At 36.6% G+C, this 70,928-nt stretch overlaps 7 protein-coding genes across 8 annotated transcripts; 1 reads left to right on the top strand and 6 right to left on the bottom strand.

The window, feature by feature from the left end:
• Positions 1-4,956: 4,956 nt before the first annotated feature.
• LOC105956394 (DNA-directed RNA polymerase) lies at positions 4,957-6,065 on the bottom strand. The gene is made up of 4 exons (XM_088815690.1): positions 5,642-6,065; positions 5,387-5,538; positions 5,182-5,291; positions 4,957-5,086 (listed from the first exon to the last, which is right to left on the bottom strand). Exons 1-4 carry the CDS (start codon positions 5,749-5,751, stop codon positions 4,997-4,999), a joined length of 462 nt encoding a protein of 153 aa, XP_088671816.1. The 5' UTR covers positions 5,752-6,065; the 3' UTR covers positions 4,957-4,996.
• Positions 6,066-13,956: 7,891 nt separating this feature from the next.
• On the top strand, positions 13,957-19,712 carry MP (Transcriptional factor B3 family protein / auxin-responsive factor AUX/IAA-like protein). The gene is made up of 15 exons (XM_088815691.1): positions 13,957-14,034; positions 14,609-14,808; positions 14,898-15,010; positions 15,722-15,820; positions 15,933-15,989; positions 16,081-16,233; positions 16,330-16,414; positions 16,511-16,601; positions 16,710-16,874; positions 17,303-17,425; positions 17,517-17,592; positions 17,695-17,833; positions 18,133-19,097; positions 19,210-19,397; positions 19,486-19,712. Exons 2-15 carry the CDS (start codon positions 14,688-14,690, stop codon positions 19,586-19,588), a joined length of 2,478 nt encoding a protein of 825 aa, XP_088671817.1. The 5' UTR covers positions 13,957-14,034; positions 14,609-14,687; the 3' UTR covers positions 19,589-19,712.
• A 189-nt stretch (positions 19,713-19,901) lies between these two features.
• Positions 19,902-21,638, bottom strand: LOC105956438 (putative methyltransferase At1g29790). Its single transcript, XM_012980289.2, has one exon. It carries the CDS (start codon positions 21,440-21,442, stop codon positions 20,177-20,179), a length of 1,266 nt encoding a protein of 421 aa, XP_012835743.1. The 5' UTR covers positions 21,443-21,638; the 3' UTR covers positions 19,902-20,176.
• A 748-nt stretch (positions 21,639-22,386) lies between these two features.
• LOC105956436 (Pentatricopeptide repeat (PPR-like) superfamily protein) lies at positions 22,387-25,403 on the bottom strand. Its single transcript, XM_012980287.2, has one exon. The coding sequence runs from the start codon at positions 25,219-25,221 to the stop codon at positions 22,555-22,557; it is 2,667 nt and encodes an 888-aa protein (XP_012835741.1). The 5' UTR covers positions 25,222-25,403; the 3' UTR covers positions 22,387-22,554.
• A 716-nt stretch (positions 25,404-26,119) lies between these two features.
• LOC105956435 (Zinc finger C-x8-C-x5-C-x3-H type family protein) lies at positions 26,120-30,881 on the bottom strand. Its single transcript, XM_012980286.2, has 4 exons — positions 30,490-30,881; positions 28,020-28,232; positions 27,364-27,488; positions 26,120-27,091 (listed from the first exon to the last, which is right to left on the bottom strand). The coding sequence occupies exons 1-4, from the start codon at positions 30,547-30,549 to the stop codon at positions 26,248-26,250; spliced, it is 1,242 nt and encodes a 413-aa protein (XP_012835740.2). The 5' UTR covers positions 30,550-30,881; the 3' UTR covers positions 26,120-26,247.
• Positions 30,882-37,707: 6,826 nt separating this feature from the next.
• Positions 37,708-43,512, bottom strand: IQD32 (IQ-domain 32). Of its 2 annotated transcripts, none has more exons than XM_012980284.2 (6): positions 43,086-43,512; positions 40,596-40,937; positions 40,278-40,505; positions 39,966-40,046; positions 38,335-39,874; positions 37,708-38,068 (listed from the first exon to the last, which is right to left on the bottom strand). In XM_012980284.2, the coding sequence occupies exons 1-6, from the start codon at positions 43,167-43,169 to the stop codon at positions 38,049-38,051; spliced, it is 2,295 nt and encodes a 764-aa protein (XP_012835738.2). In that variant the 5' UTR covers positions 43,170-43,512; the 3' UTR covers positions 37,708-38,048. The 2 variants fall into 2 exon arrangements, with proteins under 2 accessions (XP_012835738.2, XP_088671818.1); XM_088815692.1 differs by having other exon boundaries at positions 40,596-42,884; positions 43,086-43,222.
• Positions 43,513-53,999: 10,487 nt separating this feature from the next.
• On the bottom strand, positions 54,000-59,500 carry LOC105956433 (Regulator of chromosome condensation (RCC1) family protein). Its single transcript, XM_012980283.2, has 15 exons — positions 58,912-59,500; positions 58,674-58,735; positions 58,511-58,578; positions 58,225-58,346; positions 56,816-56,921; positions 56,638-56,689; positions 56,256-56,373; positions 56,089-56,119; positions 55,840-55,988; positions 55,629-55,710; positions 55,294-55,416; positions 55,082-55,135; positions 54,915-54,984; positions 54,771-54,804; positions 54,000-54,663 (listed from the first exon to the last, which is right to left on the bottom strand). The coding sequence occupies exons 1-15, from the start codon at positions 59,093-59,095 to the stop codon at positions 54,317-54,319; spliced, it is 1,602 nt and encodes a 533-aa protein (XP_012835737.2). The 5' UTR covers positions 59,096-59,500; the 3' UTR covers positions 54,000-54,316.
• Between the last annotated feature and the right edge of the window lie 11,428 nt (positions 59,501-70,928).

The raw sequence follows: 70,928 nt of genomic DNA on the forward strand, positions 1-70,928 counted from the left end.
CTCCAATTGAAACTATATCATGGGGCTGGGGTTAGATCGTCGCTCGATTACCGTTCTGAAAACAAAGACTTCTGAAATGGGTCGGTTGATGGTTTGGCAACCGGATATTTAGTTGCGAAATAGATCGGTTGATGGGTATACGGTATACCGTATATCCCGCACCTAGTTCACTAAAAAAAATCGAATTTTGCAGCAAATGTATGCATATTCTTCCATAGTGTCACTGCGCCATCAGCGTTTATCAGTTCGACATAAATGATAGTAATTCTGCAAAAATTACAATTCTGAAATTCAAACTAATTTTTAATTCAATTAACAAACCCAAAAAGAATATGAAAATTTGACAGTTCATATATAGAGATATATAAAGTGTTGTTGAAGTGTGTGTGTGTGTGTGTGTGTGTGTTAGGTATTCCGTCATTGTTTCCGTACTTCTTGATCAGCCGTTGCAATTTATTTTTTATATGAATGAATGAATGAATAAATAAATAAAGTTGATTGGATTAATACAGCAAAATCCAGCATATTAATTTTTGTTTGCTAGCAATTAGACGTAATGTTTTTTTATTTTTTGTGGTAATGAAGAAGCCCACAACCAACTATATAATATAGGTAGTAAACATATACTCTTGTACAATAATTTGCAAATTATACGAGAGATGTAAATTACACTAGCTTAATTAATCATGTGTGACAGACTTAACCTAGCAACCATTGATAATGAGATTTAAATCTGGATCAGTTGACGCAAGTTTATACTTACTCCAACCGACAAGTCATCTTTTTTCGGGACGAAAATTACATGTAATTAAGATATGGAGTATAAAGTGTATCGTGCAGTGAAAGATTTGTTAAAATCGGACCAATATTTCTAGTAAACGTATGATTTGTCGTTTAATTTGTAGATTATTAATGATTTGATTAACATGATATTTTGATATTCAAATCTTCTAATAACATCGTCAATACACACATTTTTTATGACAAAATAAAAATCGGCTTACGACGCGAAATTACTTCGATTTATTTACTTGTTCTTGTTCACTCGACAAAAAAAAAATAGAAAACGAAAGTAAGGGTTAATGAAAAGGGTATTATAGTCCATTTGAATGCGACATGGTTCATTTATATTTTTTTTCCAGATGACGCAAATAAGAATCTAAATATGTGCAAATTAAACTTGATTAAATTTTTTAAAAAAAAACCTTCGAATTGCTAATTTCCAATATAGTTCCAAATATGCATAATGGAGTACAACACTTGTAGTCAAAGAACATAAATAAATGTACACAACTTTAACAGCCAATTATTCCATTCATATCCAAACATATTACTTATTAATTACGTAAAATACAAATCCAACCTAATAATAATAAATAATAAAAAAAAAAAAAAAAAGTAAAATAAAATAAAAGAACCCTAGAAAAAAGAAAAGGTTGAAGACAGTAGTACAGATGGAGGTGCAATGAGTACACGTACTTTGAACCTTAAACAAAATTCAACACACTTTTAAATATCCTACGTAAGATGAATATGTGACATCTAATATGGGCATTATCTTATCTTAATTACTTTATTATCTAATTTAATTTAAAATATAGTTTCTTGAAAGTATGATCAAATATTAAATATTAATTAAATATATATATATATACGTGAAGGGATGAACGCACGCTCGAACCGAAAACTTCCAATCAATTTGTAGACACCTACTTTTCAGAATGATTTAATTTAGGGGTGGGGGGCGGTGGCCCCCCACCAGAATCTACTTCTTCCCACCACTTATATTTACCACCAAATTTAGATTCTCTCCTATATGTACTTTCCCTCCATATTTATATTTAACAAAAAAATAATTTAAAGTAATTATCCCATATATTTTGGGGATTGCATAATTTTATTTTGAACCCACACTGTAATAAATTTCTAGTACGTCTCTCACCATGTATAAATATATATATATAACATTTACATAGGTGTGTGAGAGAGGGATGGCTGAAAATAATATTTGTATTTATTTATTTATTTATTTATTTATTTATGATAATAAAAAAATTAAAAATAATTGATAGTTCATTCCCAAGAAATTCGTTACATCTCATACAACATTACTTCCATACCTTACATCAAGTCTTGGAGCTGGGTGCCAACTATTGCCTTCACTTCCTCTCGCATTTATTCAAATTAAATCTACTCTTTTTTTTTTTTTTTTTTTTATATATAACCTATACATACACATAACAATTAGTTTTCTCATAATCAATTTCAAGTGAGTGAAAAATTGGACACCTTTTATCTGTGATATTAATATTGATATTGCAGTAACGAAACGAAACGAAGCCGTATTAGCGTTTGTAGCAATCAATTGCTCTATAGCTAATTAGCGTTCGCATCATTGCTCTAATCGTACAATTTAGATCGTTAATCATCATCATTAGACATGCTTTTCAAGGAAGCCACTTGACATTCATTATTAATTAGAGGCACACAATCATGTATTCTAACTACCATTATAACTTTTAATTACCGGTATATGACGTTGACATCTTAATTAGTCTTAATCCTATTTTATTATTATTATTATTATTATTATTATTATTATTATTATTATTATTATTATTATTATTATTATTGTTGTTGTTGCTGCGTTGAATTGAAAATGCTTGATTCTATGCAATCTTTGCTGGGTATTTACTTTGCTTGAGATTTTAATTGAAGCATTTTTCAATGTATACCGGGGGAAATTATTGTTCAATTTGTTTTAAAATTTCTACTGAATTCTAGAAATTGTATCTAAGTTTAATTTGATTAGCAACCGGGTGTCGAGTTCAAAAGAAATCTCCACAGCTCGACTTTGTAAAATTACTTTACCACACTCGAGTCGAGTTGAACTCCATATATCCCGAATGAGATCTTGTCTTCAAATTTGATGATAAAAAAAAAATATACGAACTTTTAATCATCAATCTTGAATTGAATATCGAATTGTTCAAACTGATTTTCAACATAATTATCAGTTAACGTAAACCTAAACTTTCGAAATCTGATTAATGTCGATTGAATCAAAAAATCAATAGATGCAAGCGCATGAGCAGAAAAAAATAGGATGGGATAAGTAGGTCAAATTTTATAATTTATAATTAGTAGGAAAAAGATTAACCAAACAAATATTCTTGATATATAATAAAAATAAAAAAGGCACGTTAGGAAGGCAGAATACATGGAAAATATTGTCACAATATAATCCTCTGTATTTTAGTGAATATAAAAATGCAACTGCACATGGGAGGAAGATACAAATCAGAGAGCATCATTCACCAACCTATTTTTATAAATAATTATCTTTCCTTTTAAATTCCAATCATTAAGGCCGTGGGTGTACGAACCCATATCGCAACCGCTCGTCTACACATAAAAACACACATACCCACATTGGTGCGTGTAGATAAATAATGAAAAAAATATACCCATTTACACATTTTACCGGGTGTAGCATGAAAAAATGTCTCCATCCATCTGCAAATTTGACGAGGATCAAGAAAACGAGGACTTGAATGAAGCATCAACGTTAATAAATATAATTTCGTAAATAATACGACCTCTAAATGTTTGCACCTCTCTCTGGTGGACCCGAAAAAAAAAAGTTGCTAGCTGGAGCTGAAAAAACTTTGTTCAGCAAAAGCAAAAGAAAATAGGACCGCTCTTAAGTCTCTAAATTTTCCATGTTCGATGTTTCAGACAAACCGAAATCTAATTCTACGATACTCCACTTTGACAAAGCTCCCTACAAACTGATGCAGTGTACGAAAGAAACTATGATTTGACTAATCGATAATCATAACAAATATTAACTCGTTGAGTTGTGAGTTATTACAATATATAAATTATATATAAAAAAAAATAAAAATAAAATAAAAAGGATTGCTAATTGGAGAGCATTCTTTTGCACAACAATGGTTAGTTGCATGATCGTAATCAATTTACTACCTCCACCTTTTGTCGTGTCCCGATCCATATACAAGCACCGAGTAGTGTCAATCATTTGAACCTGATCCACATCCAACAAAACAAAGTATTCACAAAGCACAATCTTTAACAAACGGAGCCTCTTTCCTCGGAGATCCTTAAAACCTGAGATGGCAGCGTAATATTAAAAAAGAATACTAGCAAAAAAAGAAAAATGATGAATCAAATAGGGGATATAAAATACGACGACAAAATGTTGAGAATGGGAAATATTTATATCGTTGACTCATCACAGACTAAAATTGATTTTAAACCACCGTTAAAGAGTAAGGCAGTGTAAAATTAATGGAACGGTATTGAAAAAATACATTAATCGTGATTAGTAAGACTCGTTAACAAGCTACAAAAGAATGAAGTACCTGTGGAGTTTACGCCAACTTTCGACTAAGATTGAAAACCTTCTCCGTGTACATTTTTCGTCTTTCTAGTGGTACTGGATCGTCATTTTTGAATGAAAATTAATTAAGTACATTGGTCAAATGCAAATAGCAATACAGTTTAGATAGATAAAGTTGGCAAAAAGTACCTATCGGACTGAGTCCATTTGTCCGAATTTTTATCCATCCATCGAGCGCATCCAGTACGGTCATCGGCTATTGATCCCACTATGTGAAGTATATCTTCGTCAAAGCTAGAACAAGAATGTCGGAAAGTGAGTTCACAAAAACTATAACATATTATCATTTTAAGAAACTGAAATTAACTAACAATGTCGGAATTCAAAGTGTAGAGCTCGATAATATCAATTCACTTCGAAACAAACATCCTCTTTGTCAACAATTGTCCGGGCATAAGATCAATCATGTATTAGTTCGAAACGATTATTTTCACTCGTAATCATCTATTAATCTAACGTAACGTGCAAATACATAAATTTATCACTTGAAAACCAATTTATCATAGTAAAGTTCACCAGCAAAGAAAAAGGATCAAGAAATTGCAGTACGTATACAAAAGGGAAAGCAATAGTTCACCTCTTGACAACGAAGCGTAGAATAGTCCCGACTTTGATCTTATGTTTCTTATCAGATTGACTGATGTATTCTTCCTTCCCACTTTTCTGCAACCAAATGAGCAGACGCAAACACTTATTAACACTTCTCAAACCTTAGTTATATATACAATGAATAATTTTCAAGATCGACGAACACTTACAATTTTATGCTTGAAATCGTCGCGAATGTCTTCGTCTCCGATAAAAACGGAAGAAAACCCAAGAACCACAGCATGAATTGACTGTGGAGTAATTTTAACCACCTCTCCCTCTGCCAAGTAAATGGGGGTAAATACAATAAATTTCAATTTTATTCCTAAAAAAATCGAAACTTCATTGCATTAAAAAAAAAAAAATTTAAAATACCAAGGAGCATGTTAGGCTTGGGATTGAAAAGCAACAATCTAGCTTTCAAACTAACGCCCAAATGAGGATGAATTCCAGGTAGAACTTTTCCCAAGTTACTACGAATATTCGGATCATAAGCTAATACAACTCCTCCAAAAGTTTCACTGTACCTATAAAAAAAAAAGACGCAATTTTTTGGAATTATCAATTACGATGGAATCAAACACAATAGCGTAGGAACAAACGAATTGTTAAATGTCGAAAAAGACTTACGTGAAGAGCAGATTGCTGAGCTCGCTGAATATGGCTTCGCTCACGGATTTAGCCTTCGACGGGTGCAAATGCACTACCAAATTTGCCTCGCATTCTTTCAAACCCTCCATCAATTCCCGAAATGAACAACAGAAATTCTAGGGTTTTTACCTTGTGTTGTTGGTCGCGTGTTCGATTCGAGAGGTCGAGATTTGGCCCCTCAAAAACCCTAATTTTGGTTTCAGTTTGCTACTGGGTTTGGGTCAATATATTTGGGCCCAATTCAGATTTTCAACAAAACAAATATAAGGACTTGGCCCCCCAACAAAACAAACACTGCCTTATTGTTATAGACTTATAGTCATGACCAGTGTTGTAAGGACCCGGTCCAAAGGTCAAAGCCCCGGTTCGATCGGAGAAAACCGACGAACCCGGAAACCGGCTAGGGAGAGAGAAGGGAGGTATATATGGAGTCTGGGTGGAGGATGGAGAAAGTAGAGAGGAGAAATAAATAAAATAGTTTTTATATATATATTTATTGTTTCTTTTCTTTAGAGATAAAAAATAAATAATATATATGCGTTTTTCATGTATATATATATATACAAAGAATATCAACCACGTAAGAAGATATAATTTTTTAATTTTTTAAATTGTTATTTAAAAAAATATATATTTAATAAAATAAATAATTAAAAATATAAATTAAAGGTCACTTTTTTTATATTATAATTTATAATTTTTAATAATATAAATAAAAAATAAAAATAATTATAAAATCAAGCTTAGAAAAACAATACTCGAAGAGCTCGAGTTCGGCTCGTTTATATCCCTGGAGCCAAAAAGTTCAAAGAGGAGCCCGAAAATTCAAAATAAACTCAATAAATTTCTTATTATAGATTTAAACCCTTAAATTTAAATTCATGACCCCTTGTAAAGTTTATTATATGATTTATCACCCATAATAAGTATAATTTTCTTCAAAATAGTGAAAGTAGATGGTGGTGGGGTCGTTGGTATATCTTTATTTATTTTTTACTGATTGACAGTGGTAGAGTGGGGAAATGGATAAAGAAAATACCCTTTTTCAGAAGATAAATAAATAAAAAATAAAAAATAAAAAAAGCCCAAAAAAGTAGGCTCGGAATATCGGCCCACATATTTCACGAAAATTAACAAAAAAAAAATAATAAGTTTTCTTACATGCAAAAAAAATGTCTCCTTACATCCCAACATACTTGTACTCTGTTTTTCATGCTCCCCTCTTTCCCCACGCCTATGTTTTTCATGCCTGGGCCCCACCCACCACTTCTCTTATTTTTTCTTTAATAAATAAAATAAAAATATATAAGGTGATTAATTATATTGCAAGAACTGTTTAATTCTTAATCATTACAATTTCACATTTAGGGGTTAGTTTTAAAGTCAAAATTGAAAAGTGAATATACCACATCATAACGTAGAACACTGCCTTTTAATTTGTGCACAGTCAATGGGGTCAAAACATGCTGCAATCCTTTGATTGAAATCTTTCAATAATGTTGCTATTATACTATATTATAATAATATTATTAACAATAATTACTGATCATTTGTGGGGTGCTAATGTTTTTTTTAATCATAGTTTAGTAAAATACTTCAATAATTACCCCATAGATGGATTACAGCAGTCAGACAATGATGATAAAAATCTCAAAAAAAAAATTCAATCATTAATATATTTTAAACAAATGTCTCATAATTCTTTGATTTAATTCTTATTAAATAAATTTAGGGATGGGCTAAAATATTTAAAATAAAATGTTGTTCCTTTTTTTCTTCCTTTTGAAGGAAAATCAAATGCAAAAAATATGATTTTCATATGACATATGGCTGCAGAAACGGCGATATCGGAAACAGACAAAGGATACTGCATATCCCAAAAATAGGATTACGTAAACTTGAGGAAAATATGTAAATATTAAAAGTATATAGATATATCTATAAATATGATATATAAGCATATATAAGTTTTTATTTATATGTATATTCTTTTTTTATATATTTTCAGACATATATATTCAAAATAAATAATATTATCAACTATTAATTTACAAATTACTCATTAAAATATTAAATCATGTATAGGATTAGGAAATTGACAAAAATATTGGAAAATTTACTATTAAAAAATGTTTTATAATTTTTCAAAAATTAAAAAAATGATCCATCATGTATCCTCGGGCGTTAGAAACAAAACGTATCACAAAACACGAATACGTTTAGAAATTGAATTTTTCGTACTACTCATCATGCATCTATTTTTCGATCAAAATTGTCCGAACTAAGCCGATTTAGGAAACCACCTAAAATAATGCCAAGTTCAGAAAAACATAAATTCAGGTCTTGATGAATACCAAGAGAGTGGCGCGTGAAGTCAATCAAAAAAAAAAGAAAAAGTCTCCGTTACCACACAACTGTATTGGATCATTCTAATCAGTCCGCGGCATGCGCGACACGTGGATAACCGTCAACGGCGTTCGGGAAGGTGAAGAAACGGCGTTTGGGGAGTACCGAAATTTAGGAATAATTATCCGCTGTGATTGCGGCGAAGTTTTAGTACCAATGCACCTCGTATGGTGTGCTAGGGGTGACCTAGCCCGGCGTGAAAGCTCCCATCACAGAGCCCGCCTCTCAGCCGTCCGATCTCCGTCACCAATCTCAATGGCCGTGAGTGCACGCGTGTGGACCCCACATTCTCTGTTCATTTGGGGAGAGATTCCCTGCGGTTAAGGTTGCTTTTCAGGTGTTGTACCTTGTGCAGTAGTAAACCTTTTTATACATTCTGGTACATTTCGTGAATCAGTTTTTGATCTGGCTATGATTAGTTTAATCTCAATTTATTACTTGTACGGATTGGCTATGTTTTTATTTTATTATTTATTTACTTTTTTTTTTTAATCAGAAACTATAATTGTAAATTTATAACTTTCAACTAACAAATTGTAGATATATAAACGTTTGCGTTACCAAATTGAGTCGATCCGAACACATCAATTATACTCCCTCCGTCCCAATTTAAATGTCGTTTTGGGTTGTTTTGTACATATTAAGAAAATCAATAAATGTGCATAGATTGTAGTAAAAAACAGATAAAATTACTAAAATATCCTCGACATTTAATTGATTCTCAACTAATTAATTAGGAGTGATTAAGGGTAAAATTGAAAATAATACAATTAATGCTTCATTGAAAATCTATAATGACAAATAATGTGGGACAAAAAAAACTCTCTAAAAAGACATATAATATGGGACATAGGGAGTATAATTTTTCAAGTTCTTGTTCAAATTAGAACGACTGTTGACAAATTCGAACGGATCGAGTATGGAGAACTCTTGTTTTCTTATTTATCGAGCAATAATTTATGTCAAGTCAATAACTAAATTTGAATGAGTTCTTATTTCGAATAATCATTTCTTAATACTATATGTATATTTGTTTATTTATTATTTATCTTAATATGTTCAATGCTTATCTTATCTAAACTATTATGTTATATGATATCTTCTATATTTGGGGGGAATAATGTATGAACAAATGTCTACACGTCACAATTATTTATAGTGTATTTCACTTGCATGGATTTCATAATATTGCAATGTCATCATCCATGTGACCAAATTCATACACTCCGTTGAAATTTCTTTGGCTCTATTTGATGTAATTTCCACCTTATATACATATTTTTTGAAATAAATATATATATAGTAAATTTGTATATTTTTTTGTGGATTAAAATATTAGTAATGATGCTCATTTTTTCATCGTCAGTTGATAAGAATAAGACGCCTTTCAGTAAACTTATGACGTTTTATTTAATAAATCAAAATCTAGCACTAAATTCATTCTTTTTTCCTTTCAAACTTTTGTTTTGCCCGGATATCGCAATATTAATCTTCAAAATCACGAGTTTATCAAATTTTGTGTATAACTCAGACTAATGTCTATTGCAGACGTTTGTTTTTCTGAATTTGTGGGCGAAAAACCCCAAGGAAGAAATCCGACGCGACACTTGAGTCAACCTTCGAATTCAGGAAAAAAACCCTAAGGTAATTCAAGAATGGAAATGGTAAAAATGATCAAAATTTACCTTTAATCTTCAAGGTTTTGAAGTATTAATACTCTCCATTAAATGAATGTGGATATGGGCTAATTAAATTTTATAATTTAATCAAACCAAAGCGGGCCTCCATTTAATAAGAAATTTGAGCCTGAGCTTATAGCATTTTGGACTAGGTCGATCATAATCGAAATCGATGAATTTTCAAAATTTGTATTCCAATTTTCACCTGTAATTATTCGAACCAATAGTAACTAGTATCATATGACATCTACCAAGTTACAAAATCAACTCGTACTATATCAAAGCAACTATAGGGAATTCATAATTAATAATTATTTAATGCCAAGGTACGATCAATAAAGCTATATTATTAAAAAAAACAAAAAATCATGCATCAATAATAAGAATTCATTAATATGTAATTTAAGGGCAATTTCAATAGACAGTACGGTACTGTACTATGTTTGATAATTTGCCTATAGATGGTACTATGTGAGTAACAAATCATCAATGCGTTGGCAAAACATTTTCCTAATTTAAAAATCATTTACATACTACTTCATTTATTTATTCATTATTATATAATGGCGCAATTTACAGAAAACCCCCTCTGGTAAAATTTATTAACCTACGAACTTCTGTAACATTGATAATTACAAATACCCCTAAAACTAACAACTCATTATTCCATTACAAACCATAACGAAATATATGAATGAATTGTCTAAATTACCATGTTATTAAACAAACAAATTTTGGATAAATTATGAGCACCCCTCACGTATGATAAAATATTACATTTACGTCCTGGGATAAATCTGAAATTCATATCGAATATTTCAAGAAATCTTGAAGATTTTATTAGTGATAGGTTCGTAAGGTTGTAACTGTCAAACAAGGCAATAGTTGATGGTTGTATTTGTAATTATCGATACCACATGAATATGAGTGTGTAAGTTATTTGGTCATACCTCTGGGTCCCGATATATATATATATATATATATATATATATATATATATATATATATATATATATATATATATATATATATATATATATATATATATATATATATATATGGACTATTAGTGAGAACCCTCTCTAACATTATTTTAATAACAATGAGTCCAGGTCATTTTCCTTTATTAGTGGCAAAAACCCATTCTTTTCTTATTCTCAAATTTACTCTCCCACTATTCACTACCCCTTATTCACTTGTTTGATGTATTTTTTTATTTTTTATATTTTAATTTCAATTTTCATTTTTTTATTTATTTCTTCTTTAAAAAATAATAATTAAAAAAAAAACACTTTTTTTTTAAGTTTTTTAATATTTTTCTGTAAATATTCCTTTTCTATAGTATTTTAATTTTCAGTTAAAACAACTATATGCAAATAAAACGACTGTTATTAAAACGACTATTATTAAAACGGCTTTTATTAAAACAATTGGTATTAAAACAATAATACATCAGTTTCACAATTTATTAAATTAATTATATATTATATTATTTCCATTGTAAGATTATATAATTATTTAATCAAAACATCTCCAAAACAACTATTTATTCAAACCAACTAAAAAGTAATGAAAACAATAATATTGTTGTGCAAAAACAACTATATTGCTATACGAAAACAACTATATTGAATCAACTACAAATTATTGAAATCCACAGAAGCAAAAGCAAAAAAACACACCAAAATTCCAACAAAAAGACTATTATTGAAACCAACTACAACCGTAACGAAAACAACTATATCTTTTTGAGTAACACGAACACAATTTCAACAAACGAGCCTTCCAAACAATACCTATTCCTCGAGGTCAATCTATTCAATTACAACGGTGGAGACGGTCTTCCGACGAGGATTCCGGGAATGCTTCCAAAAATCGAAAGAACAAAAAAAAAAAAGAAAAAAATACCAGCGGATCTGCTCATCCCTCAGAAAGAAAAGGATGAGATCGGAAGGCTGCCGTCCGTCCTAGATTCGGCGGCGTCGCCTTGTCGTTGTCGAGATCTGGAGCAGGCTTCGTTCTCTCCTTGCCCCACATCCGTCGGATTCCCAATTCGAGAAGAAGAGAAAGGGGTCTTCCTCGTCGTTGTTGAGATGTAGCGTCGCCTTCGTCACCTTCATCACCGCCGCCATCGCAGCCGATACTACTGAGTTTCGGTTTCAGAAAAGAAGAGAAGACGTGATGGGGATTTGAAAATGGCGGTTTGTGGGGATTTGAGAACGACGGTGTATTGCAGACAATATGGCTAGGGTTTGTAAATATAAGATTTGGAGAATTAAGGATAATATAGGTATAACACTTAATAATTGTATTAATTTTAATTTAATTAAATAATTAAGGGGGTTCTCACTAATAATGAAAAGAATTATATCCATCTTAATATAAGTAAATGAATTGGGGGTTTTTACTAATTATCCTATATATATATATATATATATATATATATATATATATATATAAAACTTATGTTCTTCTAACGTGCGCCGCATATTAAAATTAATTTATGATGAACCACGCTCGTGCCCATCGGTCAAAATATATGGAAAAGCGAAATACCTTAACAAAAATCGAGAAAATAACATCAATCCCACCTAACATAAATTATATTACAATTTTTTTTTATATAAAAAATAATAAAACCGAAAAATAATAGAATAGTGGGACTGTGTAATGAAAGAACCCTGTTGCAAGTTACCTCGTAGCCCGCGTGCTAAAATACGCATATATCTCTCTCCCTCCATTTCTTTATTTAAAAATAAATACTTTATCAGATCTTGTAATTTGGGGTGAAGAAAACAATAAATGATCTTGTAAATTTGAATAGTACTATAATTGTAATAAATATTTAAACCAAGAAAATAAAATAATAACTTCTTTTTTTCTTTTTCTTTTTTTTTTTTTGTTTTTTCACTCGCGAAAAATAAATATTTAAAGTTTTCGACCACGATTTTTTAGTTTTTAATTTCTATGATTTTTCCATTATGGAATCACATCAATTTAAAATCTGCAAACATAATCTAGAATTTCTGAATAAGAAAAAAAAAATCTCTAAATCTTGGCTAAAACCCATAAAGTCTTACGTCTGATAATCTATTTAAGGTCTGATAAACTACTATGTCTTATTTTTAATATTAAATTTTAAAGTGTTTCTTTCAATAATGAACTGACAAGCTGTTTTTATCCATTATTTAAATTAAAAGGTTTGGTAATGCATTTAAAAAAAGAATTATTTGCTATCCAACAACTTATTTTATGAATTTTCAAAATTTATTTACCAAACACTTTGATCGAAGAGCTTATAAGCTTATAAACATCTTATAAGTTCTTTTAACTGTGTTAACATCTAATAAACTTAACAAGATATCCTCTAAATATTCCTACTTTGTTACAAAAGTTTTTCACCTTTTTACATTCTCCAAATAGTTATTATATAAAATTTGCTAACTAATACTAATTTTTTTTTTATTATGCTAATAAAGCCAAAGAAAGAATCAATTTTTATTTTATATTTAAAAAAGTAGCATTAATTAAAAATCTAATACTACATAATACAATATTCCGAAATTCTAGTGTTTGTGTACGTGAGAGTAAGTTGATTTACACAAGCCTTGTCTATTTCATGTTGCTTTATTAAATACTATAATCTGACACCCCCCCAGTAGGATTTCGTGTTAGAACACCACTCCCCTCTCTCTCTCTCTTCTTTCTCTCTCTTCTGCTTATTATTTTATTTTAGGGTAAAATTCATTTTTCACCCCTGTACTATGATAAATATATCGTTTACCCCCCTGAAGTATTGAAAACATCAAATACCCCCCTGCCGTTAGTTTTTTTCTTCTAATTTCGTTAGTCAAACCCTTTGACCGACTATTGCAAAGAAATGTTGGCTTTTTTTTAACGAAAATACCCCAAAAAATTTCTATATATAGATTTCAGGGCTTTTAGTTTTCATTTTTTGTGGGTTTTGTGCTTAGTTTTCCTATATATAGAAATTTTTTGGGGTATTTTCATTAAAAAAAAGCCAACATTTCTTTGCAATAGACGGTCAAAGTGTTTGACTAACGGAATTAGAAGAAAAAAACTAACGGCAGGGGGGTGTTTGATGTTTTCAATACTTCAGGGGGGTAAACGATACATTTATCATAGTACAGGGGTGCAAAATGAATTTTACCCTTTATTTTACTACGACTGCATATTATTAATTAATTAATTCATTTCTTCAGCAAACAAAATTTCTCACCAAAAAGCTGCAACAGAATCGACTATTTCCAGCAAATGTGTGCGCAGGTTAGCAGCATGCACACTCTTTGCCACTTCTTCCAACCCAATTAATTAACACAACACCTACAAAAAATAAAATAATGCAGCTGATCGATGAGAGAGAAAGTAAATAAAACTAGAGAGAGAATGAAATAAAGCCTAATTTTTTTCCCCCCTCTGAAAGGTCAATTTCTTTTTGAGAGAAAAAAAAAAAACACTTGATAATCCGACCACTCACGCTTCGGTCCGCGTGCTTTGATTCAAGAAAAAGAAAAAAAAAAGAAAAGAAACCGACCCCTCTGAATTTTATTTAATTTTGTTTATATGTATGTTTTGTTGGGTTTTAACTTGTTCCCTTTTGTTGGTGCTGCTGTTTGATGGGTGGGTGGGGTTTGTTGTTTCTTGAAAAATAGCCCCACCATATATACATACATACATAGTAGATTGATTCATCAGCGTCGTCTGTGTTTTTTTTGTTCCTTGGTTTTGGATTTTTAGGGCATCCCCTCTTTGATTGGTTCCTCTCATACTAGTACTAGATTCTCTGTAATAATAATACTCTCCCCTGTTTTTTTTTTTTTTTTTTTTTTTTTTTACATAGCTCCAAGAAAGACTCAATCTTTGTTTGTTTTCGGAGATTTTAATGTTTGGTGAAGTGATGGGGTAATAATAAATCAAGAATGGGTTCTGTTGAGGAAAAAATGAAACCAGGTTGTTTGGTTAGTGGTGGTGGTGGTGGCCATAATCTTCTTGAAGGGATGAAACTCTTGAAAGAAATGCATGATATTAGTAATAATAATGGTGGGTATTTTTTTTTTTTTTTTTTGAGATGTTCTAACATTATAGGATTTTCAAGATTTTTTTTTTTGATTTTATGAATTGATGATTAGGGGTGAAGAAGCAGATAAACTCAGAATTATGGCATGCTTGTGGTGGTCCATTGGTTAACTTGCCTCAAGTTGGAAGCCTTGTCTATTATTTTCCACAAGGCCATAGTGAACAGGTTTTGTTTCCCTCTTCGTTCCGTTTACATGTTTCCTTTTTGTCATAATCGATAATTTGGTAGCTCGAAAGGGCTCGTTCCCGACTGAAACGGTGCGTAATTGGAACGGTTAAATCGAGAGATGTGTTAGTGTAGACTAACCGAGGTAGTTAATCAACTAAGGCCTCGTTCCGACTGAAACGGTGCGTAATTGGAGCGGTTAAACCGAGAGATGTGTTAGTGTAGAGTAATCGTGATAGTTAATCAACTAAGGCCTCGTTTGGTAGGTAAGATTAGCAATCATGAATTAAATAACTTTTCGTCCGGCCGACCCGCAATTGTGGTATAAATAGCTCTAAGCTTGGATAATCTTATCTTGATAACCGAACGAGGCCTAAATTCTCTCATCGAAAGATTGCCAAGTGCTGATCCCTTTCCCTAAGCTCTAATTTGTGGGCCCCGTTTCGAGTTTTTACTATCGGAAATATTTTTTCGGTAGACGGGTTCTATTCTCAATTTGTTGAAAAAAAAATGCAAGAAAAATCAAATTATCATATAATCTTTAATCTTTATTATGGAACGAATGTCTTAGCTGGAATTTCCGGAAAGTAGCCAATATTCGTGTTTAGATGAATAAATTGATAACTAATTATCATAAGCTTGTTGTTAATAATATTGCATTATACGAGATATCGCACGAGGCTAATGTTGTCGTTATTTGTTTGCAAATAGGTTGCGGTGTCGACTAATAGAGCAGCAACTGCACAAATACCGAATTACCCGAATCTTTCCCCTCAGTTGCTTTGCCAAGTCCACAATATTACACTCCATGTATTTCAAGATTTCATCTTTCATCGTTTATTCCTCGATTTATATGTAAATTATATATATATATATATATAATGTAATGTGTATCGTTAACTAACTATCTTCCGATCAATAGGCAGACAAAGAAACCGACGAAATTTACGCCCAAATGAGCCTCCAGCCTGTGAATACTGTAAGAATTATAACCGGCATTTCTAGTGGAATTCCGTTTTATTTATTTTATTTTTAATTTTTTTTAATGCTTTATTTTAATTATGGTTTAGGAAAAAGATGTAATTCCCGTACCGGATTTTGGGCTGAAACCGAGTAAGCATCCGACCGAATTCTTCTGCAAAACTTTAACCGCAAGCGATACAAGTACACATGGCGGCTTCTCAGTCCCTCGTAGAGCTGCAGAGAAGCTATTTCCACAATTAGTACGCTTTATTTATTGATTTAATATTCTTTTTTTGTTTTTTAAATATCGGAATCGGATAATCAGTTAATAGTATATGATGTCATTTATTTAACAGGATTACTCGATGCAACCTCCCACGCAAGAACTCGTCGTCCGTGATTTGCACGAAAATACATGGACTTTTCGCCACATTTACCGGGGTAAATATTCTGCATGGACATTTTTCTTACATAATTAGTCCTATAATTTATATTCATGTATTGTATGTAATATTTTTTTTTTGTCTGTTTTTTTAGGACAACCGAAACGACACCTACTCACAACCGGCTGGAGCATGTTTGTTGGTGCGAAACGCCTTCGAGCCGGTGACTCAGTTCTCTTCATAAGGTAATTATTATTATTATTTTTTTTTAATCACAAATTATCGACAAAAAAAAGTAGTTTTTAATTCTTGATTGTTATTCAATTCTCCAAAAAAAATTGAAATTATTATAGAGACGAAAAGTCGCAGCTTATGTTGGGAGTGAGACGAGTAAATCGCCAGCTGGCAACTCTACCGTCTTCGGTTTTGTCTGCCGACAGCATGCACATTGGAATACTCGCTGCAGCTGCTCATGCGGCTGCTAGTCGAAGCCCCTTTACTATCTTCTACAATCCAAGGTATATAATATAGGGAAAATTACAGCCAACCCCCCGAGGTATGGCCAAATTACTAAAACCCCCCTCTTGTTTGGGTAATTACAGCCACCCCTCCTTTTAAATATTTTTACATAAAATTTATGTAATTCGGTTATTCATTGAACCAAATCGTATATTTAGTTCGGTAAATGGTATGAAATGTTGGCGTATCGAAATTTCGGTTCGGTTTTACCGATTTAACATCCCTGAAATTTACCTCTGGAAGGGTATTTTCGTAAGATAATACATAGTTGAGGGGTGGTTATAATTACTCAAACAAGAGGGGTTTTTTCGTAATTTGACCATAACTCAGGGGTGGCTGTAATTTGCCCTATATAATACATCTAATAATTTATTTAAAAAAAATTATTTTGGATAATTGATAATAATAATATTTAATATTTTTGCAGAGCATGTCCAGCAGACTTTGTTATTCCATTTGCTAAATACCAAAAATCGGTTTACGGCACACAACTATCGATCGGTATGCGGTTCGGTATGATGTTTGAAACTGAAGAGTCCAGTAAAAGAAGGTAATTTCATATTTCATTATTTTGTTTATTCCGTTTGCCGAATATATAAAAAAAAAAGTTATTCGTTTGACGTTTATTTTCGATTCAACAGATATATGGGCACGATTACGGGTATGAGCGACTTAGATCCACTGCGATGGCCTAATTCGAAGTGGCGTAGTCTTCAGGTAAATTATATACTTACGATAAACACATTTTCTTGATAAATAATACATATTTTTTAATATTATTATTAAATTAAATATTAAGTTTGTTTTTCGATATAATAGGTGGAGTGGGATGAGCCTGGATGTGGCGATAAGCGAAACAGAGTTAGCCCGTGGGAAATCGAAACTCCGGAAAGTCTATTCGTATTTCCGTCTCTAACGGGCAATAATTTCAAACGCCCTTTCAACTCTGCATTTCTTGGTAATATATTGCCGTTACTAGATTTTTTTTTCGGGTTAATTTACAAATAAGCCCCCGAGGTATACCTAAATTACGAGAACACCCCTCTAATTTGCAAAATTACAATTTACCCCCTCAAATTAACGGATCTTAAATTATGAAATACCTACATTGCCCCTAAATAAAAACAAAATAATAATTACAAATAACTCCGTGAGGTAATGTTTACGTTACAAAAGTCTTCATCTTGTTAGCAAAATTACATTTATCCCCCCTCAAACTGACAAAGTAGGTAATTTTAGCCCCCCTTTTTTTTTCAGGAGCACAACCAGAATGGGAGAGTTTGGTGAATAGACCTTTCATTCGAGTCCCCGAATATTCACCGGTCGATTTTCAATGCCCCTCGATACCGAACATGTGGTCCGATCAGCTAATGAAGATGCTTACTAGCAAACCTAATAAATTACCTATCATGCAAGATGCAAATGATACTGCACCACCACCACCACAAGAATCGAAATCCGTGACGGTGCAATCTCCGGATGTGTTTCAACAAGGACAGAATCGTAATTTCGCAAACACGAGTAATAATATACCGCCACCCGTAAAACCAGCCACATCCAACAAAATCGGAAGCCAAATATCTTCGGAAACTAGTTCCGAATTAATCCACCCTACTAATAACGGGCTGCAATCAAGTGGGTGGGTCCCACAGCCGACCCGTTTCGACCCGCCCGTTATTAATCAGACCCAGCAAATCGACCCGTTTCAAGTGGACCCGCAACCACTTCAATATTCGGGTCTGATCGATTTCGCTTCGTACCCTCCGATGAGTTCTCCTTCCGGAACGTTCCAGAATCCCGGAACTTTTTCCATGATCAAGAAATCGGATGGCATCGGTTCTTTAGGACAAGAGATGTGGGACCCGCCTCATTTTAACAACGATGTGTACAGCTGTCTGAATCTTGATTGTAGTAACAGTGGGAGCACGGTGATTGATCCTTCGTCTGTTTCGAGCATGGTTTTGGAGGATTTTTGTCCGTCGAAAAACCCTGATTTTCAGAGCCCGTCGGATTATATTAATGTGGGGAACTATTGTTCGAACCAAGATGTGCAGTCACAGATTACGTCGGCTAGTTTGGCGGATTCCCGTAATTTCTCTGTGCAAGAATATGCTGACAATTCGGGCGGAGCATCTTCGAGCAACGTGGAGTTTGACGAGGGTAAAATATTGCAGCAAAGTTCGTGGCAGCAAGTCACTCCTAGGTTCAGAACTTACACTAAGGTACGTGCTCGATTTTTTTTTTTTCCAAATGGGGCTCATTTTTCTTTAATCATTTCCACAATCTTGTCTCGTTATATTTCATGAATATGAAATTAAATAAATATTTTGACAGATTCAAAAGGCAGGATCTGTGGGGAGATCGATTGACGTCTCGAGTTTCAAAAATTACGATGAATTGCGATTAGAAATCGAGCGAATGTTTGGGCTCGAGGGTTTGCTTAATGACTTGGGTTCCGGATGGAAGCTCGTTTATGTGGACTTCGAAAACGACGTTCTTCTCGTTGGAGACGATCCTTGGGAGTAAGTACTAGTGTATTATTATTGTTATATAGTATTGAAAAATGAAAGATTTTTCGATCTAAAATGCGGGTCCCGTTCGTTTTTTTAGGGAGTTCGTCGGGTGCGTGAAGTGCATTAGGATTTTATCGCCGTCGGAAGTTAAGCAGATGGGTGAAGAGGGAATGGAGCTTCTAAACTCTGTTGTGTGTTAATGGAGCATTCATTATTTGTGTGTTGTAATTTCTTTTCTTGAGTAGAAAAAACTCTTTTGTAGGAAGGTACTTTTCTTAGGGTTTAATCAAGATTTAATATATAATGCTGATTCTGATTCGAAAATTTCCGAATTTCAGTTATTGTTTTCGGATACGAATCTTGGAGGAAGGGGTAACCATGGAAATAAATCAAGAAAATTAATGGTACCAAAAGACCAGATAGCATAGCCCCCAATTCAATGCAACCATGTATAAGCATGGAATCTATAACAAAACTATTTGTATCTATAGTTCACAATATCAAACCAAGAACTTATGCAGAAACATTTTATCAACTAAAATTCGAAAACTTCGAAATCTCACATCACGTAATAGATATTCGAACCACATAATCCATTGCTATATTAATCTTCTTCTCTATCCCTATAAAGCAATCAAATCGAATGTAACAAGAGACCGCGTAAAATTTAAAAATCGCACCTTTTTTTCGTAGTTGCAACTATAGATAAAATAACCCTATGATCCAAATCAAATCGTTCGGCCTTCACTTATTCGAACAATAACCAAGAAAAATCGAATCTTTTCAAACTATACCCTCACCGGTTTCTGCAAAACCGCAGACAAGTAAACCTCCGATTTACCGGCACCGTTAACTTTCTCCCCCACAACCCACTTCAACTTCTTATACCCGAACCGTTCGATCAAACGAGTGAGAGCACTCTTCTTGTCATCGCTCGAGCAATAAAAGTTGTCCAACCAAAACAAGCCACCTGTCCTAAGCACACGGTCTATATCAAACATCAAGAACTCCAATTTCTCCGATCTACCCCCAACGTCCAATCCGTTCGCCGCGTGAACCAAATCGAAGACATTATCTTGAAACGGAAACCTATGATCCAAGCTAAGGTAGAGGGGGAAAAGCCCCCTCGAGGCAATGAATTCGTTGAAAGGGGCATCGACATTCAGAGTGGCGGTGACTATAGTTACGTTCCTCTCCGCCATCCTGGCGGCAAAAGTGCCGGAGCCACCACCGATATCGAACCCGATTCGAATCCCTCCACCACCCACCACCATCGCAAGCACATCATCGATCAAGAAATCGTTCTTGCTCCGACCCTTCACGTATTTCTGCGTCTCGTAGCCCTTGACAATATCGAAACAACCGGCGCAGTCTCGATTCAGCTTCTTGATATTCAGACAAGCGAGATTCTTGCAGCCTAATCCACTCCAGCTAAAACTCTTCTCGCTAACATTTTTCCAAAGCGAAATCGGAAAAGACTGAAACCCCAATTTAGGGATTGCTTTCGCAAAGCACCTCCTCCTCGGGAGAGGCTCGCACCCCCGAAGAATCAGCTTCTGACCGAGGCTCCAGTCGTCGGGGCAAAGACCGTTGACTTTATAATTCATGAATTCGGACAGCAAATCCACGGATTTCTCGCAGGAGTGGCCCACTGAGGCCACCATTTCAGTGATCCCAGTTCTTGAATCTTTACCCAAGGGGAGTAGATGGTGGTTCAAGAACTGTTTGAGCTCGATTGCGATGTTTGGTCTGGAAAGATCGATGCTTTCGTAGCCGAGGAGCTGTTTTTCCATCTGGGTTAGTTTCTTCTGGGACGATTCGATCTCGCGCAGGATTAAGCTGACTTTTTCGGAGATTAAGGAGATGTTTTTAGGGTAGCTGTTGTTGTTGCTGTAATGGTGGATGGTTGGGGTGTGGTATGTGAATGCGTAGAGAGCGAAGAGATTTGTGGTGATTACTGAAAAAAGCATCAGGAAATTCACGGCGGAGGAATACATTGTTGCCCTTTTGAATCTTGCTGTGCCGTCTCCGATTTTCAGAGAAACAGCACCCATTGTTGTTTCTCTCTCTAGCTTCTTTCTCTCTCTGTTTCTTGATCTTTAGTGTGAGGTAGAAATGGTTGTGTGTGTGTGTGTGTGAGAGAGAGAGAGAGAGAAGAGCAGTGGAGTGTGAACAGTGGGGTTAGATTCAAGTGAGTGAGCAAGTTGAAGAGAGAAGGATTAAAGAAAGAAAAGTTGATTAGGACAGTAGTTAATGAAGTTTAAGCAAGAGATTAGCGGTGCTAAAAACTTGGTGTTTTGTCGGTTGGTTTTTAGGTGAGGGTGAACCGTACACGTGTACGCAGATTACGTGGGGAAGTCTAATTATGTGGAAAAATTAAAATTCAGTAGAATGACTGAAGAAAAAGGACATTTAAATGCAACCCGTGAGCAATTTATTCACCGCGGTGGAAATCAGAACGAAATTTTCGACTTCTGTCGATTTTGATTCGAATAACTTTAATTTTTGGAATAATTTTTTATTTTTATTACAATTTAAAAAAGTCCGATTTTTTAATTTTATAATTTTTTAGAAGGGGAATTGGAATTAATTTTTCATTTATAAAAAAATGGATTTTTTTTCATTCATTTCAATAGAAATTATCAAGAATGAGAATTGATTTGTATAGTTAATTGAAATGGAGTTGAAAAAGAAAGTGTTGTTGGAGAGAAAAAGGGACGAACAAAGAACTAAACTTTAGAAATGCTTTTTAATTTCATAAAGTACTAATAAAGTTATCAACAAATATATAAATTATTAATTATTAATTTATCAATAAAATAATATTCCGCTAAATTAATAGAATTTTGTCGATCCCAATTGTATTAATTTATAGATGTTTAATATACAGTAGAATCTCAATAAATTAATAATATACGCTTAAATAATAATTTCTTCTGATCTCGACTCGGTAAAAACCTACTAAATTATTAGTTCGATAAATTAATATTTCACTAAATTAATAAAATTTTGCTAGTCCCGACTGTATTAATTTATAGAGGTTTCACTGTATCATGAAATAAAGAAAATCACAGCAAAATTTATACAAATGCCAATCAAGATATACACTTCACAAGAATATATACTCTTTCCTGCACTTCTCGATTTCTCGTATGCGTGCTCTTTTTTACCAGTAGTCGCGACAAGAACACACTCCATTCTTGAAATGGTGCAAGGATTTCGAATCACTGATATATATTTCACAACCGTGTCTTTTCGAGACCAGCTTCGCAAACCTATGACAGTTGCCACACATTCTCACGTTCTTCACAACTCTAATAGTTCGAGGAGTCGACTCTCGACAAGACTTTATCAAAGCAAAAGCTAACGCCAGTTTTTCACTATGAATTCCCACACTTTCTTCTTCTTCTTCTTCCTCCTCTTCTTCAATACTAAGCATATCACGATACTGCGATTCCTTATTACAAGACTCCACTCTTTCGATCCAAGAACGCAGAGACTTACCGTCCAGCTGGCGAAGATCCCCACTCACAAAAGTGTGAACTGTGTTTTTCTCCTCGATCCAGCTCCGCCCGAGAGAATATCCCGTCGTCTCTTTCCTTTTCATCTTCAAAGATTCCTTGGAAATCCCTCGTAAATCGTATAACTGCAAAACCAACTTCCGCACAAACAAAGTATCATTATTATTATCGGGTTCCAATTCGAGTAGTTTTTCTCCAGCATGGATTGCCAATTTAACATTCCCATGCCTACGACAACAAGTTAGCAAAGCCCTCCAAATCGACACATCTTCCGATTCTTCCGAGGCCATGTTTGCCACGAACTCAAATGCTTCGTCAACTTTCCCCGAACGGCCATACAGATTCACCACAGCAACGTAGTGATCCAAACAGGGCACAATCTGATACTCTTCGGTCATATTAGAAAAAACCCGTTTCCCTTCTTCGACTTTCTTGGCTAAACCATACGCAGAAATTACACTAGCAAATGTTCCCCTATTCGGCCTGCACTCCTGCCTCGTCATATGCTCGAAAAGCTCAATCGCCTCGTCAGCACATCCGTGCAGAACATAGCCAGTTGTCATCGTGTTCCATGTAATGATATCTACCGATGGCATATTCGCAAATATTTTTTTCGAGTATTCTATTTCGCCCGCCTTCGCGTACGTGTCTATCATAGAATTCGCAACCGAAAGCTCCGACTCCAAACTTCTTTTCACCACACAGCAGTGAATCTCTTTCAGCTTCTTCACCGCAATTAAATTCGCGCACGCTGGCAAAATGCTCAAAACAGTAACCGAATTCGGTTTCACACCGCAAGATTGCATCTGCCGGAATATTCCCAACGCTTTATTCTTCTGCCCGTGATCCAACAATCCAGCAATCAGAGCGTTCCACGTGGCAGTATCCCGTTTAACGCCCCCGATCTTCTCCATCGTATTGAACATATCCATAGCCTCATCTTCATCTCCGTTTTGTATGTAACCTGTAATCATCACATTCCACGTCACCACATTGGGCAAAATAAAACCCGATTCTTGCATTTGTTTGAAGAGATCGTGCGCGACCCCACAGTATCCAGCCTGGCAGTACCCACCAATCATCGAATTCCAAGTGTACACGTCTTTTTCAGACATCGTATCGAAAACCCTTCTTGCAGAATCGAGTTTCCCACACTTCGAATACATATCGACTAACGAATTCCCCACGAGCACATCTTCACCGTGCCCTAACTTTATAGCAACCAAATGAACTTCCTTCCCTTTTCTAACATCTTTCAAAGAAGAACAAGCCGATATAGCACTCATCACAGTGATACCGTTCGGTACAACCCCAGATAGAAGCATCTCTCTAAACAACTTCACCGCCTCCAATCTCCGATTATTTTGAGCAAAACCCAAAATCATGCTAGTCCATGTAAAGACATCTGGCTTAACTCCACAGGTTTCCATTGCATTCATCAACTTCTTCGCCACATCACACTTTCCAAGATGATTACAGCTGGAAATCAATACATTCCATGTGATCTCGTCCGGTTCGAGACCTTCTTCCTTCATTGACTCGATCAATCTCTCCGCCTCGTTTATTTGTCCCGCGTGACAATAACCCGTAATCATTGCATTCCAAGAAACTCTGTCGTTCACTTCCATCCGTTCAAAGAACTTCTCAGCTAAGCTCAAAAGCCCACATTTGGCGTAAACAGAGAGAATCGAATTATTCACGCGAAGTTCTCTACTCAGGCCGAGTTTGATCGCCATCCCATGAATCAACCTCCCTGTTTCTGCGTCTCTCGAATTCGAACAAGCCTGTAAGATTTTCGGAAACAAGAAATTGTCTGGGATGACATCACCATCCTTCATCATCCAGTAAAAAAGCTCCACCACGTCCCCCCACCTCTTCTCCCTCGAGCAAGCCCCGATTATAGCGGACCACGTGTACAAATTTCTCTGACGCATTTCCTCAAACACTATGAATGCATCATCCAAAGACCCGCATTTTGCATACATACCAACCAGCTTGGTTTCCAGAAACGGGTCGGGTTCTTTGACCCATTTCTTGACAGTGGCGTGGAGCTTGTAGCACAAGTCAAGTGAATTGGAATCGATGCACGATTCAATCAGGCTGGAGAGAGTGGCGGGGCTCACAGTGGAACCGCACGAGTCTAAAGAGGAAATAGCTTCGGTCAGGCGGCCGTGGTTGCATAGTCCCTTCAGATAGGCGTCGTTTGCGAGTTTTTGTTGGGCGATTCTTGAAAATGCTTTGAATTTAGAGGGGTATTCTGAGATTTTTGAAGGTATTATTATGGTTTTGCAGGGAAGAATTGCGATCTCCATTGGAATATGTTTTTGCTGTGAATTGAAAGAGAAATGCTGAGCCACAATAATTCGTGATGATATTGATAGCCTTTGAAAATCTGTCAGAATTTCTATCTTCCTCAGAAAAAAATATGATAATTGGTGGACAGTGTTCAAATCTCATCAACTTGTCATTTTTTTTTTTTTTAATTAGTGATGTATACTCGAAATTTCAGTAGTTCTTGGAGTGCTAATTAGTAGTTTCACTTAACTATTTAAAAAAAAATTAAAAAAAAAATAAAAAATCTTTTGCTTCAATTATTTTACAAACTCATTTTCTTCCTTCAATTTTTCGTAGAACCATTTTTTTCTAATAAAAATAATGGTAAATTACGGTCAACCCTGAGATAAGGCAAGTTACGAAAAAACCGCTCATGTTTGGGTAATTATAACCAACTCCTAAACTACGAACCTTCTTACATGTTCATCCTCGAGTGTCAAATTCAGTGAAATCTTCTAAATTATGTAGAATATTCTTCAATTTGTACCTGTTTTACTTCATTCGAGCTCCACATTTTGAAACAAGATGATCATAAGACATGTCTCTTGGCTTGTAAATAAATATCAGATTGTGTTACATCAGATACTGCATTTTTGCACAAAACGAGTACATACAAGCTAGAGAACATTTCACGAAAACTAAAAGATTATGTTAACTTTGAGACCATGGTTGACTTGTAAGAAGATTCATAGTTGATAGGTTGTTATAATTATCCAAACATGAGGAGTTTTTTTCGTAAGTTAACCTTACCTCACGAAGTGACCTTAATTTACCCTAAAAATAAAATGTATCAAATTATTCAATACACACAACAAAAAATTAATTAGGTCAAGCATTTAAAAAAAAAAAAGAAAAAAAAAAACAGAAGCCAGCAGCTTATTATCCTCTTAACTTGAAAAATTGAGGAGAAAAAATCTCATAAATATGAATAAACAAATATGATTTCATCCTCGGCGTCAAAGAAACATAAAAATAAAGATATACAATATTGCAACTTTTGTTATTTATGTTCCAGTAATTTCTCTATCCAGTTTCACTCTCTTACTACTTTGAACCTCTGGCATGCTACTGACCCTTTGCTGCGTCGATGCCGATGATGATGTCATCTCATGCAAATACGTACAGTTAGCTCCGTTTCTACAACCCCTCGGGCTGTTAAAATACATGCAAGGTTTCATTACCTTCGGTTTTGAATCTCTCTGTTTCATCATATTTGATGCTTCTTGATTGTTCTGAATTTGCTGACCAAATTGCTGCATATTTTCTCTTCTCTCTCCTCCATGCTGCTGGATAAGGCTCTTATAATAGCTGATATCCTTCGCCGCCGGAGGCGGCGACGGAGCGGCGGAAATCAAATCAGAAATGCCGGACGGCGGCCGTTGATTGGGGGGGATTGGTCCAACCCTGCTCGGAGGGTAAAACGGTCCATTTGCAGGGGGCCTCAGAGGTGGTGGTGCGAACGAATTATTGTACTGTGTGCTGCTGCTGCTGGTGCACGGTATGTTGCTGTGCACGCTCGGTGACGGTGGAGCGTTCTGCACTGCGGTGTGGTTAGTGACGAGGTGCTGGACCATTTTGGGGTCGCAGAGGATTTTAAGGAGGAGGTCGCGGTCGATCATGTTTCCTCCTCCCTGATTGCTGTTCGATATGGCTGATGTTAGGGCTGACGTCATCATGACATCACTGCTGACCTGAGACGAATTTTGAGTCTGAGGGACTACCGAATTTGTGATGTTTACTGAAGCATCTAATGCAGCAGCATCTTCGTCTTCGATTGGTGTGACTGGGACCACGGGAGTGTAGCGGTCGTCGTTAGTCGAGTTTTCCTCGCCGATTAAAGGAGAAGGGCTGCGCAAAGGCGAAGGGCAAAATGGTCAATTCACATAAGAAAGGGAAATTAGAAATATCTAAAGGTTTATTGCATTCTTCAACCCCTGTATTTTGTCTAATTGTTAAAGAAAGCCCGCCGTGTTATTTTATTAGCAAAAAACCCCTAAAAACTCACTTTTTAGGGGATTGTTGCTAATATTTATAACACAGGGGGGTGTCTTGGCAATTCGATAGAACACAGGGGGTGCTAAATGCAATAAACTCGAGGTAATAAGAATGCATCATTGTACTTTGGAGGAATGGCAGTGGAGCGTGGATAAATTGCTTCTAGAACTCTCATTTCGCGTTCGTTCTGGGTTTCCATTTCATTGCTCTCGTCACCAGCAACCACTCTCCAACCAGCATTTACTACCAACTGAAAAAAAAGATGCGAAATACTTTAGTATCAGAAAAAAAAAACATGCTTCAATACTAATAATATACAAGTGCAGTATAACCGTGGTACATAATAAAACCTACGCAAAGCCTTGAGTTGTTGCCTTGTAAATACTAAGATATAGATGCAATGGTAGAACGAAAAGAAGAAAAAAAAGGACGCAGGGTCGTCTGTCTGATATCTCAAATTATAGCCCACGTAAAATATCTTTTCTACAGGAATTTTACAATAAAAAATGAAACTTGTATCCCGATTTACAATGCACCGCTGGGTACTATTTATTAATAAAAGACTGACTTCAGACACTTTGTTAAACTTTAATAAAACATCAACCCGAGATGGTTGTCGGTTCGAATAATCCCAGCCTCAGTCCACTTCCGGGTAAACTTTATTGTCTGTCACAGCTGTAGGGGCGAAACGGGAACATGAACAAAAGTACATCTATACTCTTCAAACACACAACGGAAATTTCATTAAAAATAATACAATTAATATTCATTGGGTACTTACTCTGGGAGGGCATTTCCATTTGATCAACGGTATTTGAGAAAGCTTTGCTGTCCAAGGATTTGGAGGCTGGATTCCCTCGAAGCCAGGTGGCAAATTGTCATTGGACGTTGAGCCACTACCGCTCTGTGCTTGCCATAATGACTTAGCCTGGAGATGTTCTTGACTTCCAATTCCAACTTGTGACGGATAGTCTTCCGACAAAAACAGCCTCACCTATTATACGTAATGAATTTAGTTGAGTCGTTATTAGTCGGTAAGTCTACTTGCGTAAATATATCCTACACGCAATCAGACAAATACAAGATAGAAATTTACTATATACCACCTCATCATTTCTTATTCTCAAGCTACTATAAAACACACACACACACACTTGCCCAATAGAATAATCTTGATGAATAGAATCGTGAGTATGGCTATTTAACAACACGTAAAAGAGTAGTTATCAACTTACTCACTCAGCCCATTTCAGAAAACAGAGAGATGGCTGATAGATAAAACGAGTAAATTAAATAAGAATATTGATTCGAGTGCAGCTACTTCCACCCCCCAAAAAAATCCCAATACACCACCATATTTTTTATTTCAAATTTAACCTTATATGAAAAGTTTAATATATCCTCAAGTCCACCACAACAATATCTCTTTCTTTTTCATCCCTCTTCGCGAATTATTCTCCTTTCATTTAAAACCCATCATTCTCCGTCGAAATCCACCAATCTCATTTTCGGCTTCTTTGTGGATCAAACGTCGATTAACGGGAATACAAGAAGGATGTCAATATAAAATTCATGCAATTCGAAGGCAAAAATCATTTGCGTACTGTATTGAGAGGTTATAAGCACTATAAAATATCTGTGTTGATAAATGCATGTGAACTTTAAAACCCTAAAATTGATTCAAATTTATACATTGAAGTAACTAGATGGCTGTGAATTTAAAAATATACATCAAATCCATTCATTTCAAATCCTTCAATCTAAATGTACCCTAAATTAAAATATATGAGTATATTGAAGATGGTTGTGAATTGATAATTTTACATGGTGGAAATAGCATCACTTATCAGCTATCTAATTTGAAGATAACATTTCGTGATTAACTGTATATTTCCCGAATACCAGTTTTCACCAACTGTTTTCATTCGAATTCTCCTTCTTTCTATCCTCTCTCGCCGCTTTAAATTTCTTTTTGGGGGGTTTCATTCGAAATACCCCTACTATTGCAGACATGCCACTTATTGAAGAATCAACCAAATTAACAAGAATATGAACGAGTATACATACAAAACTCGGAAATTCTAAAGGAAGTAATAATAAAAATTTTCATAGACAATTCAAAGTTCTTTATGACTTGTTGACCGACCACCCACGAATGTTGCCAAGCTTGGGGATGGGAGAATCAGAGGTACCATTTCGATACCTCATCGTCCAGTTTCGAAATTCAGCAGTGGGCTGAAATTTACAATCCAGCCCCTATCACAAAAAGTAGACACTCCTTTAGGATGGGATAAAATACTTTTATCCCATCTAGTGCTGCAAACAAACACTAACTAAGAGCATGAATCTTATACAGAATATTAATACTTCGACATTTATATTTGTACGAGTGAAAACTAGAGCTCAACAACCCCGTTCGTTTCTAAGAAATCTTACATTTTACTTAATCGAGAAGGGGAAACGAGCAAGATTACTTCCAACCAAATCAAGAAAAAGGGTTTAGCTTAGAGTGCTACAACTACAGAGAATGTAGATAGAATGGACACTTGTCATACTCTTTAATAAACTCGAGAACTAGATGCTTTCTTTACACGTGTCAGTCATTCATGCGTTCTCCGTTAAACATGATTCTGGTTTCATTCATTTCTATTGGTGTAATCTTTAAACACAAAAAACCACAACCTTTCTGCAATCCACCAAAATCTTAACCGCGTTACAGAAATCTTACACATGTTAATGTTTCTATCTAGACACTATTCAAACCACGAAAAGTTGGATAGCATTGACCAAACTACCCTACCATCGAGTGTCAATACAATGACACTATACTTGAAACATGTGTTCTAACACAATACACACAATTATGGTTTATGCAACTCATATTCAACACCGAGCTTCTTTTACTAACTCCATGCACAGATAATGTTGCAACGAGTTGTATCTATCTGTAACTCACTTCTAACTCATCAACATAAGCATTTAAGGGAAATTCATTTACTTAACACTAAACAATGCCAAAGTCAACTGAATTTCCAAATCAGACAACTTTATCTTCTTCTCCCCTAAGGAACCCTTTCTTTCAGACAGTAACAAAAGCACATTTGACATTTCCACATAATCCACTGGTAATAAAAATTTAGGCAAATTCAACATTTCCTCCATTTATTACGAATTCCAGAGTAAATTATTATCATTGAAGAACAGTCAACGAGAAAATTAAAAACTTTAGAGGATTCTTACAAAAAATATACCTGACAAAGATTACCATCCGAAGCCCAAGTAATCCTTTTTGGTTTCTGCGATCTTCCCATATTAACAAATCAAACAAGTATTGATTTGATTCTCAAATATTCGGATATATATATATATCTTATCAATACAAATTCAATCGCGTTTTTTTAGCAATCAAATCGCCAACATCTCTGTAAATTTTTTTTAACCCTGATTGCCGATTAAAACTTTAGTTTGATTGATGTTTTCAATTGTAGCAGGAATCGATTGAGAGGAGAGGGAGAGAAGACAGGATGAGAGAGAAACAAGAGTGAGGATAAGTCCAAGAAACCCTAGATAGGAACCCTAGATCCTCTTGATTTTTATTTCTATTATTTTCACCTCTGTTTTTCGCCACTTAATTTTTCTACCCGAATACCATTTCCGCAGCGCCCATTTTATATAGAGATTTCCGTGGCGCGTGTGATTGTAACGCTCCTCTGACGCGCGTAGCTGGCCGCCACCCAGGCCCGTGTGACTGTATGAGTCATTTCCGTCACGGTGTCAAATTTGACCACGGTGGCGATTTATTTCATTTTTTTTTTTAAATTTGATTCTAGCACAATTTTAAAATTGTAATCCTGGATTTCACAATTTTAATAATAAATTTTAGTAATATTTCTGGATAATTCCCTCAATTTTATCATAGTTGTTATTAAGGGTCTGCGGCAGGCCATTTGGATAGAGTTCCATGTTGGAACATTAATCCAACGTTGGACTTATATGTGAAATATTATGTGTTGCAAGACTGTCACGTGAAGTTAAGCCCGTTAAAGTGATCGACTAAAGTTTATTTTGGATTGGGCTTTAATGTGTCTAATGGGTGTGGGCCTTTAATGTGTAGAGACATTAGGGTAATTTTATTATAGTGATGGGCTAAAATAAAATTACACAAGATAGCCCATTAGGTTATCTATATATATTGGTCATGGTCCCCGGATCACATGTACGAATTCCATTCTCTATGTATTCCATCGACATAAAGAAAACGAAGAGAAGTCTAAAGGGTTCTCGGGTTCGGATGTACATGATGATCTGGAAGATCTATGATCGTTTTATATCAATTCCACCGGAGTAAGGTACGCTTCCGATTTATGTTTATGCACAATATTCTTGATGATTCGGCATGACGGTTCCATGGGATTTATTCAAGTTTATTCCAACAAGTGGTATCAGAGCCGACCATGTTCGAATCATCTAGATTTTTTCTTATTTATTTTGATTGATTCTCTGTGTCATGAAATTGATTTTCACGGAGTAAGTTTATTTGATGTTATCATGAAACCTATTTTCTGGATTTGGTTTTTATGGTTAGTAATGTTTCGTGTAAATATGTGATTAAGGTATGTTGTATGATATATGTTTTCATGCTTAATTGAAGTTCGTGGTTATCCAATTATTTATATTTTAGATTTGCTTAATTCTAAAATTTGGATCGAGAGTCTGAAATTTAATTGATTAATTTCGGATTGGCATAAGAATCTCGATTTAACCTGTTTAGAGAAAATTAAGGTTTAATTGTAAAATTGAAATCTGGAAAATTTGTGAATTCCCAATGATTTACTGATTAGGTTCAATCAGTTGGGATGAATTGAAATAAGGTTCCTTGATTCAATTAATTCATATGAAGGTTTAAGGTTAATCAACAAATCTGAAATTCTATTAAGTTTGGCGGTCGGTCAGCCTTCACGACTGTAATGCCCTTAAAGGGCCACTACTCCACCATCTACGGCCACTACTCCACCATTCAACAAAAAAAAATAAAAATAAATAAAAGGTCAGCGGTATGGCGGAGAAATCCGGGAAACGGCCGCGCGTATCTTTCCTCCTCAAAGGTCGACGGTAATGGGCTGTAGCTCAATTACCGTCAATTACGGGTGGTGTGGGAGATTGGATAACAGGTGGTGGTGGCGGTTGACATTAAGAAAGGTCGTGGTAGCGGCTGATTAGGTTGAATAAGGACATTAAGGTTTTGATTTTTTGACTAATGTTTTGCGAAATTACAATTTAACCCCAGATTTAGGGTTTCTGTAATTTCAAATTTGGTCCCCTAATTTAAGTTTGAGATATTTAGCATTATTTCAATTTGGCCCATATTTTGGTTATTCCTGATTTTTGAGCCGGGGTCGATTTGAAATAATGAAAAATCCGTATTATAGCCTCAGGCTTTCGAAAACTGCATTTCAGTCCCCGTTTTTTCAAGTCTCTCTCAAAACAGTGATATACATTCAGAAAATACAGTTTAACCCCCAAAAATTAAGTATTTCTGAATCTTAGGACCCTTTTCACTCAAAGGCTTTTCTTTCAAAATTTCTATTCAGTCCTTCAAGTTTTTTTTGGATTTTCTGAATTTGGGGCAAATGCAATATTTTTGAAGGAATGAAAAATTGATTTTAAGTTTTTTTACAAAAAGGTTTTGGGGCCACTTGAAATTTATGTTTTATGAAGAATCAAACGAATAAGTGAATTATTTTTAATTCTCTTTAAGAACTTGTTTAGTCAAAAAAGTGAGATTCAGTTTGAATTTCAATTTAGTTTCCTGAGGGATTTTATTTTGGGGAATTTCAGATTTCTAAAGTTCGTGTCTTTTTGGATTGAAATTTGGATTAATTAGTCAAATTATGGATATGAATTATTATAATTCAATAGGTTTTGACTCATTAAAGTAATGGTTGTTTGTCAATATATGTATGGGTTATCATGTATAACTCAATAAGCTTTGACCCAATCGATATTTGGCACGTAGACTCGTGACTTTATTATAAATTTGAGTCTTCATTGTTTTGTGAAAATTCATAAGAATTTGGATTTATTTGTCCGAAATTTATTGTTGGCTTTAAATCTAATAAGGTTGAATTTGTGAGCTCTTTTTTGTACTTTAAGCTCAAATTCAAATAAATATGAATTTTATGATTTATGGTTTAGGCTCATCTTTGGGTTATAAAGTGAAGATTTCTAGTCGACTTTATTTTGACTTTAAATCTAAATAACGTGGGATTTGGGTTAATAAGGTAATTTAATTAGGCCTTTGGCTAAAGAAATTTTAGAGAAAGTCTATTGGCTTACATTCAGTTAAAATTCAAATATTGGTTTGGTTTATGTATTTTGATATGAATTAAGAGAAGCAGCATCTCGCCTAAGTGAGCTCTCATGTGAAACTTAATTTATTTTAAAATACAAAAGGTTTTGTGCATGTAATAATGTGGGTATTGTGTCGGCCCTAAGGAAGGCCAATACTTTGCTGAATTGCATGTGCATATTGTGGTGGTAAACGCGTGGCGATTATTTGGTGTTTTGCATGTGAATAATAGTTTGGCCCTAAGGTAGAATTATTATTTGATGTGCTCTTATTGTCAGTGTTTGATTACTACACCAAGATATCACTTACAAGTTAATATCATTGTCCAAAGATAAGTTATTAATGGAGTGCCCGATATCTTGAGATGGAATATACCTTTATTTGAATTTGTGGTTGATATATAATAAATATGTGACGGTTATTAGAATTTCATGTGAACTGTAAATTGGCCCCCAGGTAGATTTATTGTTTGACACGATAGTTTACCGTCAATATTCATTTATAAAAAGTTCCCGCTTAAAAGTTAACGAGTCGTCCATAACGTCAAGTTAACATTGAGCTAGGTATTTTATGATAAATGAACCCAATTCCGTTTAATTATGTCATACATACATATATTCTATTTGATATTTTTATGACATAATAGTAGTTGTGAGCATGTCTTCTTGTTTATGTTCTCTATTTAGTTCATGCTTCCGCTTCTGCGTTATCTGTCAATGTTAATTTTGGTTCTTGTGCTTTATAGCATAATTTACTTATTATTTAGGGTGCATAGATCTTGATTTTACCTTTTAAAATAGAACGACCAACTAGTTTTTTCGGAATTAAAGTTTCCTTAAGGTTAAGATAAAAGGGACTTAAAGAATATGATCATTCTAATTATAAGTATTAAGATCATTTGGTGCACCATTTAAGAAATCTTTAGGGGCATCAAGATTGATAGGGCAAGTACTAGAATATTTCTTAAGGCACTTTTGATACGTTTTATTATTAAAATGACAAGTTTGAATCAAGTATAGTTTTGACTAATCTTGTTTCATTATTAATAAAAGAAAAGAAATATAAAGGAGTACATTCAGTATTAGTCTAATCTCACTTTCGTCTTAAGCACTAAAGTTACGATTTATTAACTTTAAAGTGCATATGGTTTGATTTTTCTTTCTACATCTATAGTCAACATAAGGTTTGTTTCAAAATCTGAAGGATAAATGAATTCTTTGTCAGCTTTTATTTGACTATGTGTAAGAATAAAATGACATAAGTGAGAAAAGACTAAAGTACTCAGTTAGCTACTATCCCATAGAATGACACATTGTTGCAGTAGAGACATCATAATAGATTTTCCAAAAGTAACAGAATCATGTCCGCTTTATCTGTTATTTAAAGATATGAGTCTCCAAAGTATGTCAAATGACAAGTAAGGTTTTGCTTCTAATCTTAAGAGAAGCACTAAAGACTGCAACATATGTTTCTTTTTTTTAAGAGGGATGTATAAAATCTCTTAAGGATATTGAGTTTAAGGGGGGATAAAGGGTTATACTCATTGTTGTATGAAAGAGAGAATTTATTTTTCTCATTATGTTGCTATAGACAATAATAAAGAATACTTTCTTCTCCCACATAAAGGGAATTGCTCCTTAAAGGTAAACTCAACAACCTTAAGAGAATACAATATTAAATTGAGTTAAACTTAAGATGATAATGACATTTGGGATCTTATCAATTGTCAAAAGTGTGAAATCATTTGGTCACAAATGTATGTTTGAGACCGTTAGAATTTCAATAGGCAATGTTGAAAAAGTTATAACTAAAGTCTAATCACCTAGAGTTTCACTCAATACACTATGTTCTAGAGTTTTAGGTTTCCCTAAACGGTGTTACAACTCATAATGATTATCTCATATTTGTGAGGTAAATAAAGTTAATGTTTGTATATACCATGTGATACGTGGGAGATAATCATACACATCTCACTCAATGCCCAATAAAGATCTTACGGTAAAAGAAGAATGCAAAAGGTTCCCTATGCTGTCAACTTTGGGAAATTATATGCATACTTCGGTATGTACGCATTCGGCTAAATCGTACATAACGTTAGGTAGATATTTAAATAATTCTTTAAAGTAGATATTTTAAAAGAAACAAAAAGGATTATACAGTAATTATAGAGAACATAAGGTCATTTATGCTCATTTATCGAAATCAGTTCATTTGGGAGATCATTTGGTTTTTTGATTTCGAGTTTGTATGATGCTTGTACATTATAGATCCATTTAATGTATACCTAATTAAAAGAGAATTTAAGTACGAGTGTTTAGCCAACACCCAAAACTCTTTTAACTACGGTAATCAGTTTATAAAAACATCTTATTTTGTAATATACAGAGTGGATAGGTGTCTATAAAACACGTCGATATAAACTCCATTATGTGTACACACTAAGGATGTCACCCAAAAGGTCTCATGAGCATATTGCTCGTATGGGTGTCATATTAATTAAGGATATTCGGTTTTAGTGGGAGTTTATAATAAATGTGTTCTTTTGCCGTAAACACAATTTTTGGGTTAATTCGGATTAAGGATACTCTTAGGATAATTTCTGCAGAAATAAGGTTTTGGTTTATTCACACTCTGATTTGTTAAGGTTTGATCTCGTTAAGGAGGACCAATTGGAAATAGGTATGTTAAGGTCACATTGCATGACATTTCCATGCTACACATCCACATCATAATCTATGTCATTCAATTGTGTTGATATTGTGACCATTGTTGGGTCCCGTTACGACTAATGTGAACGAAGGCCCCTTTGATTCAGTGTTAGCATGATTGATGGACGAGATTGGTTATAGACACACTTCAGTAATGACAGCAAAGTTGAGCTCAAAATTTATTTATGCAACCTATAATTATAAAGTTACACATATAGTCCAAGTGGGAGATTGTTGGAACATTAATCCAACGTTGGACTTATATGTGAAATATTATGTGTTGCAAGACTGTCACGTGAAGTTAAGCCCGTTAAAGTGATCGACTAAAGTTTATTTTGGATTGGGCTTTAATGTGTCTAATGGGTGTGGGCCTTTAATGTGTAGAGACATTAGGGTAATTTTATTATAGTGATGGGCTAAAATAAAATTACACAAGATAGCCCATTAGGTTATCTATATATATTGGTCATGGTCCCCGGATCACATGTACGAATTCCATTCTCTATGTATTCCATCGACATAAAGAAAACGAAGAGAAGTCTAAAGGGTTCTCGGGTTCGGATGTACATGATGATCTGGAAGATCTATGATCGTTTTATATCAATTCCACCGGAGTAAGGTACGCTTCCGATTTATGTTTATGCACAATATTCTTGATGATTCGGCATGACGGTTCCATGGGATTTATTCAAGTTTATTCCAACATTCCATGGATCCGATTACATTGGATTCGATCTATATGAATCCAGTTTGAATGAAATCTAGTTAGAATTAAATCAAAACGGACCAAGTTGACAATTTTTAAAAATTGGATCCATGTGGATGCAATTTGGATCTATTGAAAGCAAAAAAAAAAGTGATAATTATGTAATAACCCTTTTGAATGTCAGTTTGTAATTACTTATTAAGTGGCAGTTCTGTAATTATTTGTTGAGTGACAGTTATTTAATTATTTGCTTAGAGATAATTTTGTAATTATTTAATGAGTGGCAATTTTGTAATTATTGTACGTCTGTATATGTGTGTCACAAGTGTCTGAGTATGTGCACAAGTGTGTGTCAAAACTGTATGTATGGGTGAAAAGTGTGTTGGAGTGCGTGTCAAAAGTTTGTGTGAGTGCGTATCTATGTGTGTGCTAAAAGTGTGAGGAGTGTATATTTATGTGTGTGTCAAAGGTGTGTGTACGTCTCTATAGGTTCGTGTGTCAAAAGTGTGAGCGTGAGTGAATATATGTAAATGTAAAAATCGAGTATAATGAATTTCGGATCCGATCCACATGAATCCGGACCTATCGTACGAGCTTAAAATATATATGAAAAACTAGTATGTAGTCTACTAGCCCACCAAGCTGAAACAACTATAATGCAACTATCTTGATTAATTATAATGTAGGACAAGACATAAGCATAATGTAAGAAGAAAAAAGTTGCAATTAAGCTCTCAAACGTTTGAGTCAAAACGAACACATTCAAAACCAAATAACGTTAGCCAGCCAATATAAGTCAACATACACTCAAAACTCCTTAAGAGTAAAAACCAATCAGATATCTAAGAGAGAGAAAAAAAAAAGATCAGAAGAAATAAGAATATGGTAATTTACATGCAATCTCATTGTCTCTCCATCTCAACAGAAAAATAATATAATACCGATAGATTGTTCACTTTCTTCAACAAATCAACAGAACGTTTCGCAAAACAGCCAAAGTCCGGAACGCTGTCAAATATCATCACCTTTGTTTCCACAAGATTTGTATCACCTTCGCCATTTTCGGTCTGAAACAAGAATCGCAAAAGATAAGCATGCAGAATATTAGTGGGTTAAATCAGCAATTAGCATCACAATTAAAAATATAGTTCAAGTTCATTTTCGTAATCGAATGGGAATTACCCTCGGTTATTAACAATATATCTTACAACTGAAAACTAGACGCCTTTCTGACAATTTTGAACAAGTGTAACTAGTTAAAATGAATTGACATGAACGAAATTCTACAAGAAATAGAAAGAAAAAATAAAATCACAAAAATTTTGGATAATACCTTGAGGGGAATTGGTAGCAGCATTTCCCTTGGCATTCGGTTGCGCCTGAGACAGTGAGCGCTGAATACGAGGAGAGCCTTGCCTTTCATTAGAACCAGGTAGCGAATGTCTCTTCTTTATGTAGATATCCTTGTCGTGCACATCTGGGCTCGATCTCGGGGAGCCATTAGCAATAGCTTTGGCTCTAGCAGACTCAGTTGCTTGCATGTAACTCGGTAGAGGATTACTGCTGCTACTATCTCTCGGCTCCTCCCGGTTATCGAGTTTCGCCGAACCAAATGAGTTTCGCCTCTTTGCAGTTTTCTGCTCCTGCGAGTGTTCTAAGCTGTTCCTCGAAGCAGAATCTTGATCAGAGTTCGCAAGGCTTTTATCGGCCGATGAAGAAGTAGCCCTGTTCTTGCGTTTGGAAGTGGAGTCGGTTTTCCCACCTTTGCTTTTCTTGGTTTTGACAGACACTTGGCTAGAAGGCGTTGCTTGAGAATCGGGGACAGTTATATGGCTTCTTGGAGATCCTTCTTCAGCTATATGGCTTGTTTCAATTGGATCTGCTTCTGGCTTCTTCTTCTCTAGCTGTGGTGAGTCTGCAGCAGTGATGGAATCAAGAGATTCACCAAAAGTTGAATTAGTACTTTCGTAAGTTTCCAATTTGTTCATGTTAGTATACGATGGATCAGTTTCCAGTACAATGGAGTTTCCATTGGTTTGAAATTGTAAATTCTCTTCGTTTTTAGAATGCTCAGTCTCATCTGGAACTTTAGCTTCTTTTTCAATGTCATAGACTATAGCAGCCTCTGACCTATCCGGTGAATCGAGGGTAGATGAAATGGAAAGCTCGGTCCCACATTCAGAGCCACCAATTTGAACTGGTGGAGGATTGGAAACTGCACTTTCAGCTAACGGGGTTTCCTTGGAAGAAATGAGTGGTTCGTCTGTAGAAGAAGAAACCTTGTACAAACTAGATTCTTCAACTACAGGATCATGAGTAGCTGAAGTGGGTAGTTTTGTCGAAGTGGCAGCCAATCCCAGTTCTTCAAATTTCGATTGAGCAGCAACGAAAGCAGGATTACTCAACTTTCTTGATAACTTTCTCACCTCTGTTTCAGCTTGTTCAGTTTCAACTTCGTTTACTGTTTCCTCCGTTTCGGGGTGAGATATCACTTCCACCACCTCAACTAATTCTGCTTCTTTCGTTTCAAAGGGAGCGGGAGCAGATTCTGTTAAGTCACATTTTGAATTTGATTGCTCAATGACATGCAGCAACTCAGAATGACCGATCAAAGTGCCATCATTCTCTGATGCTTCGATCGATGCTGCATCTTCACCAAATTTGAAGTCTCTCGACTCGGAATAACAATCAGATGGAACCAAGATGTCCTCTTTGGCATCAAAATGTTTTACAGCTGATGCAGATTCCTCTGGCCCTTCATTGCTCGGGGAGGAAACTGACATCCATCTTTCAAGCCATTGCCAAGCTGAGTCTGATTTTGACGGATCACACTTGATGTTGATAGGTTCGCTCCTTGGTGTTGATTCCATAAGCTTAGATAAAAAAACCAGGACACACGTCAAAATTCAACGAAATATAACATTAAATAATAAATCAAATATAGAAATCGGCTACGCCCTTTACCTGACGAGCAAAGGCATTGCTAAGTAGCTTATCAATGGAAACATAAGTGTATGTGCCTTTTGGTTTGGCTTCTTTCTTATTCTGAAAAAGAAGAGATGATCTCACATCAGAATCACAAATTACACGAAAAAATGCAAAGATAAAATCCCACATGTTCGCCCATGCTCTAACAATATACGAAATGATTTTTCATCTCCCTTTCCACTCCTGCCCCCCGCAAGCAAAGAAAATTTTGCATGATGACACTAAAAAAAAGCCAATCATGGCGTGCAACGTAGAGCAGATAAGATAAATAAGTTAAACTGTCATTACCAAGAAAGCAGAATCCTTATCATCTTTTCCATTGCTCTCACTCTGCTTCACAAAATCACCCGACCCTTCTACATTAAGACGGGCTTGGCGTTCTCTAACAAGAGCTTGCATTTTGATAATGGCTTGGACACACCGGAGAGTTCCAACAGCGTGCCTTCGAACCAAATGTCCTCTTACAGCAGCTTGCAACTTAATTATGTTCTTATGCTTCAATAGCACTTGTTGAGCCTGATATATAAAAAAAACCAATAATGCATAATTATTTCTAATTAACTAAAAAATTGTAACCGCTACATCATGTTATATATCAAGTAATACCAGCAAACCCCTGATCGCAGCCTGGATGGTAACAACACTGGGTTCATCAAAAGTTGCATCTGCTCCACAGTCATCCTTACTAGGAGCTACTGTTTCTATTGTTTCTGCCAACTTAGACTCCACTTGAGCAGACAACTCAGCCTTCTCGTCTGCCCACTGAACAACCGAATTCTTCTCTGGGACAGTCAGATCGGGCTGCGCCTGGACGTTTGCAGCAGCGGATTCTGGGTTCTCCTTGTTCACAGATGAAGGGGCTTCTGAAGTAACACTGTTGCTCAATACTCGATGTTTTGGAGATTTCTTCCGGAAACTCCATCCACGCCGATCACCTGAACCCTTGCTCTGCAAAAGAAGTTCGAAAAACATTAATTAAGGATACAGATATTTTCCCTGAACCATAAATGCTCGTAAATGGAGAGGATAAATGCTTTTACGGGAAGACAACACGTGGACCAATCACGCGTCACCTCCTTAATATTACGTCACGAGTACATTTATGATCAATATACAGATAAATATTTTGAATATTAAGGGGCATTAATGTGCATCTTATTAGCCTATCAAATTAGCTAGCATTGTTGTTGTGCCTTCTACTTTATTCGACTACCTAGCAAAGCAACCTCATGCATTAAGGCAGGTCTGTCAGGCAAGTGAATATAACCAAGTGAATACTGATATTTGGGTTAGAAATCCTCGGACGAAAAAAAAAATCAGAATCTCCAATATTTAATTATTTCACATGATGTAACCACACACCACCTCCTTCCCTCAAACCAAAAACAAAGGCCAGTCCGTAAAAGAAACATTATAATTAACACTACTTATTTAATTTGCAAATCTCTTAAACTAGCATGCAAGTAGCTTACTCATCTAAAAATAAAAAAATCATTTATAACAAAGTTCAAATGAAGATTGTAATAAATCTGTTTTATTCAATTGCAAAGCCCATGCTCAATGAACAACTGAATCTCGACATTAAATTCCACTTGCGGCGCTTCTCTGAAAAAAAAAAACAGTCCGAAGGGAATATGCTGCGCTCCTCCAAAAAAAACAGCTATCGTTTCCATTTGTTATCAGTGGCATATTCTGCTACTTCCAAGTTCCAACTATGAATTAGGTACTTGGCATGCAGATAATAAAGACTATTGCATACTATATTATACATAAACTGACAAACCACAGTAAGCATCCATCATGAGACGAGATCATGGTTGCTCTATCAGAACTTGAATTTTGAAAGAATTAGGCCACAATTTTTTTAGTTAAAATATATGCTGTTGAAAACATTAGATCAAGCAATACAGGTGGTTAATATTCTTTTACATGCTGCTTGCGTTACATTTCTACCATGTGCCTACAAGAAAGAAAATAATGAGAATAAAAGCATAAAGTTGGATCAATATCTTAGAAATCTTAATAGTAACAAAGATAAACTCTATCTCTTATTTAGTTACGTTCCTATTCTATAATCATTTTATCGAAATTCTTCGAACACATTGCTTGGGCAACCACCTAAACTACTAGGCGCTGCACATTGTCAAGTTTTAATGTGTGTCATGATGCATATAACATAAGACTCTAGACTTTATTGCCTCTATTAATGGATGAACCCGGTTTTTACAAGTAATTAAAATACAAAATTTAAAAAATAAAATATTAACTTTTTAAAAAATATTACTACCAGAATCAATGGACATTTCTTTATGTGGAAACGAAAATCTAAAAACAGAAAGAAAAAAAATAATTTAGCTTAGGTCATATAATCTAAAGCTCGTTTGTTCAAGACAAACGTGGTATCAAACAAATAACATTGATGTCATCATATCATCAACAACAAACGAACATTCGATAGTGATCACTGCACTTTGCAGCCACTGATCCTCCAGCACAACCCTATACGGCAATCACCTGAACTCTGTCTACGAATTTGGGCGAATATAGCAAATCAATTAAAGATAATAACAACTGAGATCAAAGTGGATTCAGATTTACGAGGATGCATCAACGAAATAAGGAAACATTATCAACATTGCATCTATTAATTAATTCAAAATTGCACCTATTAACTTCAATCAAATCAGCTGTTCCACAACCACAGACAGATCCAGTTCGGCGACAAATTCGCTTATAGATTTAACACCAAAATCTCCAATAACAGCATTCAAATATCCACTTAATTCCGACATTTCAAAAAAAAAAATAATAAAAGAAATAAATTCACTCTCATTGATCCGGTGATCCAGTCACATTTCAGTATTCAAAACTTAATCAAATCCATTCTCACTGATCCTGTAATAGATTCAGTCATCAAATAACAAGCAAAAAAATTCAAATTCAAATCCAATCAATTAAAACCAGATGCTCGTATAAAACAGCATAAAAATTCAAACCGCAGATGTTTCACGCACATCAAAAAAAAAAAAAAAAAAAAAAAAAGAGAGAATTGAACAACAGCGAGAGAAAAAAAAAATTGAACTCGTAGAAATTTACTTCGGGAGTTTGGAGATCATCGTGGTCGACGGAATCGCTGCCGCAGCTGATGATCTTGAAGCACGACGCAGTTGATTTCCCCATGACTTTCTCTCTCTAAAAAAAATTGTCTGACGACCTCACTCACTTTCTCTCTCTAAAAAAAATGGTGTGCTCCTTTGTTTCTTTCTCTCTCTTCTTTTGCTGAGACTAGGCTACCACTCTACAGCAGCATTAGCATATGCAAGCTAGGACTGAGGCTGTTTTTTTCTTTCTTTATTTTATTTATTTCCCTGAATGCCCAATTTGAAAGTGTGATTATTGGAAATTGAGCCTGATAAAGAGGGCAATTTGGGGAACAGCGGACCTCAAAATATCTCCTTAAATCTAGTTCACTTTTGGGTTTGGTTCCGGGTATATAGCTCTGTTTCTTTTCCTCGTTCGAACCTTCTTTTGTATCCTACATTATATCCGTTGGAAGGATGATTTGGTCATTATTCATTTTACTCATTCCTAGGTGGATTCTTTATACTATTCATTTTTTTTATTAAAATGCAACATATTTTCTTTCAATTAGTAATTAATAATTATCATTTTTTCTTTAACGTATGTAGATCTCTCGTAAAATAGCTCAAAAATTACACGAGACTAGAAAGACATGTGGTCGAGTTGGATCTATAAAGTGTTGCTGCTGAAGAGAAAAGAGGGATCGAAAATAATTGAAATTTAATTTAGTGTTTAGTTTGTCCATTGTTTTTATTTCGCTCAGTCAAAAGAGGGATCGAAAATAATTGAAATTTAATTTAGTGTTTAATTTGTCCATTGTTTTTATTTCGCTCAGTCGTAATTAAGGAAAAATAAAATCTTTTATTTTGTTAATAAATGGCTAAATATTAATATTTGGGATTGCTAAAATAGTGATAAAAAGATGTTTTATTCACGAGAAATAGGTTTCTTATTATTATTATTATTATTATTATTATATATATATATATATATATATATATATATATATATATATATATATATATTCGTGGTTGCTGTATTAATCTCGTGAATATAGAAATGCTGTAGCTTACCGACAACTTTAGCAAATTAAATGATTCAAATAATTGACTTATTTAACAAATGATGAATCTGAATGATACCTATGTTTGGATTATTGCCAACTAACAAATAAATTTACTAACAAAAATATGCACTGCTCCAAAATATAACTTTATGCTTAAGTCAGTGTTGTTAAAAATTAATTGCATTTTTCCTTGAATTTAATAGATTTTTTATAATTATTATTTGCTCAATAAATAAATAAAGCACCAATTTTTTTTCCAAGGCTTGAAAGGGTGTAATTGTCAATATGCCATGTGAGAGTGAAATATCCTAATTAATAATTTAATTTGATCAAAGAAGGAATCATTATCATTGACATCATTATCTTAAAAAATTCAACTTAAATTTCATTATGATGTTTGGATGACTAATAGTTGATGATTAGTATTAACAATAATTAATTGGGATTTCTGTTTGATTTAGTCCGTAGGTCTTCGTCTTCCTCAAGCCAGCTCCGCTCGTACTCCGGGTGAATAAACCTGCAACGCCGGGAGGGGTTCCCGGCGGGAAAGCTCCGACGATCAAGTCAGTGATCGGAAATAGAAAAATGTATATGCAATGTAATAGTGATTAGTGTAAAAATCTCATCCCTTTGTGTGTGTGTTGATTCTCTTATTTATAGATGAGGAAAGCTTGGCCTCCAAGGCTTTCCTTTTTTAGGGTTTCTCTTTTCCCCCAAGTCATGTATCTTGGGCCTGTATTGTCCTGGGCTCGCCTTACCTCGTTTTGGTATTGGGCTAGCGAGTTAAGGTACTCCCAAGTAGTTCCGGGGTTCGCACCATACGACGACCTCGCTCACGGTACCGAGCTAAGACATCATGGGTTCTTCATTATGGGCCTATCGTATTGGGCTTACTCTAATGGGCTTATGTTTATTTATTAATTGTCAATCAAGCCCGTATCAACTACTCCCCCCTACTCCTTATTTATAAAACAAGTCGGCTTTTCTTTACCTCGTTTTATAAGTATGGAGTATGAGGCATCAGTTCGCACTTCGTACTTGATTCATGTCGGCATATGCAGCCTCACTTCCTTTCCCTTTCATTAACTGCTCTGACACCCCGCGTGGTCGGTTCAAGTTCCCTAGGTCATCATGAGAAGATTTCCATCAGCGCTTTTCGTGCTAGGTTCGAGGTAATTTTGCATTAAATCCTGTCCGTTCGGATGGGCGGTTATGATTGATTTTTTCTCTTTCCTAGGTCATTACTAGGGGAGTCCAATCGACGCCTCTTGCGTCGGGTTCGAGGAGACCTACTTTGAATCTTGTCCATCCGAATAGACGGTCACGATCGAGCCTTCTCCTCTTCCTTCTTCTATAAATACCTGGTCCTTGCCATTTTTTAAGTTTTTTCCTTTTTTCACCCTTGTGCTTTCTCTTCTCTTACTATTTCTTCTCCGGCGAACCTGCTTTTCCGAGACAGAGGCCTTATCCTTCGTGCCCATTTTCTTCTTCGACAAAGGTACTACTTCTTTACCCCATCTCTTATTACCCCCGCCTTTACTCTTCGAATTGATAATGTCTGCCCGTTCTCCCGATCCTTTCGGCCAAAAAATGCCCTCCGGGGAGGAGGGTGAAAACCCCGCTTTTTCTATCTCTTCCTCGTCGGAGGAGGGACCCTACTTCTCCCCCTCGGGCAAACTCTTAGAACGGCCCAAGAAGAGGGGCAGAAAAGAGGTTTCGTCTTCCGCGAGGAGTGGTTCTCCTTCCCTATCTGAAGGACGAGATTTGGATGACCAATGGGGACCTAGTACTTTAAGCGAGACAGATCTAAATAACTTAGTTCGCGACATAGGACTCCCTACCGATGTCGAATTGATTCTTCCTTCACGAGATGATCGCCCTCTAAACCCTCCTTTAGGTTTTAGTACTTGGTTTTCGGAGCAATTCTACTTCGGTCTATCTTTTCCTATTTCGCCCTGGTTTTCCGAGATTGCCCAATTATGTAACGTGTCCCTTAACCAATTCCACCCCCATGCCATAATAATTATGACCGGATTCCGCATGCTGTGCGCCTGGTCGGGGGTGATTCCTACTCCAGCTCGCTTCCGGAGTGTGATGGTATTAAAGAATTCGAGTCCTTTCCATGTCTCTATCTCGGCTCGACCGGGTTTTAAGATTCTGATGCCGCCTAATAAAACCGATGGGTGGCAAGGTCATTATTTCTTTGCCAGAAATCCTGTCGACACGCCCTATTTGTGTCCTTGGCTCGCCACCCTGCCTGAAAAGAAAAGGGGGAAACCTTTGGCGGTTGATGATTGTTTGTTAAAAATGATATCCCACTTTCAACCGAGCCACGGCGTCCCGGATAGCCTCACCAGCTTTCCGCCAATGCTTCGCCACTTTCGTTTTCACGACAACGGCACGTATTCTCTAACTCGGGAAGATTTAGGTGGGTTTGGTTATAACACTAATTTTTACCTCGACTCGTTGTCTTACTTCGGTCGGTTTGTTTTTTGTTGTTTCGCTAGTTATGTACTTGTATGCCTTGTATCTCACCTACGTATCTCCCTTGCCCGTTTGTTTTGGTGCGCAGACTTAAGGATGAAGAGGATGTTTCGAGGCGACAAGCCGGCTACCCGTCCCTCCGATCCAGAGCCTGGGTTCGAGGCGTCTGAATTTCAGCGCCCTCTGATCGCTGAATCCGAGAAAAGACCCTCGGAGGAAGGGGCTCTAAGGCCCAGGCCATCGAAGAAAAACACCGCTCCTCCTCGCGCCCGTGGTGGACCTGCTTCGCGAACTGAGGACTCTGAACCTCCTAAACAATCCTCCGCGATGGTTCTCGCCCCGTCACCGCCTCCTTCTTCGACCGAAGAGGTGGTAGAGAAAGAACCTGCTCCGAAGAAACGGAGGTCTGAACTGGCCCTTGGGGCGGCTGGGTCATCTTTACCGGCCGACTTTGGACTGTACCTCTGCCGGAATGCTGAAAACGCTATTGCTGCATGCCGGTCCTTGGCATTCCCCACCGATGTCGCCCACTTCGGGCAAATGAGTAAGGGCGACCGACTTGAGTTGCTTCTTCATAACATTACACAGGTTTGTTTCACGCTGTTCTTGTGAATTGGTTTTTGCCATAGCATCTTGTATTTAAGATTAACTCCATTTAACCTCTTTGTGAGTGCAGCAATTCGCCATCGCCTTCTCGGGTCCCCTGGGGTGGGATGATGTTTCACGCGAGGCGTATGATAATCAGAGGAAAGAGGTGATGCAGCTCCGGAAGGAAGTCCGGGGCTTGAAGGAGAGTTTGGGAGTGTCGGAGTCCTCGAAGGAGGGGCTATTTGCCGAAGTGAAGAGGCTGAAAGAGAGAGAGAAAATCCTCGAGGCTGAAAAAGACTCCCTTGTATCCCATAATGCCAGTTTGGAGGAGAAAGCTAAGGGGCTTTCCAACGAGCTGTTCGCGGCTGGAGTACAGGCCTCCACCAATTTCACCGAAGGGGTGAAAGAGGGGCAAAGGTTGTTCCCGGGGTCGCCTGAGGGCCTTCGCTTCATCGAGGAGTTTGTTCGCCGCTTCTTTCACCGATTGTGGCGTTCCACCACGTTTACTCGAGAAGCTTCAGGCTTAGCTCGTTTCTTCTTTTCGTCGGCGGTTGCGGCTGTTCGGAAGAGATTAGGCGGTGCCGGCATCGAGTTCCCGTTGGTGGAAAATGAACTGGCAGAAGACCTCCCCGACGACGTGATCCCGGGTTTTGAGGGGGATGTAAACGAGGATCCCAACTTAGAGTGGTGGAGGCCGGTTTATCAAGGCCTCGTTGAAGAATTCTCCCGGCAAGGGGCTATCACCGACTTCGCCGGAGACATCGGAGCCCTTGGGACGGTGGTTAGTTCCGAAGAGGCACAACCAAGCCTCGTTTCGCCGCCCCCTCCGGATGCTGAAAATCGGAGTGAAGCAGTTCCGAAATGAAGACCAAAAGGACTTAACCATTTATTATGTTTTGTACTTGGAATATGTATTTCTTGAATATTATTCCCTTTATTTCCTTTTGTCATGTACCCTTAACAATTTCTCCGCTTTTCCATATGTTCAGAAGCGTCTTTATTCGTTTTTCAAATTTGTGCTTCGAGCTTTGATATTCGTCTTGTCTTGACTTCAAGTTCAATTCATGTTTCCATATCTCAGATCATTCTCATTTGTGCTTATCCTCTAAGCTTATCAGTTAACTTGATCTCAGAAAACTGTTATTATATTTCAACTTGATGCTTGACCTCATCATCTCGCGACTTAGCGCTGCAACAGAAAACACAAACCATTGTCACACTAAAACATGCTTTTTACTTACTTTAGTAAAACACGCGATTTAACTTCATAGTGAAACACGCGAGTTAACGCCACAATAAAACACGCGAGTTAACGCCACAATGAAACACGCGAGTTAACGCCACAGTGAAACACGCGAGTTAACGCCACAATGAAACACGCGAGTTAACGCCACAATAAAACACGCGAGTTAACGCCACAATAAAACACGCGAGTTAACGCCACAATGAAACACGCGAGTTAACGCCACAATGAAACACGCGAGTTAACGCCACAATGAAACACGCGAGTTAACGCCACAATGATACACGCGAGTTAACGCCACAATGAAACACGCGAGTTAACGCCACAATGAAACACGCGAGTTAACGCCACAGTAAAACACGCGAGTTAACGCCACAGTTATAACTTAAGTAAATAACACAAGTACTTTTTTAACGTGGAAACCCTCCAAATAAGGAGAGAAAAAACCACGGGGCCTAGCCCAGATCGGAAAATGGATGTTTATTAATGGTTGTTTTGTCTGTACAAGGTGTGTCTCGATTTTGCTGGCGTAATTGCCTCGATTTCCTTTATCTCTTTCTCTCTTTTTTTTTTTTTTTTTTTTTTTTTTTTTTTTTTACGCGAAGAAGCGTTTCAAATGAATGATATTCCACGCTCGTGGTAATGGTTTTCCTTCCACGTCTGCTAGCTCATATCCTCCACCAGCCAAGCGTTTCGTGACCATGTATGGGCCTTCCCAATTGGCCTCTAACTTTCCTGTGTGTTTTAGTGCGTCTGCTCGTCGCAGGACGAGATCACCGATCTGGAATGTACGAGATCGTACCCCTTGATCATATTGAGCCTTGATCAAGTTCTTACTTCGTTCCATGTGCAGATACGCCGCTTCTCGCAGATCAAAAACTTCATTCAGCTGTGTCCTCAGGGCATCATCGTTTGTTCTTTCATCAAATGTGGTGATGCGAAGTGTGTCCATTGCCACCTCGACTGGGATGACAGCATCGGTCCCGTAAGTTAACCGAAACGGCGTCTCGCCAGTAGCTGCCTTGACTGTTGTCCGGTAAGACCAAAGGACTGAGGGCAGTTCGTCTACCCAACTGCCTCCTAATTCGTCCAGTCTCTTTTTCAAACCGTTGACAATGGTCCGGTTTGTGGACTCCACTTGACCATTAGCTTGGGGGTGCGCCACCGCCACGAATTTCTGTGTTATCTTCATTTCTTCGTACCACGCACGAATTTTCTTTCCGTTAAACTGAGTACCATTGTCCGATACGATGCTTCTAGGTAGACCAAACCGACAACAGATATTTTTCCAGACGAAGTGCATTACCTCGTCCTCTGATATTTTTGATAAGGCCTCAGCTTCGACCCATTTAGTGAAGTAGTCTACCGCTACAATGATGAACTTCTTCCGGCCAGTGGTCTGAGGGAATGGTCCCACTAGGTCAATCCCCCATTGAGCAAAGGGACATGGGGCACTCATGATGATCATCTCTTCCCCCGGTTTATGGATAAGTGGGGCATATTTTTGGCATTGTGCGCAGTGTTGATTTAGTCCTCATGCAAAAGTTATTTTTTTTTTTTTTTTTTTTTTTTTTTTTTTTTTTTTTTTTTTTTTTTTTTTTTTTTTTTTTTTTACGCGAAGAAGCGTTTCAAATGAATGATATTCCACGCTCGTGGTAATGGTTTTCCTTCCACGTCTGCTAGCTCATATCCTCCACCAGCCAAGCGTTTCGTGACCATGTATGGGCCTTCCCAATTGGCCTCTAACTTTCCTGTGTGTTTTAGTGCGTCTGCTCGTCGCAGGACGAGATCACCGATCTGGAATGTACGAGATCGTACCCCTTGATCATATTGAGCCTTGATCAAGTTCTTACTTCGTTCCATGTGCAGATACGCCGCTTCTCGCAGATCAAAAACTTCATTCAGCTGTGTCCTCAGGGCATCATCGTTTGTTCTTTCATCAAATGTGGTGATGCGAAGTGTGTCCATTGCCACCTCGACTGGGATGACAGCATCGGTCCCGTAAGTTAACCGAAACGGCGTCTCGCCAGTAGCTGCCTTGACTGTTGTCCGGTAAGACCAAAGGACTGAGGGCAGTTCGTCTACCCAACTGCCTCCTAATTCGTCCAGTCTCTTTTTCAAACCGTTGACAATGGTCCGGTTTGTGGACTCCACTTGACCATTAGCTTGGGGGTGCGCCACCGCCACGAATTTCTGTGTTATCTTCATTTCTTCGCACCACGCACGAATTTTCTTTCCGTTAAACTGAGTACCATTGTCCGATACGATGCTTCTAGGTAGACCAAACCGACAACAGATATTTTTCCAGACGAAGTGCATTACCTCGTCCTCTGATATTTTTGATAAGGCCTCAGCTTCGACCCATTTAGTGAAGTAGTCTACCGCTACAATGATGAACTTCTTCCGGCCAGTGGTCTGAGGGAATGGTCCCACTAGGTCAATCCCCCATTGAGCAAAGGGACATGGGGCACTCATGATGATCATCTCTTCCCCCGGTTTATGGATAAGTGGGGCATATTTTTGGCATTGTGCGCAGTGTTGAACGTATCGGTGTGTGTCTGCTTTCATACCGGGCCAATAATATCCTGCCCGATATAACTTTTGCATGGGGCACTCATGATGATCATCTCTTCCCCCGGTTTATATATATTTCCCACAGACGGCGCCACTTGATTTAGTCCGTAGGTCTTCGTCTTCCTCAAGCCAGCTCCGCTCGTACTCCGGGTGAATAAACCTGCAACGCCGGGAGGGGTTCCCGGCGGGAAAGCTCCGACGATCAAGTCAGTGATCGGAAATAGAAAAATGTATATGCAATGTAATAGTGATTAGTGTAAAAATCTCATCCCTTTGTGTGTGTGTTGATTCTCTTATTTATAGATGAGGAAAGCTTGGCCTCCAAGGCTTTCCTTTTTTAGGGTTTCTCTTTTCCCCCAAGTCATGTATCTTGGGCCTGTATTGTCCTGGGCTCGCCTTACCTCGTTTTGGTATTGGGCTAGCGAGTTAAGGTACTCCCAAGTAGTTCCGGGGTTCGCACCATACGACGACCTCGCTCACGGTACCGAGCTAAGACATCATGGGTTCTTCATTATGGGCCTATCGTATTGGGCTTACTCTAATGGGCTTATGTTTATTTATTAATTGTCAATCAAGCCCGTATCACTGTTAATAATGATTAACCAGTCATTAATCATCAAATTGTCAATATTCAAAAAAAGGAAAAAGAAAAAAATAAAATAATTAAATTAGAGTGTGGGGGATATGTTCATCATCAAGGCTGTGGCTTACTCATGCTTTTCTAAACAATAATTATTACCAAATAAGAAGTGAATAGTGTAATTAATAAATAGAAAATTAATTAAAATGGTATTTTACATATATTTTTCTATAATAGACACAATATTTATTTGCTTTCTCAGTGAAAAAAAATTAAATTTAAATATTATGGGCTCAAACTCATCGCTAAAGACATCAGCCCAATTACAAGCAAATACCCAATATATATACCTCCAGTGCATAAGGAAATTAATTAAGTATATAAGTAAATAATTGTCGTTAGATGTAATTGATGATTATTTTAAGTATCTTTTATGTTTTTCGAGATGCTCTCTAGAATTTGATTGGAGAATTTTCGTTGGAACGAAGTTTTGGCGTACTAATTTGCGTTCGTAACGCTATTGTTTATTCCAATCAAATAAGATTTTTGAGAAGTTCCAGTGGATCGTAACGCACCATAATTATTTTAAAATGAATGGAGTACGAGCATGTTGGATCGAATTTACTATCGAATAAGAAGTGGATAGAAGATAAAAGTAAATCATAATTACAAAAAAAAAAAAAAAGTTCAATATTTGGTCACATGTATTGAACATGTATTGAAACATAAAATTGAGAGGCAAATAGAATAAATAGGGTATGGGACCGACAATGAATTATCATGTGAGTGCAGAGGAGGGCAGATAATTTTGTCTTAATTAATGATTAATTAAAATTTAAAATACCTTAATGATTGAATTAGGCAAACATTAATTAAATCAACAGTGAAGACTGAAGAGGAAGCAAACGGTGTTAATTGGAGAAAGAACGCCGTTGTAAGAAGGAACACAGTTTTCACAGATTCTTTTGCGGAAACATTACGCCACGTGTCAGACAGCGCGACCGACACGGTAGCCGGCACATGGGGGCGGGCTGACTGGTCAGATGTTTTGGAGCAGTGATCGTCTGCGCCGCACCTGCTGCTGCAAGTTCTGTGATTAGCATATTTTGCCCAATTCCTTTCAGATCAGACTTTCAAATTGGATTTTTTTTCACCCAATTAAAAACTCAAATTAGAATTATGGGTATTAATTTTATTCATATATCTTTTTAAGTTCCACATTTTATTTAGAACTTATGAGATATTAAATTGTCTTTTAAACATAAAATAAGCTCTTTTTTTTTTTTATTTTTTTTTTATTGCATATATAGTCACTTGTAAACTGTAAACTCTAAAAAACCTTGTAATAATCTTATAATATTAAAAAATATATATAGACGTTTGTTTAGATGGTGTTTGTTTAACAACTTTTTCAAGATTAATTTAACGTGTCAAGAAATTGAGTTGGACCTAACCCACGATACTCTTAGAAACCATCTTATGTTTTAATTAATAGTTTAATACAACTATACTTACAAAAGCATAAGGTCAATATCTAGGTGTATATATTATTATTATAAATATTATGATATATATATTTATTACAAAGTAACGTTAAAAAGCATGAAAGCTGAAAAGTTAAGGTGAGAAATATAAAATGGTGGATTGAGAGTGTGCATCATGTAGTTGATGCCTTCAATTGGAAACAATCTATATGAATTGATATATATATATATATATATATATATATATATACACGATTGCAGGTCGAGTTTGTTACACATGGTTAATCTAGTGTGGTTTACATTTTTTGTGTGGTTTACAAGCTAATATACGAGAGTGAAAATTTATCCAGTGTACCTACAAAAGTTTGCTTATCAAATTTATTATGATAAGGTTTTATTGAGGTTGATTATTTAATTAATTTAATGGTGGTGTGAGATTGTATTAGTTGCAAGGCTTTTGTCTTCTTTTGGTTGAGTGAAGTTATTGCACAAGACCCACAAATTGGTCCCTCTTTAAGCACTTTATTTCTTTATATCCCCAAAGTTTTGTCCTCTTGCCTAAGAAATTCATTAAAAAAACATAACTTAAAGTGGACAAAGAACAATAGAACATGCAAAAGCACAGGTAATCAATCCAGTAAATTTTATATAGTTTTACCTATAAAAAAAACAATTAATTCAAAATAAACATTTTTTTATTCCAAAAAGAAAAAGTAAAAATGGTTTATATAATGCATTATCATACAATTATTTACAACGGTTGATTATTTTCTAAGTAGGAATTTGTTTTGGTTGGCAATCACTCTCATGGAGAAAAAAATAAAAAAAAAAATTAATCATTAAAAAACCCTAATCCAGTTTCCAATTTAATCCTCAAAACGAATTTAAATTGTAAGAGAAACAAGGTATGTATAATCAGCAAGTATTCTTAGAATTAATACAAGGTTCAGATAAAAATAAAAAGCAAGTTACAATTAACACAAAACACTACTAGAGATCATTAATCTTTTCCATTCTACTATCTCTGTCTTTCCTTCTTTCTTACCCAAAAAAGAAAAAAGTCGAAATACACGGGAACTTCTAGAATCTTCGCCCTTCTCCCACATAAAACCGTTAACTTAACTCAAAATCAAATGCATCGAAGAAAATCGGAGAAGGAAATTAAAATGAAAGTATTACATGATAGCAGCACCGTTAATAATACAATAAATAAATACGGACACCGGCTCATGACTTCCTAGGTCTTCCCCTCTTACCCGTTCCTTTTCCTTCACTACTCTTTGTGGCTTTCGGCTCTGATGGGGGCCGCCCCCTCCCACGACCGGTGCCTTTTTTCGCAGGGGCTGCTGCACTTTTGCCTCTTCCTCTACCGGAAGATCTCCCACCGCCTCTTCCCTGTTTCGATTGACCGTTGGATATTTCGTCACTGTTTTCACTTTCGTACTCGCTGTTGTTTTCATCCTCTGACGAACTTTCTGAGTTATTCTTCCTCTTATTCGAGGTTTGAGATTTTTTGGCTGGACCCTTTTTCGTAGCTTTTTCAGCTACGGTTTCGTCATCAGGTTCTTCTGTTACTGCATCATGGAAAATTCAGAAAAACACAAAATTAAAATTATATTCAATTATTCGCAGTAGCTGCCAAACCATGCTAGAGATAAAAACATATCTATTTTAACTATACCTTCAACAGCGGCTTTGCCGTCATGTACTTCAAGCTGTCAAGAAAAACATAAAACTAAAAGTTGAAAAGATAATTGATAGTTGGGAATTGCACTCAATTTTACATGTTCAAGAAAAAAGTGCAGAAAAGAAAATATTATTATACCTGCTCAAGCCGATCAGCAATATTGGCTCGATCAACAACCACCAAGGAATGCGCAAGTCCACAAGCAGCACTACATTGAATCATAGCCCAAAAAAGAAATCCTATAAGATGTAAGAGAAGGCAAGGATAAATCTCTATATTTTTAGAAAATAGTACCAAGTACCAACCTTATGACATGCATTCCCTCAAGGATGTCCACTTTTTTAGGGACTGCAGAAGATCTACAACGAGACAAGAATATAAAATATTGACATAATTCTAGGTAGAGCTTTAGGAGAGCACAAAAGTGTGTGTGTGTGTGTGTGTGTGTGTGTGTGTGTGTGTGTGTGTGTGTGTGTGTGTGTGATGCAAACTTTTATATATTGAAATAACCATATACTTTTGGCCATGCGGTCCGTATCCAAGCTCTCCAGATTGTGCGTGGCCCCAGCTTATGCATGAAGAATCAGCACCTACAAAGTGGTGCATATTTCCCGAATCCATGCAACGTATATTCCAGCCACTGTAGAATATGTCAGCTTGTGAAACTCATAGATACAATCCATTTTTGGTGCAATAAAATCCTACTCTTAAATTATGAACATCCTTCAAATTTGAGTTCTATCAAAAGGTATCTCTTATATTTCGAACATGAATCAGAAATGATTAGTTAGTTATGGAAAACATTCAGACAATTAAAACAAACACTGTATCAGTGATGCAAGAAGTAGAAACCTCAAATCCATTAAAGGCTTCGGGTACATCCAATCATCCCCACTGGTCTTTATTTTGCCCCACATGTAAAGCTGTCCACCTCCTGCAGAAATAGCAGATTCAGTGAAGCAATTTGTTCGTAACACCCAAAAATATATCTCTTTCAGTCCCACATTAAAAAAAAAAAAAAAAAAAAAAAAAAAAGAAGAGATAGAGAGAACGAAAATGGTACCAGCTGTACATGCACAATTGGCAGAACCGGCAGAAACAACAGCATCCGCAGGCAACACATTGTGCCTTGTGAAAACATCTACACGGCGCGGTGAAAATTCATCCTTCTGTTCTCTGTGTCCAAGCCTTCCATAACCACCATAGCCCCATCTAATCAATTCAAAACAAGAAACGCAGAAAATCAGGTTTGTTTTTCACCAAGAATTCCAGAATACATAAAACGACACAAAGTATACCACAGCAAACTTACGTGTAAACAAATCCATTCTTATCAACTGCCACTGAGATCAGACAAAAGAAACAAACAACTACATATTAACTATCTTACACAAACGGATGATAAAAAAATTATAAAAAAATTAGCGCTGGAAATAAGAATTGAAAGCGGAACAAATTAATTGTGTGAAAAGTGAAAACCTGTATGATTAGTTCCACAAGCAACTTTTACTATCGTCTCTCCAGCAAGAGCGGCTATAGCCTTCGGGCGAGGTTGGGCTTCATAAGCAAGCCTCACTGAGCTGTCTTTGGTATTATACTGCCAGTGAAAGAATATTGCTTTCAACAAAAACACATCAACTAAAATATTTGAGTAGAACGGAAACAATGTAACATTTAGGCATTATTGAGATATCATGAAACAGAGATGAAAACTTCTATATCATCAAAGATGCAAAAAGGGCAATTTAGAAATAATCATATTTCACATCAGAACATAGAATCGCAAACAAATATCTACATTTGGAAAGTCAAAAGGTACCAAATAAATATAACAATAAGAAATTTGCTCTCTTGATCCTACCTCATTGTCGGTACCATGTCCAAGTTGACCATATTGTGGAAGACCAGCAGTTCTAGATGGAATAGATTTTTTACAAAAATAAGAAAAATATCAGCACTTGCCCAATAGATAAGCAAAAGAACAATCAATTAAGCAGATATAGTCAGGTAAAATTTAGAAAAAAGTTTAAAAACCATACATTATAGAAGATCCTTCAACAGAAGTCAACCACACTGTAAAATCACCTCCACAAACGGCAGTTTTGACATCAGATACTTGACAACGAATGGGAGAAGATTCAATTTCTGCGACAAAAATAGCAAAATGTTAAGGCCATCACTAAAATATATTAATAATGAGATAAATTGGGAAAACCCAAGTTATTGCATGCATAAAATATTAATGCACACAATAACAGTTCAGATAAGACTACTCATTACAAGCATTTCCACTCAATAGTAGTACCGAATTGCAAAACAAACACATAAGAAAGAAATTTAACAACGACCCCTTTAGCCGTTCCAAGTACAGATTCTTAAACAGGTTCTGTCAAATAGAAAGCACAATTATGAAATCTACCATCAATTTCCAAAGTAAAGACAAAACATAAATCTACATTAGCAAACAAGTTAATCAATTCAACTTCCACGAACATCAATAGTTGTCCCTGAGAATATGCAAAGTATTACCTCTTAAAATCACAATACTCAAATGTTATTCATGTCTAAGGTCCGAGTCCATTATTATTTCCAAATATATTTGACTGATTTCATACCGACAATTTATTCCTGCAGCTTGTAGAAAGTAGGCTTAGTTTACTATATGTATTAATGAATGAGTCTAAAAGAACTCAGAACTCATAATTAAAAAAAAAGTAAAAAAAAATAAAATAAAAGAACCCAAAACTAGTGACCAGTTATACTAAATGTTCTATATTTCAATCCAATTTTGTAATTGCAGAGAAACTCAATATAACAGAATGTAAAGCTATCAAAACCAGATCACTGGATAGGAAATAACAAAGAAGTTTAACAATGACATAAAATACTATTTCGAATGTCAAATAAAGTCTAATGAGTCTCTTCACATCGAGAACCCCATACTGATCAGGAATTGCAAGGAAAATCTGAAAGAAGTGACCAATAAGACAATCACAAGAATATTTCAAATAATGTTCTCAAAAACAACTAATTTATCTCAATTCAGAGACATAATTCACATGGAATAACAGAACAGATTATTACCAGAGTGTAACAGAACCAAAAGATAGTACAGCACTTATCCATAATAAGATGACAGCAAAAAGCGACAACCATAATAAATCCCAAGAATATACAGAAGGAACAAATAGGACCTCAAACTGCAACGAAGATATATAGTTATATACTTTCTCAATCTGAAATATTTAAAGATGTTGACAAAAATAACAGCTATCCAATAAGTATATTATACTTCCAGTCCAAAGAATACATGTAAGATAGCAGAATCAAGTTTCTGTTTTTGAGATTCAGACACAATTGACTGCACTGGGACACTACGACACTTCAATTAAGCAATTAAAATCAAGAATTCCGGGGATAAATCTGAGTGTCAAACACTCAAACTCACCAGTTTTTGCTGAACCTGAACCGAGCTGCCCATGCTTATTCCAACCAAATGCAAGAGAGATCCCATCTTCAGTCACTACCACTGAATGACTCCTTCCAGCCGCCGCTTTAACAATTTTGTGCCTAAAATTATGTGTGTGCTAGTTAATTGGCAAGCCTAACATTATTCAAGAACAAGTTATTCATATAGCAGGAATTGAATTGGTCGTTTCATCATATTCCGGACTTTAACGAAGAGTACGCAATTTTCGTTTAAACAAAAATGTACGGTTAGAGGATTATCGTACTGGGACAATTCTGAAACAATAGTCGGCCTATCTCGTTGAACTTTATCCCCATGACCAAGCTGCCCTTTCTGCACATATTACAAAACACAAGAAATGCACAATCAATAAATAAAGATTAAGGAGCTAATACTGGAATTGTTCTAGCTAACAGAACCCAACATACGTCATTGCGCCCCCACGTGTAACAGCGCCCTTGTACATCCAATGCCACACAATGGCAAGACACTACATTTCACAATAAAGCCAATATCAAATTTCCCCACACATTCAAATTTAAGAAAAGGCCAATAAACATTCAAAATCATCAAACCTAGACCAAAAAAATTTAGAAAACATAAAATCCAAATTCAAACAAAAAAAATCATTTTTTTCTATCTTTTATTATTATTTTTTTCCTTTACCGCATCCAGCAGCAACAGAGCGAATTTCCACCCCCATAAGCGGGCGCAGCCTCGTCGGAGAGACCAAATTTTCCTCCGGCGAGGTCCTCCGGCGTCCCATTGCATCCCACGCCGTCGTACCGCAGAAGAGTAGCTCCCCGCCCTTGACCTCCTCCACCTTCTTCTCCTCCTCGACCAGCGCCATCTCCCGCCAACTCAACCGCTCAAAAAAAATTCAAAAAAATGCGAAACCCGAGATCCGGATAACCGGTCGAACGACGGCGGAAAACGCGAGTAATTACGGCGACGAACCGGCGGAGAGGTGGGATTCCGAAGAAGAAAAAGGGGGGATTTTTAAAAGTTGAAAACCCTACTGCAGAGATAACCAACCACTAGTAATTTGCTTTGCTTTAATTTTAATTTTTGTATTTGCAGTGGAAAAAGGGGAAAGCTGAGTGGGGATAAGGGATTTCACTCTGCGGTTTCCGAGAATTTTGAATGACTTTAATTTGGTAATTAATAAATAATTAATAATTAATCTAATTTAATTAGTTTTTAATTATTTCAAGAAATTAAACTGAAAAGGAGGGGCTGTTTGGGTGTCGTTGTCAAATAGATTTCGGCTTTTTTTGCCTTTTGTTTTGTCTTTTGTAGGGTTTTAAGGGGGTTCCCGCCCCGCGAGTTTTTTCCTATGAATATTTGGGATTCCTTCGACCCTACACCTAGTGATAAATATTGGGTGGGTCTTCTGCTGTCACGTGTTCTTTTTTTTTATTTTTCTAAAACCCCTAAAATAAATCCTAGTGGGAAATCTATTATAAAATATAAAAAAGAGATACGTGGCAGCAGAAGACCCACCCGGTGTTTATCACTGGGTGCAGGCCCGTTTCTGAGAATTTGGGGGCCTTAGGCGAGGTTTAAAGAACAACTGAAAACAGGGGCCCCTATTTGATAAAACTTTTTTCTATTAACGGGGTGTTCGAAATTGAATGTATTAAAAAAATATAAATAATATTCTCTAAAAATGATGAAATAAAATATTATGGGGGTTTGAGGGCGGTGCCCCCGAAATATTTTTTGAAATGTATGAATATAAAGTAGCGAAAAATGTGGAAAAAAATTCAAAATTAACAATATGATTTGCTCGTTCACTTCTTCCCGTGACGTATAATCTTTATAGCAAATAGACTTCATAAATATTTATAAACTTGAATACACTAATGAATATTGATTCTTATTTACCAACCCTCATTAGGAGAGTTGCTACCTAGCCTTTACCAATAGGGTAAAGGTCTAGGGTTCGAGTTCCCCCTTCCCCTACTTTCCCTGACTTGAATTTACTCAAAAAAAAATATTGATTCTTATTTTAGAATAAAAATAAGTAATTACGACGTTATAAATTTAATATTTAGTTGCCCCAAAGTTAGGAAAATGGCAAAAATATCGATTGATCATTTAGCTTAAATTTATTTTAGAACCGATGTTCCAAAATATTATATATAATAAATTATTAAAAATAAGTACTAATATATAAAGTGTAAATAAAATAATTTGGGGGCTCCAAAATTTCGTAAATATTCGGGGGCCCTAAGCGACCGCCTACTTCACCTCCCCTCAGAACCGACCCTGACCGGGTGTAGGGTCGAACAAATCGATATTTGGGGAATACATAGGTTAACACTTTGTAAAAATTAAAATTAAATTATAGCAAAATATTTGTTAATCTTAAAATCTCATTTGAGTATTGAGTAATTTCAATTTTCAACTATAATTATTTCATCTTTTCTTAATATTAGTAATTTGCCCGTGCCATTCAATTACAGGATAAACTACTAGTCCATGTGCACTCGATAATTATATTTCAAAAGTAATAACGGATCCATTAATTATAGAACACTATTTTTTAAACAGGATGAAAACATTTAACTTGCATTTCAATTATTAAATACTAATTAGTGAAAGAAAAAAAAAACTTTTCTATGTCTTCTCTTTTCACATGATAATTAATTAGTAGAGAATTAATATTATATTTTTATAATTATAATTTATATGAATAAAATATCCCTAAAGATTAATATTTTATTATTAGAAAAATTATAAAATATATAAAATTATATAAGCATCACCCACTCGGATAACCCGGACAATGCGTTTATGATGTATATGTCATAACAATTTGAAACCATAAGTGAGAGTTTTAATAACCACCGATCCGGTACATTATATCGATTTGATCTAACATTATATAACGAGTAACTAGAGAAGCCCTACTATGTAAAACACAATAATACAATGTTGTTCTAACATTATATAAGGAGTAACTAGAGAAACCCTACTATATAAAACAAAAAATAATACAATGTTCTACAAGTATCCGGTCAAGATTAACTTGATCTAACATTATATCCGTACGAGTAACTAGAGAAACCCTACTATTTATAGTAACATTATATTCTTTGCACTGTATTCACCATGGATGACGGAAGCTATACGCGATTTAGTTCAAGGGTAACGATGCGCGCTTAGTCGGTACCCTTCGAAAGTGGCTGAAATAAAATGCTACATTATGCCAAATTTCCATAATTATTCCATTATAGATAAATCAACTATTTGAAAGTTAATCCATGGCGCGAGCAAAATGGCATTTACTGTACACTTCTTAGTTCTTACAAATCAAGGCAAGTACAAGGTTTAAGTCACACCAGAACTCAATTAAGGTAAAATAATAATAATAATTAAAAATAAATAAATAAAAATCGATAATTCATATAGCTAGGCGGGGCTTTTTTCGCTGGCAGTTATTCGTATGCCAGTTAATAAATAGCCTCCAGATGAGCTCATCTGCATATGTGGATGAGTTCTTGATGGAAGAACCTGCAATATGTAAGATAATATGTAATTACTACGAGTAACAGATAGTATTACGAGCCGTTTTCAATAAAAATTATTTTTATTAAAAATATTGGACATTATATAGAGTATCGAGAGTTGTACCTGATACTCACGCAACCAAGATTCCGAAATTTGCAAGCTGATGGCCATTTTCTCCGTCTGCAGATTGTGCATGCATGTTGCTAGAGATTTTTCTTGTTCTTGTTTGTTTAACCAGATGAGACGATTAAGATAATTAATTACCTGGAGATATACTACTGAATACTGATAAATGACGAGTGGGGCCGAGTAATTAATATTATATTTTTGTAATTATAATTTATATGAATAAAATATCCCTAAAGATTAATATTTTATATTAGAAAAATTATAAAATATATAAAATTATATAAGCGTCACCCACTCGGATAACTCGGACAATGCGTTTATGATGTCCATTAACGTATATGTCTGGTGCCACTGCAGCAGTGACACCATACATCGCCATAGTAGGAGTCAACGCTCCTCATGCGGCTCCAGCCGTAACACAACCACCACTAGAAGGTAACTCTCACCAAGCGAGTGTGTCGTGGGCATCTACTTCGAACCTTAAATTCCGTACAACAACTCACCACGGAGAATCATCTGCGATCATACGCTGAAGGTCCTCTTCGGTTATCAGAACCGTTCGAGGAGCAAGGAGAAGTTGATCATGTTGAGGACCAAGTAGGGCATCGCGATGGGAGCGTTCGCTTCCTTTGTGATGATGTATGGTGCCACTACTTCAGTAGCCCGAGTTGAAGCTTCCGCGATCGTACGCTGAAGGTCCTCATCGGTTATCTGAACCGTTCGAGGAGCAAGTAGAAGTTGATTTTGTTGAAGCTTCTGCGATCATACGCTGAAGGTCCTCATCGATTATCTGAACCGTTAGAGGAGCAAGTAGAAGTTGATTTTGTTGAAGCTTCTGCGATTATACACTGAAGGTCCTCATCGGTCATTTGAACCGTTCGATGAGCAAGTAGACCTTGGCGAACGAAATATTTTGGGAGCAGAGGTAAGCCCCCAGGGAGTCGATAATCCTTGGTGAACAAAATATTTTGGGGGCAGAAGTAAGCCCCCAGGGAGTCGATAACCCTTGGCGAACGAAATATTTTGGGGGCAGAGGTAAGCCCCCAGGGAGTCGATAACCCTTGGCGAGCGAAATGTTTTGGGGGCACTGTAAACCCCTAGGGAGTCGATAATCCTTGGCGTACAAAATATTTTGGAGGCAGAGGTAAGCCCCCAGGGAGTCGATAACCCTTGGCAAACGAAATATTTTGGGGACAGATGTAAGCCCCCAGGGAGTCGATAACCCTTGGCGAACGAAATATTTTGGGGGCACTGTAAACCCCCAGGGAGTCGATAACCCTTGCTAGCGTTGAATGGCCTCCTCGGTTCTATGAACCGATCAAGAGGCGGGAAGAAGGGGATCCTGTTGAGGATCTAGTGGGACATCACGAGTAGGGTCTCGTGGTGGATCCCGAACATGGGGAGGAGGAAGTGGCAAACCAGAGCCTCCATGAGGTGGGAGGTTGTTAGCACTACGTGATGGTGTCTGCCTTCCCACAGACGGCGCCAAAATGATGATGCTAAAGATAGATCACCTTATAGAGTTGAAGTAGAATGAGCTGGAAGAGCAGAGTGGATCACTGGCTCACGTGCTTGATGACCTTGAGATACCTGCGATCACAGAACACGTGAACTAGGCCGGGGGTTGATCCGGCGGAAACCCCTCCGACGCTCAAGTCAGACGTGCGGATAGTGGAAATAGTCCATAGAATACAGTGGGTAGTATTGCTCAGTGAATATGACGTACCTTAAGGAATGAGTTCAAACCTTTATTTATAGCTTAGTTGATATTGTCGGGCTCAAACTTTACTTAAAGGTGATTGGGCTTCGGTGATAGTGGTCTTCGATATTGGGCTCGTGGCCCAGTAGGTAAATAATTTGTAAGCTCATTGGGTTGGGCCAATTAGGCATATCAATGTCATAACAATTTGAAACCATAATTGAGAGTTTTAATATCCACCCATATGAAGAATAGAATATGAGAAAGAGAGAAATAATAATACGTAATAGAAACCCCCATTATATCATGAGTTGATTACATGGAATATATAGAGATAAATATTGCAAGGTAATAGAGTTTGACTAGGTAACTAAGAGGGTGTTTGGCTAAGCTTATTTTAAACAGCTGATAAGCTCTTACATCTGATAAGATGTTTTAAGAGCTGATAAGCTGTTACATCTTATTTTTAGGATTAATTTTTAGAGTGTTTGGATAATAAGCTTATTTCCTAATTTTACTCATTATAAGATCTTAAATAAAAAGGTGGTGTAGAGGTACTTATTTAAAAAGATCTTATTTGCTCTCCAACAGCTTATTTTTAAAAAAATTAAGATTTTTTTTAAAAAAATTATCAAACACTTTGGAAGAGTTTATAAGCTCTAAAACATCTTATAAGCTCATTTTAACATCTTATAAGCTTAGCCAAACACCCTCTAAATCATAACTAATCTAGGTAATCGGATCATACTAGAATCCTAATATTAGGAGAGTTCTATGATATAATATTCTCTAACACGCCCCGCAGTCGAAACGTGACGAACGTGAAGACTGGACAATCACTTGCTAACACGCTCCCGCAGTCGGAACGAATATACTCCAAAAGTGAAGACTGGACAGAAAACCCACGAAATCCAGCAGTAGTGAAATCATTGGTGAAAATATCTGCCAAAATGATATGAAAATAAAATAATAATAACATGAAGAGAAAATTATTTATTTATTTATTATTATTATTATTTTTTTAATCGAGAGAGAGAAGATATGAAGAGGGAAGAAGAATAATTAAAGAAGGATATATATCAAAAGAGAGAAAAGAGATTAACCGACTAGGAAGAAGAAGATGTCGGAAAAATAATATACGTTACCACCACCGGGGGAGGGAGAAAATTGGTTTGGTGGTCGCCGGCCATGGAGAAGAAGAGAGGCATCGGCTAGGTTTTAGGCCATGGAGAAGAAAAAGAAAAATATAGAGAAGATGCACCACCGAGAGAGGGAGAAAATTCGGACGGTGTTCATGAAAAAGATAGAAAAAAGAAAGAAAAATATTAGAGTACCATTACCGAGGAGGAGGGAGAAAATTGAGTGGTGGAGAAAATTGGGTGGTCACCGCCATAGAGAAGAAAGGCGGCTAGGTTTTCACCGCCGTGAAGAAAAAAATGCGGCTAGGTTTTCACCGCCGTGAAGAAGAAAGGCGGCTAGGTTAAAATAAACTTCTGATACCACATAGGAAGAATAGAATAGGAGAAAGAGAGAAATAATAATACGTAATAGAAACCCCATTATATTATGGGTTGATTACATGGAATATATATAGAGAAATATTGCAAGGTAATAGAGTTTGACTAGGTAACTAAATCCTAACTAATCTAGATAACCCGATCATACTAGAATCCTAATAGGGTCCATTTGATATATACCCCTCATATGGAAAATATATAGGAATAGGTCCACCCCTAAAATTCTCTCTTTGAGATAGCCCCCTGGAAAGGCAAAAGTATAATTGTGCCCTTATGTGCAATTTTTGCCCAGCTGCATTCAGTATTTTTCAACTGCAATCAGCATTATGACAAACTGCATTAACAGTTTTTGGACCTGCATTTATCATTTTTATAGAGTTTTTTAATAAAAAAAATATAAATGTTTATTTTATTATTATTTTTTATATATACCTCTTTTGTATTTTTTGATTTAATTTTTATTTTTTTAATTTTTTTAATTGTTAAAATTTTTAATTTTTAATTTTTAATTTTTTAATTTTTTTAATTTTTTTTTAATTTTTTTTTCAATTTTTTGATAAATTTACTGTACTGAAATTGAGTACACATGACTATAGTATACTACACATGTCTAATGTATACCACAATCATGTATAGTTATATATAATCATGTACAGTTTTTTTATCCCAAAATTATGATCGACCGATTATGTAAACCATTAATTCATATATAAAAAAATTCATCTTCACCAACAACTAAAATCACAATTTGAATTTTGATATTATAAATTCAATTAGTACCAAGTATATGACCACTTGTGACTATATATGACTACATGTATATGACCACATGTGACTATATATTACTACATATATATGACCACATGTGACTATATATGACTGCATGTATATGACCACATGTGACTATATGAGTATAGTCATATATAGTGTAGTTTGTATTTATAGCTTCAAATCCTACTTTTCAACACGACAACAATTCCAATATATCGATTGCAAAAGAACTGCACCATGCCCTCTCGACAAAAACTTATTGCATAGAAGTTGTTCGAACACCAAGATCTGTGACAAAAAAATCAAATTCACCTTAAAAATTGAAGTTATAAATCAACTCAACAACAAAATACGGATTGAAAACACACAATCACATGCACATGTTACTACATATTACTATATATTCCATTTTAGAGAGATGGGGCAAATTGTTCCAAGTACCCCATCTTAAATTAACTCCTCCACTGTTGTATTTCATACATAATTCACCTCAAAACCAAATCCAATATATTTCTCACCATTTAAAAAAAAAATTTGAAATACAATTAACGGAAAATGGTTTAAAATTAACGGAAAATTATTAAAATATTATCAAATGCTAAATTATTCTCTGCAAGTTATACAAATAACAAAACATGTGAGAAAAAAATATGAGTTAAAGAAAACGAAGAACAAAAATAGAACAAGCGAATTACATTACATGATTTTTTATAAAATACATAAACAATGAAAATCATTTCTTTTGACATATTTACTTTAGAGACTCGTGCGGCGGAATACATTGAAATATTGATTATGTTCATCGATTGCGGCCGGAATACAGATCCTATTTTTCTCCGGAAATACAAATCGTCGTCGAAATACGGAGCCCGTGCAACGGCAACAAATTTGTATATATATATATATATATATATATATATATCGGATCTATATATACTTGATGATGCTAATTACTTAGATCACCGGAGTAGTATAGAAAATGAGCTGGGAGAGCAAAGCTGATCAGTAGCTAGTCAACTCGATGTTCCTGAGGTCCCTACAAAATAAGCACACGTGAACTAAGCCGGGGGTTGATCCGGCGGAAACCCCTCCGACGCTCAAGTCAGATGCACGGATCGTAGAGAGAGTAGAGAGAATAAACTCGTGGTCGATTATAAATAATGAGAACGTACCTTTACAAATGAGTAAAACACCTATTTATATCTCGGTGATTGGGTTGGGCTTACTTTGTTGGGCCCAAGCCTTACTTTGAAGGTATTTGGGCTTTCGTGTAATGGGCCTGATTAGTAGATATATTTAGGGGCCCATTGGGCCGGCCCATTTAGGTATATCATTAAGCCCCCCAACTCTCGATTCGAGACGGAGACTTGTGTAGAGGGGTTCGGGTCGTGTTGAGAGTTAATTGCGTCGTGGATTGAATAGTTTCCTTTGGCGGTGAAATAATTCCTTAGTTTAAATAAGGGATAATCGGATTTATTTGGCAGTGAAGTATATATTTAAGGGTTTTAAATATTATACCAGAGCCAGATAAATAGACTCATTTTACGGTGGAAAGAATTAAACTTCAACTCTTGCAATAAATATGGGTATGTTCTTTGAACTCTAAGTCTTCTTCTGTGCTATTCTTCTCTTGAATTTTTTGCTTTTGTGGTAGAGTAGAAATTTTTTGTTTTTGATTTTTTTTTGTGCGGAGAAAATTTAGTCATGTCGAATCCGGGTAATTCGAAATCTTTACGAATTAAACTTCGCGATCCGGTTGAAGGGGTCGAGAAAACTTTTGGTTCCGTGGGCATGGAACGCGAGAAGGTAGTACGATCGGGTGGAGAAATTGGATCTGCGGTAGGTGGAGCTCGAAATTCTGTGCAGGTGGGTGGGGTAGGTGGTTCGGATGGGTGTGACGGCTCGAGCCGCGCTTCTAGCCGATCAAAAATGTGTGAGGGCGCGCGCTTCGAGGTTAGAGAGAAGCCGAGCCGAGCCGGTGAATTGGAAGCCGGGTCTGCGGCTGAAGAGAGAAGAATTGGGGCACGTGGTCCAGCGGGAAGAGGCCACGTGCGCGCCTCGGGTAGGGGAGAGAGAAGCAGCCGCCCACGTGGGCCAGCTGGTGGTGGGGGCGTGTCGGGAGTGGGAGAACGCGCGCGCGGGATTGGCCCGTGTCCCGACGCGCGCGTGGTGGCAGTTGGATTAAGAGGAGATGACGCGCGCGCGCTGCCCAATGAAGGGGCGCGTGCGCGCGCGTCGATGGAGGGTGGTAGTGTAGGGGACGCGCGCGTCGCTGGGGGGTTTGAGGGCGCGTGAGCGCGCGTGTGTGGCTGGGAAAGAGCCACGTGGCCTTGCTGCACTGGAGGACGCGCGCGCGCGTGAGGAAAGTTGCCTTGGGGTTCCGTGCGCGCGTGAGGGCGCGTTAGGGCGTGGTTCTTGCGCCCGGTTCGGGCGAATTTGAAGGGCGAATTTACGAGGGTGCTGATTCGCGTGTTGTTTTAAATGGGGGAAGTTTTGGTCGGCGAAAGATCATTGAATCTTGGAGTGACGATGTAGAAACGAGTATTCACGTTAGTGAGCAAGTGGATGGAGTTGTGGCTAGTAGGCGTTATTCTCGACGTCAAATCGTGGATTTTGGGAGCGATAGTGATGATTCTAACCACGTCCCTTTGGTGAGTGATCATGCGGCGCCAAGTAGTGAAGTTGAGCTGACGGATGAAGAGGAGGTGGAAGATGATATTCCGCCAGGTGATGTTGAGGTTGATAATAGGAGGCAAAAGAAAAAGAAGCCAATTAATTTGGACTTAGTTGATTTTGATAGTGTGTTGACGGAAGAGCATTTGCACTCTATTCGTCGTCTGTCTGGAGCGCCAAGTAATGTCGAGTTGCTGTTGCCTCAGAAGGGCGACCATCTGTATTCGCCGCCCGATGGTTTCATACAGTATTTTGGGTTACTTGACTTGTACATCTCAGATTACTCCGCATCCGACTTTGTTGAAGGTTTGCGAAGAGTTCAAGATAGGGTATAGTCAGCTTATTCCGACTGCAGTTCTTACGTTTGAGGCGTTTCACCATAGGGTGTCTCTCGTGGGTTTGCCTATGACCGTGAGTTTGTTCAAGGCGTTATTTACGTTACACCGGCCCAATCTGACGCCTTTCTTTTGTTTTCATCCTCGCGTTCCTTACCAATTCGTGAAGTGTGTGAAGTTATCTTTGGGGAAATGGAAGACCCATTTTTTTTATGTGAAGGCTCCCACTTTTGACGTTCCTGTAGTTTGGAATCCTACGTGCGAGAGTTTCACGATAACTGCGAATATGGCGAAAAGGATTGAAGAGTCGGGATTGTGTGACGTGGAATTTGACCCGAGGGTTTTGATACCAAAGGCGAGGGGTCAGCACCATATATCCTTTTGTTGCCTTGACTTGTGTTTTGTTTTTTTTTTTTTTTTTTTTTTTTTTTGTTTTTTTTTTGTAGTTCGTTGGTAGTGTGTACCTCATGTCACTTATGTGTTTGTTATCTTTTGTAGATGGGGGTATTACCTTTGCGGCACTTCAAGCTAAGGCGAATAGGACATCGAAGAAGGCATCGAAGAAGGTACCTGCTACGTTGGGAGGTTCTTCAAGTGGTTTGCTTCGTGAGGAGGTCCATGTAGAAATTCCTCGAGTAGTCGCAGATGACCGTAGCAGTGCTGGTGAAGTGGAGGGGCGTCCACCGACGAGGGACCGTGGCAAGGGAAAGAGGGTGGATACCGAGTATGTGGCTGTGCCTAAGCGTCCACGGGTAGACCCAGAGGAGACTTATGCTTTCCATGGTGGAGGAGGGAAACAGCTGTTTACTTATGGCGTAAACCGCGATGGTAATGAGTCGTACAGGGATGTGTCGGACTATGATTTGCCGATGTTGAGTACCGAGGGTTTCGTTCGGGAGTATGATCGTGCTCGGATGTCTGGTAAGGGTCCTTCTCACATGCTAGAGTTAGCTGGTGGAGACATATGTCGGGTGAGTACTTGTCTACTTAATTTTTTTTTTTTTTTTTTTTTGACTTGTGAAAAATAATTTTTTTTTTTTTTTCTATATAGTTGGTAGCGACTTGGAGATATCTCATGGAGCATGGTAGGAATGCGGAAGCTATGAAGGAAGAGGAGCGGGCTCGAAATCAAGCGCGTGAGGATGAGCTTCTAAGCCAATTGGAGATAGTGCGGTTCGATCTTGCTCAACGCTCGGAAGAGCTGGCTCGGAGGACAGATGAGCTTGCTGAGAAGACACAGGAGCTCGAGGTCATCCGAGGTGATGCGCAGGCGTATAAGGATGATGTTCACAAGTTGAACGAATGCTACGACCAGCTCAAGGAGAAATACGAAGTCGAGAAGACGACGGGGAAAAGGTTCCTCACGACATCAGGTGGTGCAGCTTACAAAGAGTCCATTGTGGAGGAGACCAAGGTTAATTTCCGAGGTAGCGATGAGTGTGCTGCTATGGTTGAGGAGCATGCATTGGCTGTGGTTTATAAGCCATTAGTGCGTGCTTGTCGCAAATATCTGCGCGATGCGGGTGGGATCAGCGAGGAAGTGATTCGTGGGATGGAAGCTGGCATATCCGATGAAGAGAAGGATGAGGTAGATGTTAATGGGACGGGCACAGAGCTCGTGAACGACCTAGTTGCGGATGACTCCACTGTGGGTACGTCGTCCGCTCGCGGTAGGGGAGTTTAGACTTAGTTGATAGGATAGTTATCCTTCTCTCCCTTTTTTTTTTATGACTATTATGTTTTTTTTTTTATCGCTGATGTAGATGGGTATGTCCACTATTATTTCATTTGACTTTCTTCCTTGTTTGACTTTAATATTTCAATTTATTTATTTTGACATTGTCAAGAATTAATGCGTTACTTATATGTATTTACATTGGCATTATACGCGATGTACTTGAGGAGGGGATCAGTCTCCCAAGGTTTTTGTTAAGGGTCGTGCCCTTTGTTCGGACCGCTTGGGTCTTAAATATATTTGTCCGTGGCCACGTTTTAAATTTACACCTCGTGAAACAAAATAAAGGGGCTTAGACAATCCAGCTG

Source organism: Erythranthe guttata, chromosome 3 (assembly GCF_056151865.1).
Source record: "Erythranthe guttata isolate IM_541 chromosome 3, IM_541, whole genome shotgun sequence".
Taxonomy (NCBI): domain Eukaryota; kingdom Viridiplantae; phylum Streptophyta; class Magnoliopsida; order Lamiales; family Phrymaceae; genus Erythranthe; species Erythranthe guttata.

What these genes read in the sequence shown, in the direction of transcription:
- LOC105956438 (XM_012980289.2), bottom strand. Translation starts at nt 21,442, where the DNA reads ATGGGTGCTGTTTCTCTGAAAATCGGAGACGGCACAGCAAGATTCAAA.
- LOC105956433 (XM_012980283.2), bottom strand. Translation starts at nt 59,095, where the DNA reads ATGGCGCTGGTCGAGGAGGAGAAGAAGGTGGAGGAGGTCAAGGGCGGG. An exon ending in ATTGTTTCAGAATTGTCCCA is followed by an intron (nt 58,347 to 58,510) that starts GTACGATAATCC and finishes ACATAATTTTAG; the next exon opens with GCACAAAATTGTTAAAGCGG. An exon ending in AAGCCTTTAATGGATTTGAG is followed by an intron (nt 55,417 to 55,628) that starts GTTTCTACTTCT and finishes CATATTCTACAG; the next exon opens with TGGCTGGAATATACGTTGCA.
- LOC105956394 (XM_088815690.1), bottom strand. Translation starts at nt 5,751, where the DNA reads ATGGAGGGTTTGAAAGAATGCGAGGCAAATTTGGTAGTGCATTTGCAC. An exon ending in CTCAGCAATCTGCTCTTCAC is followed by an intron (nt 5,539 to 5,641) that starts GTAAGTCTTTTT and finishes TTTTTTTTATAG; the next exon opens with GTACAGTGAAACTTTTGGAG. An exon ending in CAAGCCTAACATGCTCCTTG is followed by an intron (nt 5,292 to 5,386) that starts GTATTTTAAATT and finishes TTTACTTGGCAG; the next exon opens with AGGGAGAGGTGGTTAAAATT.
- IQD32 (XM_012980284.2), bottom strand. Translation starts at nt 43,169, where the DNA reads ATGGGGAAATCAACTGCGTCGTGCTTCAAGATCATCAGCTGCGGCAGC. An exon ending in CTGCGATCAGGGGTTTGCTG is followed by an intron (nt 40,506 to 40,595) that starts GTATTACTTGAT and finishes TTTATATATCAG; the next exon opens with GCTCAACAAGTGCTATTGAA. An exon ending in GCAATGCCTTTGCTCGTCAG is followed by an intron (nt 39,875 to 39,965) that starts GTAAAGGGCGTA and finishes TTTTTATCTAAG; the next exon opens with CTTATGGAATCAACACCAAG.
- LOC105956436 (XM_012980287.2), bottom strand. Translation starts at nt 25,221, where the DNA reads ATGGAGATCGCAATTCTTCCCTGCAAAACCATAATAATACCTTCAAAA.
- LOC105956435 (XM_012980286.2), bottom strand. Translation starts at nt 30,549, where the DNA reads ATGGGAAGATCGCAGAAACCAAAAAGGATTACTTGGGCTTCGGATGGT. An exon ending in CGGATGGTAATCTTTGTCAG is followed by an intron (nt 28,233 to 30,489) that starts GTATATTTTTTG and finishes TACGTATAATAG; the next exon opens with GTGAGGCTGTTTTTGTCGGA. An exon ending in AATGGAAATGCCCTCCCAGA is followed by an intron (nt 27,489 to 28,019) that starts GTAAGTACCCAA and finishes CTTTTTTTTCAG; the next exon opens with TTGGTAGTAAATGCTGGTTG.
- MP (XM_088815691.1), top strand. Translation starts at nt 14,688, where the DNA reads ATGGGTTCTGTTGAGGAAAAAATGAAACCAGGTTGTTTGGTTAGTGGT. An exon ending in TTTTCGCCACATTTACCGGG is followed by an intron (nt 16,415 to 16,510) that starts GTAAATATTCTG and finishes CTGTTTTTTTAG; the next exon opens with GACAACCGAAACGACACCTA. An exon ending in GAAGAGTCCAGTAAAAGAAG is followed by an intron (nt 17,426 to 17,516) that starts GTAATTTCATAT and finishes TCGATTCAACAG; the next exon opens with ATATATGGGCACGATTACGG.